Here is a 70,677-nt window from a genome sequence, read left to right on the forward strand (position 1 = left end):
TTTGAAATTTGCACTGGGATTCGGTTTAAATTTGAATTTTCCGTTTATTTTTCGCTATAATTTCAAACTCTTATGTGGGGAAAATTTTTTGTGCATTGGGATCATGCCTCGATTCCACAAATGGGACCTCCGCGATGAAAAATAAGCATGACCTGTAGAAGGAATGAACCTTCTATCTATTATAGGAAAGCCGTAAAATCGGTTGCAACAGACAAACATACCCGATACTGACAGAATATAAAGGATCTATAATAAGAGGTATCATTTGTATGGGAGGTCCATTTTAGAGAACCGCAGGACAAAAATGATGTATGGCAATGTTGTGCGTCTCGACGAGATAAACATTTCTGCATCATTAGATTTTTGAAATTTGCACTGGGATTCGGTTTAAATTTGAATTTTCCGTTAATTTTTCGTTATAATTTCGAACTCTTATATGGGGAAAATTTTTTGTGCATTGGGATCATGCCTCAATTCCACAAATGGGACCTCCGCGATGCAAAATAAGCACGACTTGTAGAAAAATTTTTTGGAATGAACCTTCTATCTATTATAGGAAAGCCGTAAAATCGGTTGCAACAGACAAACATACCCGATACTGACAGAATATAAAGGATCTATAATAAGAGGTATCATTTGTATGGGAGGTCCATTTTAGAGAACCGCAGGACAAAAATGATGTATGGCAATGTTGTGCGTCTCGACGAGATAAACATTTCTGCATCATTAGATTTTTGAAATTTGCACTGGGATTCGGTTTAAATTTGAATTTTCCGTTAATTTTTCGTTATAATTTCGAACTCTTATATGGGGAAAATTTTTTGTGCATTGGGATCATGCCTCGATTCCACAAATGGGACCTCCGCGATGAAAAATAAGCATGACCTGTAGAAGGAATGAACCTTCTATCTATTATAGGAAAGCCGTAAAATCGGTTGCAACAGACTAACAAACCCCTCATTGACTAAATATAAAGGATCTATAATAAGAGGTGTCATTTGTATGGGAGGTCCATTTTAGAGAACCGCAGGACAAAAGTGATGTATGGCAATGTTGTGCGTCTCGACGAGATAAACATTTCTGCATCATTAGATTTTTGAAATTTGCACTGAAATTTTCCGATTTTTCGTTAAAAATTATGGAACACTGCTTTTGATGTCTTTTGGATGGTTCTTAAGCTTGAAAATTCATAAATAAAAATTACGTACAAAATACGTAAAAATTACGTAAAAATACGTAATTTTAATTTTGAGAGCCCATTTGATAATTTTTAAGCTTGAAATTGATCAAAAATTATACAAAACTGCTTTGGATGTCTTTTGGATGGTTCTTAAGCTTGAAAATTCATAAATAAAAATTACGTAAAAAATACGTAAAAATACGTTATTTTCATTTAGAAGGTACATTTGATGATTTTTAAGCTTGAAATTGATCAAAAATTATGGAAAACTGCTAATTTTTATTCTGAAGGTACATTTGATGATTTTTAAGCTTAAAATTGATCAAAATTTATGGAAAACAGCTTTGGATGTTTTTCGAATGGTTCTTAAGCTTGAAAATTCATAAATAAAAATTACGTAAAAAATCCGTAATTTTTTGAATAAAAATTGATAAACATCTCGACATGTACATGCAAGAATTTTTCCATTGGCAACACATTTTTTTTTTGGTTTCGGCATATACTTACCGTAATATGCAGGATAGTAGCTAGGATAACCATAGTAAGGTAATATTGGCGAATATTTAACTTTACCGTAGCCGCGGTAGTAGTAAGCGGCACGCGGTTGCCTTGCACTTGCCTGCACAATTTGAACTTCAGAAGGTTCGACATCCAATGGAGTAACAATTGCTTGAGTTTCATCGTTCGCGGATGGCGGCGTTGCACTGACTACTGATGCAAGAATAACAGCAAGACAACAAAAAACAGCCTAAATGAATGAAAAAAAACCATCAAGGGATTTAATAACATGTTGGAATTCGGTAGTAGGTAGGTACTAACTGATTAGGCTTGAATTATTAATGCTACTTGATTATTATTTATTGAAGAATTGTTCCTTACCTTCGACATGTTGTGGTAGTTTTCACACTTTTTTTTACGGGCGATTAGAACGGATCGATGGTGAGTAATAGAATAAACGGATTAAAAGGTTCTGAGCACATATTTATACGTTTCTTTACGGATATTTTGTCTCTGTCAATAAAAAATGGGTAAAAAATTTACAATTAAATGATACGCAAAAGTGTTTGAAGGTTTGTTAAAAATTTTTATTTAAGCGCTTTTTATTTTTATATTTTTTTCAGGACACAAATTTTATAAATGGCTTCAAAAGGACCGTAATTTAGGAAAAAATCAAATATTTCCTTTAAGGCGAAAAATGCAATATTCTTATAAAACTTATGAAGTACCTGAAGTTACCGTAAAATCAATCACTCAAGTTATTTACGATTTAATCAAACAACATTGCTTGATGAAACATTCATTAAAGGTTGTAAGGATAAAAATAGTTACATATATTTACTACCAATTCTGTTGAAGGATGGCATTCTCGTTTTCAACGAATGACGATAAAAACAAACAAAATAAAGCGATATGATATTTTTAAAAGGAAAACAAAACAAGGCATTGACATTAAAGACAAATATAGAAAAAAAACCTTCATTCTTGGATTAAATTGGAAAAACAAACGAATTTAAATCGAAAACTAGCGAAAAAGTCAGAAATAGCTTCATTTTTAACTCTTTTGAATATCTTTTAATATTAACAAAAAACATTTCAATGATCACAGAAGATCCATTTGGCGTCGAAATGCAGAAAATGAAGCTTTAGCAGCAAAGGCACATCCAACCCATGAAAGGAAATAAAGAAAACATTTCAACTGAAATTAAGAGGTTTAAAAAAATCCATTTGAAATAACAGACAGACTATCTAAGCCTTAAACAATGAAGTTTTTACGAAATACTTTTAAAAAATGTAACATAATGTACATTTAACGCTTCAAATATTACAAAATAATGTCTTTGCTTCCATATGCTGGATGTTGATTTTTTTATGAGCAATTATTTATTCTTTTGTTTCTCCAAACAACTTCTCTTGAATTCTATCAGAAACTTTTAAACAAAGAGCTGTGCGTTTATTTATCGATATTCTTTAGAATAATATTTGAACAGCAAGTCAAGTAGAATTTTCCAGAATTGATTCAACTTTAAAGTGTATCAGATCTATTTAAAATTCTTTTACGGCATAATTGATCAAGACACTTTTTTTTGATAAAACTTTTTGTTTTATTCTTTTAACACATAATCAATAAACATTTAACAATAAATAGTTTGGTATGAGATTAACGAAAAACTTCATGGGTGGGTGTTGAGCAAAATTTTTGTTTAACCGTAATATCCGTGTCCATATCTGTGTCCATAACTAAACAAAAATTTTGAGGTTAGAATCGATTTGAAGTTAAATGAAGAGAAGAACTTACCCTCCTCCGAAGCCATTGTACAATCCATGTCCTCCAAAGCCAGGATATCCGTGATAGCCTCCTCTGTGCCCATGATGATGTCCATGGTGATGATGGCCATGATGATGACCATGACCATAACCTCCATATCCGTATCCTGGATAGCCGTATCCTCCATATCCGCCATATCCGGGATATCCGAAGCCTCCAAGGCCTCCCAATGCGCCTAATCCTCCCAATCCGTAACCGAATTGAGGATGAGCACTTTCAGCGGTTTCCAAGTCTTTTGCTTGCTCATCAGCATAACAGACCGCCACAAGAATTGTGATCAAAAGGGCATACAAGATCTATTAAGAAAAAAAAAGTTTTAAAAAGATCTTTTTTTAAGATTCGTTCGAAGAAGAACTCACTTTCGACATGATTAACAATTTTTTTTGTTTGTTTGTTGATATTATTATGTTGAGTTGCAATCGTATACTACTTTAATTTTTGATTGTCTCCAACAATTTATACTTTTCATATTTCTTAATATCCCCGACAGAATTCGTACTATATGATCTACGAAGCAACAGCATCAAGTGCTATATTTTGGTTTATTTGTCAAAAAAAAAAAGACTGCCTAGAAGGAACAAGTCGTTTATTTGCCATTATTTGCTGACCGTGAAACTTTATCTTATATGTAGCAATACACGCCGGCGTGTAGTAAATAAACAAAAACAACAAAGAGAGCGCGCGCGACGAAACTGACTTACTCACCCAGATCAAGTCGCGTGACCTTTAAAGACAACTCTACACTGCGAGATGTCGTTTGAGATAATTGCACGGTGACAATAAGGAAGAGGAAAGTTGTTTATTTGTGTTTATGTCTTGTGTGATGGGGAAATCCCGAATTAACACACGTGATTTAACGTAAAGGTAAATTGTTACAAAACAACAATAATAAGGTGAAGGAAGGTTGTTGGCTTTTGTTTTTGACATAAATAAACAATAATTAAATGAGTTTTTAACTGATTTTCTTGGGAACGTTTTTTTTTAAAGATCATCATTAAATGAAAACTTTTTAAAAGTGTTACGAAAAAGCGCGCCAAAATAAGTTAATAGCTTGATTGATATGTAATTTTTGTGCATTTTTGCATCTGTATAAAAATTTCTCATCCAAAATGATTTAAATGAAATTAAAAGCTTAAAATGAAATAAAATACTTACAAAAGTTCATAACAATCGATGAAAGGTGTGTTTTTGCAAATCAACATAAAAATGCCGGTAAAACTTGTTTGGCTTAATAGTAATCGGAACTAACCTTGACACCGTACGAATTATATAAGAAACAAAATATGGTTCACACGCAAAATTGGGTTGAATGACTCATAAATTGATTCATAGATGATATATTTAAAGCGGAAGGAACTGTTTCTTATGGTTGATTTTTAACAATTTTATTATTTTATTGGTTTTAGATTTTAATCTAAATCTAATTGGATTTTATGAGAAAAAATTTTAATGATTTTTTTTAATTTTTAAAATTTTTAATTTTTAGGTGAAATTTTCTTTAAAACAGAGAAATTTTAAAAATTTTTACAAAACAAAAAATTTAAGACTTAATTTTATGAAAAAAAAATTTTACAACTTTCTTCAAAATAAAAAGTCATAAATAATTCTTAAATAAAATGTCAGTTTTTGAGGTTATGTTTTCAAAAATTTTACAAATTTGACAAAAATTTATCATAAGTGTTCTTAAAATTACTAAATAATTAAAATTTAACATGATTATTAACAAAGTAACAATTTTTAGGAAAATTTTAGACAAATTTATGAATAATTTTTTATAAATGGCCATTTTCAAAAAAATTATTCAAAAATTTTATATATTATTGGATTTTTTTTATAAGTTTGTCTAAAATTTTTTTAAAAATTGTTATTTTGTCAATAATCATGTAAAAATTTAATTTTTGTGAAATTTCAAGAGAATTTATGATGAACTTCTGTCAAATTTGTAAAATTTTTGAAAACATAACCTCAAAAATTCATATTTTATTTATGAAATTTTTAACTATCAATTTTTCAATTCGACAGCTGGTCAAATTTTTGTTAAAATTTTAATTTGAAGTAAATCAAAAGTTAATTTTAGACAAAATTACACGTTTTGAGGTTTAAAAATGTTCGAAAATTGAAATTTTAACAAAAATTTTGACAGCTGTCAAATTTGCCGTTTATGTTAAATCGTGTTAAATCAATTTTTGAACATTTTAAAGGTTCACAATGCTTAATTTTGCTTTAATTTAACTCTTTTAGCCTCAAATTGCTTCAAAATTAAGATTTCAGCAAGAAAAATTTTAAAATTAACGTTCATAAAATTTAAAATTATACATTTGAATTAGCATAAAAGCAATTAATTTATCACTTTCATTCGTCTCATGTATGTCAGTGTATAACAATTCAATTTCAGCCGTCTCATTTTGGTCGCCAACGACATCGGCGACATGCGACACGGGACTCTGTCATATTTAGCGGCTCATTTCCCAAACTCACCCGCTAAAATTTCTCGTTCGAGTTTTTTTTTTGAGTTTTTTTTGCAGGTGAAAAAGTGCACTTTTTTCCAAAATGAACCAAAAAATAATCGAATATTTGCGCGGCACGATCGACATTAATCAGCGGCAGCAAGCCGAGGAGGAACTAAATAAGGTAAGACGGTGCTCGTGCTTTGTTTTCATCATCACCACGTTTTCCCGTCTTTTTGGTTCTGTCACATCATGCGACTTGTGTTGGTCGTAATTTGGCGGCGTTTTGAGATTTTGCGCGACGGAAAAGGGCGAAATGTGATGAAATGGCGTCAAAATGGGGGAAATCACGGGAAATTTTTGTCATTTCGCAAGAAAATATTTTCAATGTCATCTACATTGTTGTACATTGCGTGTACTCGTAACTTCTCTATCTGTCTTCGGTGTTCTTTGCTACATCTGTTTGTTCGATTCAATTTATTGTCGTAGCGTGTGCGAGGCCTATTCCGCATACAAAGCACGTAAATTCTCCAAAAATACCAATTTGCACTCATTTGTTGTCGTGTAGCTGGAAAAAAATGTGATTCATCAATTTTTTTTTGTCTTTTAGATCCAGAAAATTATCGGTTTCGTGCCGAGTTTGCTGCAAGTTGTCATGCAAAATGACGTCGATTTGCCGGTGCGACAGGCGGGAGCGATTTACATGAAAAACATGATTTGCAACAATTGGCAGGACAAGGACCCGGAGCCAGGTACCCCACTCGCATTCGCGATTCACGAACAAGATCGCGCCATGGTGCGTGAAAGTATCGTCGAAGCGATCGTTTTGTCGCCGGACATGATCAAAGTGCAACTTTGCGTTTGCCTGAACAACATCATAAAATGCGATTTTCCCGGGCGTTGGACACAAATTGTCGACAAAATCAACATTTACCTCCAAAATTCCGATCCGACGGGCTGGAATGGCGCCTTGCTCTGCATGTACCAACTCGTCAAGAACTACGAATACAAAAAACCGAATGAACGAACGCCCTTGGTCGAAGCGATGAATTTGCTGCTGCCGCTCATCTACAATCTCATGATAAATTTGCTGAACGAGCCGTCGGATCAGAGTTTGTTGTTGCAAAAGCAAATTCTGAAAATTTATTATGCCTTGACGCAGTACGCGTTACCGCTGAATGTCATCAGTCGCGAAATGTTTGCGCAGTGGATGGAGATTTGTCGGCAGATTTTGGATAGGCCGGCGCCGGATTCGAGTGCGATCGAGGAAGATGAACGTCCGGAGATGCCGTGCTGGAAGGTGAAGAAATGGGCAACGCATATCATTGGCAGGATGTTTGAGAGGTACGGAAGTCCGGGAAATGTTATCTCGAAGGAGTATGAGGAGTTTGCGAAATGGTATTTGGAGACTTTTTCGGCGGGCATGTTGGAGGCGATTTTGAAGGTGTTCGATCAATATCGATTGAATGTAAGTAAATTTTTTAGTTTTTGAATTAAATTAATTTTTTTTTTAATTTGAAAGACAAAAAGTGAAATTTTAGAATTTTTCATTGAAAAAGTTTAAATATTAAGTTTTCACAATTTTTTAAGATCTTATTTTTTTTTTAATTTTATTTTTTGCTTTCAACGATTTTTATTAAAAAAAAAATTTAATTATTTTTATTTTTTTTTATTTTTTTTAAATTAATTTTTAATTTTTTTAAAATAAATTTTTATTTTTTTAAATTAATTTTTTTAAAAATTATTTTTTGATTTTTTCTTTAAATAATTTTTTTTTTTTACTTTTTTTAAAAGCTTTAGTTAAATTTGAAAGTTAATTTAAAGAATTTTTCTTTAAAAATTTTTACATATTAAGCTTTAAAAAATTTGCTCTTTAATATTTTATTTTTTTAAATCAATTTTTGATTTGTTTTTAATTTGTTTTTTTTTATTAGTTTTAATTTTTTTTTTTTTTAAAATTATTTTTTTTTATTTGAAATTTTTTTACTTATTTAAAAAAAAAAAAAATTTTATTAAAAAATAATTTTTTATTTTTATTTAAAAAATTAATTTTTATTTTTTTTTACGAAAAATCAAAAGCAAACCTTAAGATGAAAAATTTTTTCACAAGTTCATTTCATAAAATATTATTTCATTTTAACATTTTCCAATTTTCAGAACTAATTTCATTCGATTTTTCAAAAATCTTCAAAATTTTATTTTTTAAAGTATTTTCAATCAAAAATTTTCAAATTTTGGAATTATTTCTTTTAAAATTATAAAATTTCTTGGTTTAAAATTTCTTAAATTTAAAGTTTCGAATTTGAGAAATTTGAAAAAAAATAAATTTTTTTCAGTTTTAAAAAAAAATTTTTACTTTTAAAAAATTTTCAAATTTTGAACAAAATTTTTAAAGATTTTTTTCTATACCTAAAATATTTTTTAAAGAAAGTCTCAAAAATTTTTTCAAAAAGTTTTAAAAAGATTTTATACAAAATGCAAAAATATAAAAAAAAAATAATTTGGCAAAAATTGAATATAAAAAATTAAAAAAAATATTGAAAAATTTGAATGCAGCCGGAATTCAAAATCATAAAATAAAAAAAATATTGTAAAAATTTCAAAAAAAAATATATAGATTTTTTTTTTAAAAATTAATAAAAAAAAATTGAAAAAATTGTTCAAAATATTTAAAAAAATTTTTAATTTTTTTTTTTTAAAATTGGACTTTAATTTTAAAAATTTAAAATTTAATTTTTTTTCTTAAAATTTTTTTTTTAAATTTTTTTTTTTAGAAAAATTTCTAAAATATTTTATAAAATATGAAATTGATTTAAAAAAGAGTTTTAAATTTTTTTTTAAATTTTTTTCCTAATATTTTTTCTTCAAATTTTTTTCTAACAAAATATCTCAAATCCTTTTAGGTTTACATCTCACCTCGTGTCATGACAGGCTTACTAAACTACTTGAAAACCGCTGTCTCGCACGCCTTCACATGGAAACTCTTAAAACAACACGTCATCACGTTGATCCAACACGTCATTTTCCCGCTCATGTGTTACTCGGAAGCCGACGAGGAGTTATGGGAAGCTGATCCCGTCGAGTACATCCGTTTAAAATTCGACGTTTTCGACGACTATTCGACGCCTGTGCCCGCTGCCGAGTCTTTGTTACACTCTGTATGCAAAACGCGCAAAGGAATCTTGAACAGCGTGATGGCAGTTATCATGCAAATTATCACCGCCGGCAACATTGACGCGAAACAAAAAGACGGGGCACTTCACATGGTCGGAACACTCGCCGATGTCTTGCTGAAGAAGAAAATTTTCAAGGAACAAGTCGAAACTTTACTCACAACGTACGTTTTTCCCGAGTTTCAAAGTCCCCACGGACATTTACGAGCACGGGCTTGTTGGGTTTTGCACTATTTCAGCGAAATAAAGTTGAAAAACATCCAAACGCTGCAAGAAATTATGCGATTAACGACGGAAGCGTTGCTCAAAGACAAAGATTTGCCGGTAAAAGTCGAAGCTGCGGTCGCATTGCAAATGTTCCTCATCTCCCAAGATCACGCCCAGCAATATTTGGAGCCGCAAATCAAGCAAATCACGATGGAATTGCTCACGATAATCCGCGAGACGGAAAATGAGGATCTGACGAATGTTTTGCAGAAAATTGTTTGTACCTATTCGGAGCAATTGCAGCCCGTGGCGTTGGAAATTTGCCAACATCTCGCCACGACATTCCAACAAGTGCTGGAAAGCGAGGAGGGAAGCGACGAAAAAGCCATTACCGCCATGGGATTACTCAACACGATGGAAACGCTCCTTTCCGTGATGGAAGACAATCCGCAAACCCTTGCGAGTCTCCATCCGATCGTGTTGCAAGTCGTCGTGCACATTCTCAACACAAATGTCGCCGAATTCTACGAAGAAGCCTTTTCGCTGGTTTATGACCTCACATCGAAGAACATTTCGCCCGACATGTGGAAGCTTCTCGAGTACATTTACCAAATGTTCCAAAAAGACGGCCTCGAATATTTCGTCGACATGATGCCAACGTTGCACAATTACATCACAGTTGACACCGAAGCTTTCTTGTCGAACCGAAATCACGTCCTGGCAATGTTCGAAATGTGCAAAGTTGTCATGACGACGGGCCAGAGCACCGAAGAGGCGGAATGCAATGCGGCGAAGTTGTTGGAAGTTATAATTTTGCAGTGTCGCGGAAGAATTGACGAATGTATGCCGAGTTTTGTCGAACTCGTCCTTGGGAGATTGACGAAAGAGGTGAAAACGTCGGAGCTGAGAACGATGTGCCTGCAAGTTGTAATTGCGGCGCTTTATTACAATCCGCAGTTGTTGCTGCAAATTTTGGAGAATTTACCGATGCCCGCGGGACAGGAATCGATCTGTTCGCATTTCATCAAGCAATGGCTGCATGATACAGACTGCTTCTTAGGGTGAGTTTTTTTTTTGATGGTTTTTGGCGCCAGAACCTGAGAATGGCTTTGAAATGATACAGAGCGATTCATATCTTCCTTGGCGAAATGAAATCCGTGAGGATGTTAAGCAGTACTGATTTGATAAAATGTTTTATGGTTATCAGATCATCATGCTTAATACAAATTTTTAAGAAATTTCCCTTTTTTTTTAATTTTTTTGTCAAAAAATTTCCCTTTTTAAATTATTTTTGTTAAAAAATTTCCTTTTTTTAATTCTGATTGTCAAAAAAATTTTCCTTTTCAAATTATTTTTTTTTTCAAAAACAATTTACCATTTTAAATTATTTTTGTTAAAAAAATTTCCCTTTTTTAAATTATTTTTGTTAAAAAAAATTTCCCTTTTTTAAATTATTTTTGTTAAAAAAAAAATTTCCCTTTTTTAAATTATTTTTGTTAAAAAAAATTTCCCTTTTTAAATTATTTTTGTTTAAAAAAAAAATTCCCTTTTTAAAATTATTTTTGTTTAAAAAATTTCCCTTTTTTAAATTATTTTGTTAAAGAAATTTCCCTTTTTTAAATTATTTTTGTTAAAAAAAAATTTCCCTTTTTAAAATTATTTTTGTTAAAAAAATTTTCCTTTTTAAATTATTTCTGTTTAAAAAAAAAAAATTATTTTTGTTAAAAAAAATTCCCTTTTTTAAATTATTTTTGTTAAAAAAAAATTTCCCTTTATTCAATTTTTTTTTTTCAAAAAAATTTCCCTTTTTTAAATTATTTTTTTTTTCAAAAAAATTTCCCTTTTTTAAATTATTTTTTTTCAAAAAATTTCCCTTTTTAAAATTATTTTTGTTAAAAAAATTCCCTTTTTTAAATAATTTTTGTTAAAAAAATTTCCCTTTTTTAATTAAAATTTTCATGAAAAAAATTAAAAAAATTTCTTTTTTTTTCAGAATTCACGACAGAAAGCTATGCGTCATCGGAATGTGTACGCTCATGTCGCTTCAAGATGCCAAACCGCAAGTATTGAGTGAAGTAGCGGATAAAATGATCCCGTCGCTCATTCTGATATTCGACGGATTGAAACGCGCTTATGCCGCACGAGCCGCCGAAGAAGAAGAGGAAGAGTCTGAAGACGAAGATGATGATTGCGAAGGTAAATTTTTCTCATTTCTTTAAAAATTTCCTTCAAAAATTTAATTTTTTGATAAATTTTCAGAGGGAATCAGCAGCGACGAAGACGAAGTCGACGAATTAGGTGCCAGCTACTTTGAACGCGTATCTGAATTAGCAAAAACTAAGGGAGCTGCGGAAGGTTTCGAAATTTCAGCTGAAGTTAAGGTCCGTTTTTGTCACGATCTTAAATAAAAAATAAAAATTTTAATTTTTTTTAATTTTTTTAACAGGACGAAGACTCAGATGAAGATTCTGACGACGATAATGACTCTGATGAGCTGGATGAGACAGCGTTAGAAGCATTTACGACGCCTTTCGATGACGAGGATAGTCCGAACGCCATCGACGAGTACATAGTTTTCCAAGATGTTATGACAAGTGAGTCGAATTTTTCATTTTTTTTTTTAATTTGATAATAAAAAATTATTTTTTTTTGTTAGATTTGCAAACATCTGATCCTGCTTGGTATTCAATGTTGACATCGAAGCTAACAGCTGAACATACCAAAGCCTTGCAAGAAATTATCCTCACTGCTGAACAGAAAAAACATCAGAGACGCTCGAAGGAAATTGAGAAGAGCGGAGGTAAGTTTCAAAAATTGAAAAAAAAATAAATAAATTAAAAAAATTAATTAATTAAAACTTTAAAAATTAAAATTTTTAATTAAAAAATAAATTAAAATTAATTTAATTAAAATTTTTAATTTAATTATTTTAAATTTAATTTAATTAATTAATTAATTTGATTTAATAAAATTTAAAATATTTAATTTTAATATTTTAAATAAAAAAAATAATTTAATTTAATTAAAAAATTAAAAAATTATTTTTTTCAGGCTTTCAATTCAACCAACAAAGCGTACCAACATCCTTCAACTTTGGATCGTCCTAAATCGTAAATCCGTAGAAAAAAAATATAAAATTATTATTCAAGTTCGCAACGAAGAAACCCGATCGAACTTACTCTTACGTTTATTAATTCTTATATTATTATCGCATTAAATTGTAAAATTTAGTTTATTTAATTTCTTATAAAATTATTTACTTTAAATGTTTTAACGAACGTGAAATGATGAAGAAACAAAAATCGACCAGAAATAAATTTAGTTTTTAATAGAATTTTTATTACAATTGTAGTTAAAGATTTTTTTTTTGTTTATTGATTTATTAAAAAAAAAAACTTTTTATATTGATTAATTTTATGCTCGTTTTGTTACATTTGCAACAAAAACTCAAAGAAAATGGCTTAAAAATGTGAATACTATCTATTTTATTTACTTTACATTTAAATACTACTGAGATGATGAGATGGAAAATTTGAAATAAAAAAAATATTTCTTTTTGCAAAAAAAAAATGGATTTTTATTAATTTTTAAGGAATTTGTTTAAAGAAAAAATTATTTTTATAAGAAATTTTTTTTACAAATTTTGAGGTTATATTTTTATAAATTTTATTTTTTTTTTAATTTTTTCTAAGATCATGTTGTTACTTTTTTTTTAATTTTGCTAATTTTCATATTTTAGCAAAAAAAAGAATAGAAAAATAAAAGAAAAAAAATCGTAAAAATTTGAAAATCGCTTCTTGCTAATTCAAATCAAAATTTTTAAAATTTAATTTAAAAACTTTTTTTAATTTTAAAGTATATTTTCAAGAAAAATCAACAAAAAATTAAAACAAAATATTTTTTTATCCTATTTTTTTTTACAAATTTTGAGGTTATGTTTTTTAAATTTGCATTTTATTTCTAAAAATTTTTAAATTAATATTTTGTTTAATTTTCCACATGATGTTAATTTTTTGCAACTTTATTGTTAAGTTTTTATAATTTTAGAAGAAAAATAAAAAAAAATAATTTCAAAAGAAAAAAAATTTGAGAATCGCCTTCTTGCTAATTCAACTTATTTTTTTTTAATTTAAAAAAAATAATTTTATTCAAAAACTTACTTAATCTCAATAGAAATCTACAAAAAATTAAAACAAGCAAAATTTTATTCTAAAAAAACATTTTTTATTGCAAGAACGTTAGCTGAAAACAAAACATATCGAGCTCGCTACCTTTTTAAAAATTTAGAATTTTTGCCTTATTTTAAATATTTCACTGTTAATTTATTATTTTTTTCCATAAATACTTGACCTAAAACTAAAAAACGTTAATTTACAAAGAAAAGCATGCAAAAAATTTTCCATTTCGTTTGTTTTTTTTCTAATAAAAATCGGGAAACCGCGGGGATGGCACAAATTTCATGTCAAAAGTCTTTTCTTTCCTTCTCCTTCAGTTTTTTTTAAAATCTTCCTCGTCCCACATTCAGCATAAACTGCCCGATAATATTTCCACGCGGATAATACGTTGCCACAACAAGAACTTTTCCCTTTTTTGTCTTCGCCATGCCGATGCCGAGATCTTTCGACGCTTTCCAGACGAGTTGCGTAAATTGCCCTGCCTTCAAAACGCCACGTGGTTCCGTATCGAAATTATATTCCTTCACTTCGTCATACCACGAACGACAAATTTCCTTGGGGCTCACTTTTGCATTGCGATCCGACGACCAAAGGCAGTAAAGATTCTCGCCGTACGCGGAATTCTGTCGATACGTGAAGCGATCGTCGCGCGCAAGGATTTCGGCCCAATGTTGTGCGTCTTTGGTGAGGATTTTGTTTAATCTGAGTATAAAAATTGATTTTTAAGATAAAAATTTTGAGGAAATTGAAAAAAAATTACTTTAGCTCATGTGCTCCATGTCGTTTCCGGAATTCATTGTGATGGCGCAACATAGCTTTGGCAAAATCAGTAAAGTCATCGGGAGTGTCAGAGTCATACGATTTGTCGATGACGATCTTTGGTATGGGAAATCCGCCGATTGGGGGAACATTTTCCGAGAAACTGCCGATGAAATTGCCGGGAGGATCGTAATTGCATACGACATAAGTTTGACCAGATCTGAAAATATTTAAAAAAAAATTATTTTTAAATTTGAAAATGTGCATTGGGTTCAAAATTTTTAAATTTGCATTGGGCTTATTTTGCATCGGGTAAAAATCATAAAATACATTTTAGGGTAAAAATTAAAATTTTCAAAAAAATTAAAATTTTAGAATGTGCTTTAGGCTTAAATTTTTCATATTCGCTTTAGGTAAAAATTATAAAATTTGCATTAGGAAAAAATAAAAAAATTTAAATTTGTACAAGCTCAATATTTTAAAATGCGCATTGGGATAAATCAATTACATTTAAACTACAAAATGTGCATTGGGTCAAAAAAAAATTTTTTTTAATTGGATGAAAATTTAAAATGTGAACTGGGAGAAATTTTCTAAATGTGTTAAGGGACAAAATTAAAATTTACATGATATGAAAACTTAAAAATATGCTTTTCTAAAAATTCAAAATATGCATTGGGCAAAAAAAATTCATTGGGTAAAAATTAAAATTAGGATTTGGAAAAAATAACTTCAAAATTACAAGAAATCAAAAAAATAAAAAAAAAATAAATAAAAGAAAAAAATGTGCATTGGGTTCAAAAATTTTAAATGTGCTTTGAGTTAAATTTTTTAAAATATCCATCGGGTAAAAATCATAAAATACATTTTAGGGCAAAAATTAAATTTTTTAAAAATTTAGAATGTGCTTTAGGTAAAATTTTTCGATTTTGCATTGGGTAAAATTTATAAGATTTGCATTGGGAAAAAATAAAAATTTGCAATAGGGCAAAAATTTAAATTTGTACAAATTCAATATTTTAAAATGCGCATTGGGAGTAAAATCAAAAGTACTTATTGGAACAGAAATTGAAATTTTTTTGATATAAAAATTTTAAATTGTGACTTGGGCTCAAAATTTATATTGTGCTATGGGAAAAAGGCTTTAAAATTACGAAAATTTTTACAATAATTTTTTAAAATTTAATAAAATTTTAATAACAAAATGTGCATTAGGTGCAAAATAAAAAATTTTCACTTGGCTTTAAAATAAAAATGTAAACTGGGAAAATATTTCTAAATGTGCTATGGGACAAAATAAAAATTTATATGAAATGAAAAAGCATAAAATGTGCATTGGGGAAAAAAATGAAAATTATTCTTTAAGAAAAATTTTAAAATGTGCATTGGGAAAAATAATTTTTCATCAAAATAAGATAAAACTTGAATAAAATTCACTTTAAAAGGCACAAAAAATACTTTCTTACCTATTACTTCCAACACCAACGCCCAATTCCCGACTATCCTTCCACACAACTTGCGTAAAATGTCCCGTTTTCAGCGTACTTGGCTCCTTTCCGAACACATGTTTATCGACTTCGCTATACCAATTATCGACAGGTTCTCTTCCGCTCACAACGCCCGTCGCCAAAACGCTCGAACTCCACACACAAAAGATATTTTCGCCATATTCGCTGTTACTGCGATGCGCCAGGACCCCGCGAGCGGCAATTACTCGCGCCCATTCCTCCGCATATCGACACAACCGTTTATTGAGCTTCAGCGAAGGCACGCCGTGTTTGCTGCGATATTCGTTGTGCGCCTTGAGACAATCAATTTCAAAGTCTGTGAATCCGGTGCCGGCGCTCGTGCATCTCCGAACAATTGGCGACGGCGATTTCGATTTCCGGTTGCTAAAACGCTCACTCGACTTCAATCGTTCCACGAGACTTTCTGTGGAAGTCGCGAAACTCACACTACTTTCACGCACGGAAGCTCGTTGTTGCATTTTATTGAGGACCGCGGGGGAGTTTTCGTTGTTGTTCTTATCGTTCGAGTTCGCATTCGAGTCTGTCATGTCAAAACTTCCGTCAATTTCATCGGTGCCGTTTGTGAGAAGACTTCTTGTATCTTTTTCGCTGCTCGTGGAGTTCAGCAAAGATCGACAGGGCGACAGAGAAGACCTCATTTCGCTATTTGAGAGATCGCGTGACTTTTTGATGACAACTGTTCGTTCGGGTTTGTGCCCGCGATACGTTTGAATCGTTTCTAATGTGATCAACTCGCATTGCGGGTCCTATTTATATGCGACGAGAAGGGAAATGTTAAAAGTTTTTTAATTAAAAATGCAAAAGATGCACTCGAAACTTGCCTTTTTGGGACCAACGTGGTTAATTAGTCGTTGATCTGTCTTCCGTACCATCACGACACGTGATAATGAGCCGCAATCGTGCGACGTTGTGGCATTGGGAAGGCGTGTGATGTCACGTACGACGGCGCCAGGTGACCTGAAATGATAAAAATTGTAAAATTTTAGTTGAAAATTCGTAAAAATTGATTTTAAATTAAAAAAAAAATATTTTATCAAAAACTTAATACATATTTGTAAAAAAAATATAATTTGAATTAACAAGTAGGCGAATTACAAATTTCAACAATTTTTTTTTCGAAATTCTAATTTTTAAGAAATTGTTAAATCTATATGTTCAAGTTAAATTTTTTTTTATTTGATTTTTTTTCAATTATTTTTTTTATTTTCTTCAAAAATTGAAGTTAAAATTAGCGAAAAGGCGATTTACAAATTTTACAACTGTCATTTTTTAAATTGACCGTTGATATTTTTTTAAACAGCTTCAAAAATTCAATTTTAAATTATTTTTTTTTGTTTTTTAATGTTTTTTTTTCAAAAAATAAATAAAAAAAATTAATTTTTAAAAATTAAATTAATTTTTAAAAATTTTAAATTAAATTTAAATATTAAAAAAAATTAAAAAATTAATTAAAATTAATTTAAATATTTTACTTAAATTCTATTTATTTCAAATTTTTTTGTAATTGACCTTTTTTTATTAAAAATTGGAAATCTTAAGCACTTTTAAAAAATTTTATATGAAAATCAACATTCAGCTAATTAAAAAATATAAAAACTTCTAATCATCCATTGCGATAAGCAATTATTTAACAACCTTCTTGACGTCGATTGAACTTTACGACCTATTTTATAACGAGCAATTAAGATTTTTTGTTGCCTTCTTTAAACAAACTTATAACTTTTGACCTACGTTTGAAAATAACACAAAAACTGTCCCTTATTGATCGAAAAATTACAAAAACGACAAAAAAGCCAATGTCATTTCCACAAAAAAAAAATTATTTCAACTCATTTTATGGAAAAATATTTGTCGAAGTACAGACATGGTCAATATTTGAAGAGTTTCGTCTACTAAACATGAAATTTTTATCACTTTTTCCCTCATAAAGACTTGTTGGAGACAAATTTTCTTGTCTAGACTCGATTTTTCATCAGAAATCTTGAAAAAACTTTTCATTCACTCAAAGAAGGCGTCACAAAGTCATCGTGTCAAAGACTTGCGGTTTCTCGGATTTCAAGCGTCGTTTCGCAAGATTGCATGCCAACAAAACAATTGTCATCATCACATCAGATTTGCCTGATTTTTTTCCGGCTCACGAACAAAAAGCATTAAAAATCCATTTTTTTGTCACAAAAACCCGAACAAACGCTCATTCGAGTAAAATTTTTGTGAATTCTGTTTTGGTTCTCATTCTGTCTCGTTTTCTTGTCTGCATCGCGTATCGCATGGGCACATCACATGGCTGTAATAATTACCGCAACTGTTTGTTACAATAGAATCGTTTTTCAATGTCAAGGTCATCACTTCGCGTCATTTACGCGGAAAAAGGGTTTCTAAGCAAGAACAAATGAAGTAATTTCGTGTTGAGCGGTTTAATTTGTTTATTACGCGAATAAAGTGCCGGCAACGGAAGAGTTGTTCTGATGAAAAATCAAAAAATTTTGAGGGAAAAAGTGATAAAAATTTCATGTTAAGTAGACGAAACTCTTCAAATATTGACCATGTCTGTACTTCAGAGTCGAAAAACTTTTTTGATATGTTTGCGTAACCAACAAACGAGGTTTTGCATGTTTTAGGGAGTGTTTACAATGAATGTTGATTTATGAGAATCCGATCGGCGAACAGCGAAATTACTTTGCAAACATGAATTATGAGCAGAAAAGCGGAATTTTATTAAAATTAAATGAAAGTAATCAAAATAATTGCGGAATGTTTAAGGGATGGGTTGAACATGTTTTTGTGGTAATAAATTTGAAATTAGGACAAAAAATGTGAAGAAATCGATTTTTAAATGGAATTAATGCAAATTTACTAAAATTACTCAAGAAGATGATAAATTAAATTTTATGTTAAAAATTTTAGTCGTTGAAAACTTTTTTTTAATAAAAAAAAATCGTAAATGTCAATTCAAAAAATGACAGTTATAAAATTTGAAAATCGCTTTTTGTTAATTCAAATATAAAATTTTGAAGAAAATGAGAAAATAACATTCAAAATCTATCAAATTCAGAAATTTCAAATAAACTTTCTTGATTTAATAGATTCAAAAATGATAGAAATTAAATGAAAAATAAATTGAAATTTGAAAATCGCCATTTAGCTAATTCAAACTTAAAATTTTGAAGTAAATAAAAAAAAATAATTAGAGAAAATTCAAATTGACAGATTTATATTGAATTTTTAGGCTTGAGAGCTTCAAAATATAAAAATTCAGTTGAAATTTGGAATTCGCCTTTTTGTTAATTCAAACTAATAATAATAAGTCAGTTTTAAAAAAAAATAAAAAAAAAATCACAAACGCTTCAATAGAAATGAATATTGTAACTAACGAACTGTCTGAGTTTGCAGCTTAAAATACCGCACGTGTTACAAATGTAATCCTCTGAGACGAGCAAATTACAGAAATTACTAATACTCATGGTTTCAAATGTAAATAAGGCATTAAATTCTATTTTTTCCTGATTTAAAAGTTTAGTTCCCTCTTCAAAACGGAAATGTTCACTCCTGACGAAAATTTCTTCGTGCAAGAATTCCAAAAATTTTTCTTAGTTTTTAAAATTTTCTCGTGTTTTTTACTTTTTTCTAACAAAAATTCCGTGAGATTCGCAAAAATTCTATTTTGTGTCACAATTCTTGGAACATTTTTCCTTTCTGACGCAAGAAACGAATGGAAAACCCTCGAAGTATTATGTCGCAATGCGATATTCTTTGGCGAGTTGTTGACTTTGGTGACAATTTTTGTTTGCACGGATGTCACGGTAAAAAGTCACACGGATTTACTGAGATTATGTGAAGCTGTTGACACTGAGTTGCAGTTTGAATTGCTCGTGGTGACTGATTATTCGAAGCAAAAGAAGATTTTGAAGAGAAAATTTTTTGTTTCAATGATTTTTCTTTCAACGATTTTTGTTGGAAGTCTTTTTAATGATATTTTTATCGAAAATCGACCAATTTTTCTTGCCATTTTTACGAGAATTGGAACAAATATTATTTCAACAAGCTGCTTAAAATTCGTGTTTTACATCGATTTGATAAAATTGAGAATGAAAATCATCCAAAATCGGCTTGAAAAGTTTTTGAGTTCAGATTCGATGGAATTTCATCAAATTTTTAAGAAAATTACCACAATGAAGAGCATTTATTCGAAACTTTGGGAAGCCACTTTTTGCATCAATAAATGTTTCGGAATGTCACTTTTGACAATCATCACGCTTTTTTTCGTGAATTTCGTTTGTTACTTTTACTGGATCTACGTTTATTTGATTGATGACGAAGTAGAAACATCTTTGACTGAAACTCTAATGTTGCTTGTACAAAAAATATTTTTACTTGTTTTGATGGCGAATGGCATTCATGGTTGCTCGAATGCGGTAAAAACTCTTTTTTTCATTAAAAAAAATATTTAATGCCTTAAAGAAATTTTTCAGACATCAAATATTGAGAACACATTACATGTTTTTTGTAAGAAAATCGATAAAAATCGGGAATGCAGTGCTATTGGACACGAATTTTTACTGCAATTAATTCAGCAAGAAGTCAAGTTTTCAGCTAATGGATTTTTTAATATTAGTTTTTCAACGTTGGGTTCTGTAAGTGATTTTAAGAGAAATTTTCTCATGTAAAAATTTTATATTTTTTTAGATGATGATAACTATCGCTACATATTTGGTCATTTTAATACAATTTCACAAAGCAGAAATTCAAAAATCAGCCATTGTTGGAATTGTTAAAGCTAAAAGTTAAGAAAAAATAATTTTTTGAGTTGATATTTGTTAAGGAAAAATTTTAATATTTAAAAAATTAATTTAGTTTTATGATTAGAAATTAATTAATTTATTTTAAATAAAATTAAATTTTTAAAATAATTATAAAAAATAATTTTTGAATGATTTTTATTTAATTAATTTATTTAAAAAATTTTCATTAAATTAAAAATTTTATTAAATAAAATTTGATTTTTAAATTTATTTTGAATATAAAAAAATTAAATTGTACTTAAAATTGTTATTAAAAATTTTATTAAGTACAATTTAATTTTTTTTTAAATTAAAAATTAAATTTTTTTTAAAAAATTTTTTTTTAATTAATTTTTTTTTTTAATAAAATTTTATTAAATAAATTTTAATTTTTTTATTAATTAATTATATAATTTTTTATTCTAATTCCATCTAAACTTTAATATAATTATTTAAAAAAAATTATTCAAGTAAATGTGCATTATTTTATTTTAAATTATTAAAAAAAATTATAAAAATATTAAATTTAAAAAAAAATATCTGAAAATAATTTTTAATTTAAATAATTTAAAATTAAATTAAATTAATTAATTAAATAATTAATTAATAAATAATTTTAAAATAATAGACAAATTTTTTAAATTTATTTTTTTTTAATTTTCTAATATTTTGAATTTTAATAAAAAAAAAATTGAAAAATTATTTTTTTTTTAATTTAAAAAAAAAATTAATCAAATCCTTCAAGGAAAAATTTTTGCATAATGACCTCCAATTAATCAATATTTTTACCATCTGTCATAAACAATTTTTTGAAATATTTTTTTTATTAAAAAAACCAGACGTCTCCATTTTCTTTGTTTTTATTTTTCGACAACCACATTCCATAAAAATCACATGGTAGCTAATTTAACATCGTCTCGCCTCAGAGAAAAAAAAAACAAACAATACCCCAATGATTAATTCACTCGTTAATCATTACGATTCACATAGAAACATTTTCTGGTCACTAAACGCACCAAATAAACGCTAAATAAACGTGTAATAAAGATTTATGCGTGTTCTGATAAATTTATTTGTAAATTAATTCACTTTTTGCCCTCTTCTGTACATGTTTTTTTTGCTGTAATTAATTTGATGTTAAAACATTCAAAGTGTTATAAAAATTTATTAGAATTTTTTTTTTATTTTTTTGAGTGAACCATATGGAGGGAACATTTGTCAATAATTTTTTTAGTTGTTCTATCGCAATAAATAATCTAATTAAAAATTGATTTAATGTTCATGTTGACACCGAATTATTTTATGTATGCGAATATTTCACATTGAGACTTATTTATTTGATGATTAATGATTAAAAGTTGAGAAAATGTGTCGCTAACAGTTTTCTAACTTCTGGTGCATGAAGTAGACTCGTAAATAATCAATTTTGTCTTCTCTTCTTGTTTGAAGTTGAAAAGACATAAATTTAACTCGCATTAAGTTTAATTACTTTTTCATGCATTCTTCGAGCCCTTTTATTGCAGACTTTCATCAAAAGACGACGAAGAAAAGCGAAACTAAAATAACCGTTGCAATTGTAATCAGACGAGCTTCATTTTTTAATTCAATGCACGTGCATTTAATAAACTCAAAGTAGTAAAAATGCGTCACACCAAAAAATATACAAAAGAATTCTAAATAATTGAAAATTCATGTTTTTATCATATATCGACGAAAATTAAAAACAAATTATTACAACAATTTATGTATATTTACCTGCATCTGGATGCCATTTTTAAACAACACACTTCCATTTGCGCGTTTATTTATTCTCACAACGTCTTAAATAATACTGATTGTTTATGTCTTGTCTGAACAAATACTTTTATTGCGTATGCACGGGAGAGAGGACATGCACAGTTTTGTTATTTCCTTTAAAATAATTTTTTTTCGTGTAGTTGTTTTTTAATGTGTTAATTTTGTGTTGAAAGGTGCGCTTATGTTGAAGTTTTCATGGGCATCTGAAAAATTTTTTAAAGACTTGTAAAGTTTTTTTTTGTGGATGGAACATGTAAGGAATGAATTTTGCATATTTTATTGGATTGGAAATTTTTTCGATAAAGTTGTTGGTATTTTTAACCTTTTGACGGAGGGTTGGGCTCAAAAGTGACTTGTAAAAATTTTAAGTTAATTTTTTTTCAGATTTTTCAAAAAAAATAAAGTTTAAAATTGATTTAAAGATGAAATTGAATGAGAAGCGAAATAAATTGTCAAATAAGCTGAAAATGAGAATCTAATAATTTATTCAGCAAATAGAAGAAGTTAAACAAAAGGTAAGACTGAGGTAAGGTAACTAAAATGCTTTTTATAAAATTTTCTAAATTCTGATCATTTTGCCCTAATAACCTCTTTTCATATTTTTTTTTAGCTTAAATTTTGTACACATTTTACTGATAAAATAACTGATATACTTCATACTTCTAATTGTCGAAATGAGAAATGTACCTAAGGAGGTAGTTCTACTAGAGGAATGGAACATTTCGAAAAATGTAACAATGAATGTTCCCATACAATCCGATATATTATTGGCGACGAATAATCATTCGATTGATCATCGAAATCCCTTTCGATGAGCTCAAAATACAGCAGATACAAGAGAATTCAATACAAATCCTTAGCCGATAATTTAAAAACTAAACAATTTAACTAACTCAACATATTAAAACTAATAAGCAAAACCCCGTTATGAACAAATTTCTTCAAGTTTCGAGAAAAAAGTATAAGATATCATATACGAAAAGTCTTTTTTTTTCATGGATATCAAAAAGCAAAATTATAATATACTTTGCTGAACTGAAAAAGAAGTATGGTTGAAAGACTCTATATCTGACATCAATTTCTTTTAGTGTTACAAAAACTAAAGTTACAATTTAACATTTTGAATGAACCTTTTTTAAAGCTAATTACTGAAGATGTCCTCTTTGTTAATTGAAAATATGAATGTTATTTTTTTTTCTATTTATTTTACTATGGTTTGAACAATGATATTGTATGATAATTTTACAATCAATATTATGAAACGATCCCAACAAACCATCAAAAGGTTAAAATTATTTATAATTTTTTTCCAATATTTTATCGATCCATTTTAACCATCATTACACATTTTTTTTTATAGATAACAACTTTTCATACCTACACAAATAAAAAAAAACATTTTTTATAAAAATAACAAGCAAGTTAAGTTATGCGAATTTTAATTCGCAGCTCAAGAATTTTTAAATTGATAACTTTATTAAGCGATGCAATTAAAAAATTGTTGCCAATATTGTTCAATTATGCTTTAATTTTTTTATTTTGCACAAAAAAAAAATATTCACATTAATTAATTTAGATTAGAAAAGTGTTCGAGGTAGTGTTGTTGCATGTTTCGTGACGATGACAATAACAAGACCTACACCAATAAAATAACAATAATTCAATGAACTTTTCTTTCCAAAAACCTGCATTTAAAATGAAAATTCATTGCTTTGGCAGGTATTTGCCAATTTTTATAAAATTTAAAATATAAATTGAATTATATTAAAAATTAATATTAATGCAGAATAAATGTAACTAAGCAAGTTGTTAAAAATAACAATAAAAACTAAACTAGGTTGAAATATGTTCTAACCAAAAGTTCAATGAATGTAATTTATGTCATCGATCTATTTGTTTAAAACAGCTTGATTGACGTGATTTGAACTATTTTTCCATGGAAGGATAAATTTTATCAGCAAATATTTGGTTTTTACAACTTTTTTTTACAACATTAGTCAATATTTAACGACGAATCTAACTAAGTGTCAAGACAAGTTAGGCACAAAAGAAGGTTGTTTAAACAATGTAACTTTGTACAAACTTAAGATAAGCAAAAAAAACTTGTGAGTAAAATAAATTGCTGTTTTTTCTTATCATCAAGTCATCATCATTCATCTAGCAACTTCTAGATATTGAAAGTCCAATCTTATCAAAAAAAATTCTGTAGCGAAAAAAAATTTTTTTTTGTTTACTTAGTTAAGCACATATACTTAAATTTTTAGCATTTTACTGTGAAATCAAGCAAATTTGTGATCTACCGAAAAAAAAAGTCATATGGCTTGTCGCGGTAAAAGGTGTGATTTTTTTACAAAAACTTTTTAATCTCATGTTTATTTTTATATTTTTATTTATTTTATTAATTTATTTTGCTGTAAATTATTAGAAATAATGATGAGAAATAAGCACGTTTTAGCTTATGACTTTTCTCGAATACGACATTTTTTATAAAAAGAATTATACAAAAAACTGTTTAAACACATTTGTTTGTTATTTGTTTTCTTTCATAATATTATTAGCAGATCATGGCATGAATAGCGGTTAATAATCGTTGTACTTCACGGATTAAAAGATTTTGATTTATAACTTTGATGAAGTAGTGAATGACTCAGCACGAGACTCTGGCAATTACGATTGATTCTAATTAGAATAAAATCATAAAATCGCTGGTCACCCAATTCTATAAAAAAATAAAATTACAAACAAAATGAAGCAAAAATTTTGTTATTTTGTACTTCATCATTTTTGTGGCAAGAATTAAATTATTTGAGAATTTTACGCGTCATATGCGAGAAAAATTTAAATGACATGACGTTTTATGCTTAAAATGTAAATAACTCACAAAAAAAATAGTGAAGCGAAAATATGAAGATGAAGTGCGCTGTCGTGTCATATTAATGCATAAATATTTTGAAGTTTTTTGATGTTCTCGGTTTTATTATTAGAATTTAGAGCTGAGCTTAAAAAGACATGAAATTATGATCGCTTAGAGTTGATGAGTTTAGACAGTTTTGAGACAAGTTAACGACAGATTTGTGAAGTTGCACTCAAATATTTAGCGGAATCTTTAGATAAATTTTCTCTTAAATTGTGACAATTTTGTTGTTGTTGTAAAATTGTTGTAAAAACATTGATTTTCCTGCACTCAATTTCCGACTCAATTAAAAATTAACGAGTCGTTGTTTAGGATTTTAATCGAAAAAATTTCCAATTTCCCGATGATTCATTTCCGACAACTCCTACCACTTGTTTTTCTCTTGTCACTTACATTATTTGTTCTTTAACACTATTTTATCTTAATTTCATCTTGAATCGTTCACATTCACAACTTTGTTTTCTTTCACGAAGTTTTTGGTTCAATATTGCCGCAGAAAAAGACCGCATCAATAATTTATTCGTACAGAGAAAATATAAATACAAAAGGATTCAATGCATTTCTTATAATTTTATTGTATATTTTTCTCTTCTCTGTATCATTCTTTCCTTCTTCTTGTTTTTATGAATTTTTATTTTTTTGTATGCGAAAAAAAAAGTTAATGTTTGCGCATCGAATTCTGAATACATACTAAACATCATAGTATCACATTTTTCTCACACTAACTGGTGAAGCCAGTCTCCAAACGAGACCTGTATTTTGTGTATTTTTGTACCTATGGAGTCGGCACAGCATAGCAAGTGTGCTATATCGATTTTCCCGTTCTGTTTTGTATGGCGTGATGAGGTACGAGTTGGAGGAGTTCATGGAGAGGAGATTTCATTGAAAAGAGTTTTAGGTAAGTATTTGGATTTTTGGTGAGTATTATTTTTAATTTTTATTCAATTTATTAAATTTAAAATAATTTCAGGTTAAAGCATTGAGTTTATAATATTACTTAAGAAGTTTTTATCAAAGAACGAATTTTAATTTTGAAAAATCACACTTCAGACAGTTTGCCCAGATAATCTTAATTTTTCAAGAAAATGAAAAATATAGCAAAACAACTTAAAGTTCTACAATCAATAAGTAGCAAAAATCAAACTATCAATAATCGATAAAAATTCAAAAAGGCGTTCTTCGGAAGGGAATTGGCAGTTCATCCTTATAGAACTTTAGAAAACATCGTGCATTGCGAATATTTCCAATGAAGCAGGTTGAAATGATACAATCATCTTAAGACGGACCTCATATAAAGGACAGAGACTCAAGGTAAAATGGATATGGAGATTTGAAGTCATCGACGTTGAACAACTTCGAACTAAATAGAAACAAGAAAAATTAAGAAATGTGGTTTAAAGAGCCAAAGTGAATTCAATAAGCAATAAGAAAGTCCTTTCTTTGATTTTACTTTGGGTAAAATTTTAATTTAATTTAAGAATGGAAGATGATGAAATAATCTCAAAACTGATGACAAAAAATGAATATTGAGAAAAAAAACAATTAAAAAGGAACAAAGTGTTCCTTCAAAAACTATTTAAAATTAAAGCAAAAGAAAATGAAGAAATTAAAAGAAACATTGGAGCCGATAAGCAAACGATGAGTGTTTTTGACAAGTTTCTCATCTTTACTTAAAGGAAAAAAAGAAATTTGAGTTTCAATTGAAAGTTACAATTTATGACTCCTTCAACTTGTCCCTCATCTCTACACAGCAACGACACAATTCCATATACATTCTTATCTGCAAGCAGCTGTACCGATCCATATCATGTTCTTAAACAAAAACGTATGCGAAAAAATAATCCATGGTAAGGCATTTGCCGCAGACATTTCTCTCTGTTTTGCTTTTGTTCTACGTTCACAACAAAAACTGCGAGAGAGCGAAGTTTCCGTACTATGTGACAATCGACAACGACGACGACATAAAGAAGTCAAGAAACTATTCATTACTCTCGTTTACTTGGCGGCGCGACTTCTATACGGAGCAATTGTAATAAAATCGCATGTTCGCTCCATTGTTAATCTCATACAAAGCTATTATCGGACACATTTAGAACTTTATCATGTGTGTAAGTGTTTCAACAACTGATTAGGAGCTGTCGTACGCAATTGTTTGGAATTCACGTGTCTAATTCTTTTTTGTCACGTTATATAAGGAAAACTGTTGCAGTTTTTTATTTTTTGTGTCTTGCATAACGAATTTGGGACAAAGAACTCGTGACCTTTGTAATAATCGATTTTTGATGCCTGTCAAAGCAAATCTTTCGCACCAAGTAACTGTCGAGATATTTTCAAAAGTATTGAATGTCGGCGCAGTTGTGACAATAAACAAATAATTCACATCTCATTAATCGACTTAATTACAGGAATTTAAAATTTTCCTTCAAAGCGTTCATTGAATTACGGCAAAGACAACCAGAAATGCAATTGTTTTGCCTTTGTTTTGATCCGAATGAATGAACGCACTTCTGTAAACGAAGTCATGTGTGACTTTGAATGATTCTAGATCAAGACATGACGTTTTAGATTTTTTTTTACTGAAGCGATACAAAGTTGTGATAAATGTCACGCAATATTCCATGCGATTGGATAAAACAAATCTGAAATGCGCTCAAATTTTAAACTTTGAAAAATTCATCTAAAATTAGATAAAACATTAATTATGATCAATGTCAAGACTTTCCGGTTGTTCTCTTTTGTTTTGCGTTCCACGGAAGTGATGATAAAATTTTTTTTGTTAATAAAGACTCGACCTGCTTTTGTCATCATCCACGACTTTGCGTGTCACAAGATCACAATAGATCAGTAATTTGATCCGTTTGCGGTTTTCGATTATGCAACTATGAGCACGACATGATTGATCTGAGGTTTTATTAGAAAAGAATTTTCCAGAAGTTTTTTTTTAAACTCGGCGCCGCTTTTAAAAACAAACATTTGTACAAAAAGCTATTGTTTTAACCGAAAAGTGATCTTGTTTAAAACTGTTTACAAACTTAAAACAAACAAACATGAAAAAATATTAAAAAATGTCGCAACAATTGTATCAACAAAGTCGATTGTTTCATTTTTTTATAATTTGATGTAAAAATGGAAACGATTGTACTCCGAAAATGACTCATACTGAAGATCGCATTGTTCTTAAAAAACGACTGCATGTTTTAATGGCACACATTGTTCTTACAAATTTATTCTTTTCTGCTGACTCGTGATCTGATATGATGATAAATAGTAAATAAAACGGGACAAAAGCCATAGTTAGTTAAAGTTAACCTTGAAATTCCAGAAGAAGAGAAAAAAAGTCAACATATCACTTATTAAGTCATTAAACGTGGAATATGGAATGAACTTGATGAATTTACTGATAAGGAAACAAGTCTGAATTGGGCGAAAAATAGTTTCTTATCAGTGGGAATTTCATTAAGAATAGTTTTGATGTAATTGGCTATAAACTGTTGCTAATTATGAATCATCAGATAGTGAAGTTCAAATATTTTTTGAGATTTTTGATTAGCATAATTTTTCTATTTGAGTTTAGAGTATTCAATGGTTTTAAGAAACAGATTTTCGCTTAACTAACTATTGAGAAGCGAGAATCTGTTTTGAGAGTGATTGAATACTAAAATTTCAAATAGAAGAATTTTGCTTATCAAAATTGCTTTAAAATCGAAATTAGCAAGTTTCTAATCGATTTTTGAAGTTTTATTCAAAACTTTAGAACCCTCCAATTTTAAAAACTCAGATTTTGATTCCTTAAGGGATCAATCTGACCCCTTTTTTTGCATAGGGTTTCAATTTTAAAAAGTTTCTTAGAAAGGATTTTCAAATTAGAATTTAACTAAAAATTTGAAATTTAAGATGATTTTTTGAAAAATTAAGAGTTCAAATAAATTGACTTCTAAAATCAATTCCCTTAAGGGATCAATCTTTTTCTTATGTTCAAAGAAGGAAAAGTTTTTGAACTAAGTATTCTGAAAAAAGGTTTATTAAGATTGATTCATAGGGAATTTGTATTTTATATTAATTTTTTTCTATTTTTTTTTTGTTTGAAAACCCTTAACAAACCTGAAAATTCCAAATGATTTTAGTTTAAACTTTTCTTAAGACATGTCAATGAAAAATTTCTTAATGAGAAATTAGACGAAATAGCTCTCTAAATGATTTTTGAAAAGAACATGTTGAAGAAAAAACTTTTTATTTCTTAACATGTTCTTTTCAAAAATCATTTAGAGAGCTACATCATCTTCAAAGTTAAAAAAACCTTTCGACTAACTAACAAGGCAAAAGTTTTTTGTTTCCTTGGACTTGAATTTATGTTCAAAGAAGGAAAAGTTTTTGAACTAAGTATTCTGATCTTTGTCCAAAAGGTTGAAGGTTTGTTAAAAGTTGATTAACGAATAAAAAACTTTAAGAAGACATAAAGATAAAAATTTCAATCTTCATGTCTTCTTTAACTTGTAACTTTTCCATTGAATCAACTCTTAACCAACCTTCAACTGTTCAGACAAAGATCAGAATAGTTCAAAAACTTTTTCAACTTTGAACATAAATTCAAGTCCAAGGAAACAAAACTTTTTTGCCTTGTTAGTTCTTGTAGTTTTCCAATCAATTGTTCATTCAAATTGCGCCAATTACTCAAAAGCTCTTGCAATATAATAACCCGATAATTATAACAACTTACACAAATTTATTACCTCGTATTAAAAGTACCTTTTATGCATAAATTTTAATTTTATACATTTATTATATGGGGTACTAAACCATCACATGTGCTACGCCTCTAAAACTACTGACTGATAAAATTGCATAATAAAGCAATATTAATAACAACGAAAACAGGCATTGTTGTATTGATTGCATTAGAACGATTATCTGTTAAACTTTTTTGATGAATAAAATGCTAATTACCTTCTTTGAATAAAGTGCAAAAAAAAATCTTTTCAACTTTTTTGTTTGTATTGAGAGCTGTTATTACTCGAATGAGGAGTGGAAGTTGCCTAAAGCAACGACGATTACAAGTTCTACTTGTTACGAAAAAATTATTAGATTTAATCGACGATGTAAAAAAAATTATTGGTTAAAAATGTAATAAATTGAAAGTAGATAAAATTTTATCGAACAATCAAAAATTTTTTTTTGTTTATGTCGAAGACGTGACTTGAATACAAAATTTCAAGTAGAGAAATTACAAAATTCGGAAGTGACGAAAAAGTTTGTAATACTCACTTTTTCTTCATCTTTTGTTGTTGTTGTTGTCTGGTTAAAAAAATCAATTTTAAAACAATTTTAAGAAATAATTAATTTTAACACTTTTGACATAATCTTCTAACGATGTTTCAATGAAGATTGATTAGCTTCTTAAATTTCCTCCTAATTTTTTGTTTATTTATTTATTTTTTCCTGTGTTGATAATCTTATCACGAATTCTCTAAAATCCTTATCTTATATTCGAAAGATAAAAATTCATTTTTTTTACTGTTTAACGGGAAGCTCTTTAAAAACCGCGCGCACTCTTCAAAAATGAACAATCAACTGACCGTTTCATATGTGTAATCATGATTCGATTGTAATTTTTTTCTACTATTATTTACAGCAAAACTCATCACTAACTGCATTGGGTCGTCGTCGTTGTCGTAAATGTGTTGTCTACAAAGGTGTATTTAACAACAATTTTTGCCCTAATACTACCTTGTTGATATAAAAGACGCTCATGTGTGGTGATAATAGAATTATATTATCTAAGATGGTAGGGATGGTAAATTTTTTGTGGTGAATTTTTTTAAAATTGTGAACTAAAAAGTGAAAAATAAGAAAAAATAATTTTAGATTTTTTTGAATTTTTAAAATTTAAAATTTTTTTCATTAAAATTTGCTTAAAATTATTTCTAAAAAAATATGTTTAAGGAATAAATGAGATTATTAAATTTTAAAATAAAATTTAAATTAAAAAAAAATAATTAATAAAAATCAAAATAATTAAATTTAATAAAAATCATTAAATTTAATTAAAAATAATTAAATTATAATTTTTAATAAAAAATTTAAAAAAAATTAAATAAAAAATTAAAATTAATTTTTTTAATAAAAAATTTAAAATAATTTTTTAAATAAAAAATTAAAAAAAAATTTTAAATAAAAAATTTAAATTAATTTTTTAAGTAAAAAATTAAAAATAATTTTTAAAATAAAAAATAATTTTTTTAATACAAAATTATAAAATAAAAAAAAACTTATTTACATCTCATACTTTTTTTTAAATATTTTTTTAGAATTAATTTTGAATTAGTTTTAATGAGAATTTTCAATTTTTTTAAATTATTAAAAATTTAGAACTTCATGAATAAAAATTTTTAAGAAAGTTTCAAATATTCTTTGATCTAAAAATTTTTTTTCTTATATTTCACAATTTATTTTTTTTTTTTAATTTAAAAAATATTTTTGATCAAGAAAAATTAAAAAACTTGATTTTTTTTAAATTTCAATATTTATAGAATTTCATAATAATTTTTTTTTTGTAAAATATTTCACAATGCAAACCAAACAAACACTTTCTTTAAACAAAAATTATCACTTTTGATATCCAAATTATGACGAAACAAAAATTAAACGATTTGTTTCAAAATACGTAGTTGCTTTGTACATTTTGTTGTTTTTTCGTTATTTAGATTAAACCTTTCACTTAGACACAGTTGAGCTTAGTTAAATTCCTCCATTAATCAAACACGATTGCAAAGTCTGTTTTGAAGCTCCTACGGTCAATGGCATACATATTATCGGCAGTACAGTCGTATACGCCTGCATCCATTTGCGTTGCCGGATCAATTTCAATTTTTGACTTTACGCGATCACTTCCGATGTACCATTCATGAACCTGTTGAAAAAATTTTATAAGAAATTTTTTTAAGTTTTTGTTTTAAATTCTTACATGAGAATACATATGAGTGAAAATTTCTGCTCCATCTTTGTACCTAAAAAAAATTTTTTTTAATTAAAATTGATTTTTTTAGAATTAAAAATTTTAAACCAAGTAATATGAGGACGAGGATTTCCTTTGGCGACACATAAGAAAGCAATTTTGTGGCCTAAAATGTATTCATAGTCAAAATGGGATGCCATGATGATTTTTGCTCCCTACAAAAATTTCAAAAAAATCAATTTTTGATGAAAATTTTAAGAAAAAGCATACGAACATTGTGATTATTGTAATATTGGTCACTTTCGGGATCACGATACTTTCCCGTGATTGGTAATCCGAGAATTCTAGTTTTAGCTCGACCTGTAAAAATTTGTAAAAAAAACTCCTGATTTGGAGAAATTTTATTAAAATTAAATTTTACCTCTTCCTCTTCCCCTGCCACGTTGAGCTGTGACATAATCCAAGCAAATTAAAAGAACAAAAAGCAATGCATTTCGATATTTTTTATCCGTGAGGCATTTCATCGCGTAACACAAAATTCAAGAGTAGATACAATTTGATACTGACTGAGATTTACAAATATTTGTACACTTTTTGACTCCAAGTTCTATAATTTAAATAATCGCGTATGTATATCGCCAATCTTTCAATTTGCCGTTTTTCTTCTCGCGAGTGTGAATTTCGCCGAAATTTGCATTTTATGGGAGAAAAGACTTCGTAATCAGCTTAAATTTGGCATTTGTGTGACTTAGAAGTCGTTAAAGAACAATTCAAGATTCGACAACTTAAAGTTTACAACGATGCTTTCTCTCCGTACCATGAGCTAAAGGTATTTAAGCTTGATTGCACTATAAATTATATTTTATTCTTTTAAGAGAAACATACTTGCTGACCAAGTTCACATAGATTCAAGATCAAAGGCGATTTCGAATTGTGGAAAAGTTTCGAGAGATTTCAAATCCGCAACCTTAGCTTAGTTTGAGCGACCTTTAGAAGAATTTTTGTCCTCGTACGACTTCAAGGAAGGTTTTGATGATGCAAAATTCATTTGAAATTCACATTTAGTACTTTTCATTCAATAGTTGAGCGTTATTTTGTCACTATATAGATTTTTTTGTCATTTGATATGCGATTATAATGAAAGTTTCTTATTTCAATTTATAGTGTGAGTGAGAGCGTAAGTTTTTGTCGTTTGTATTAATTTAAATTAGACTAAGCTGATGAAGTGTGTAAATAATTGTTTAGAATATGTTGTACTGTATTTACGCTTAATACGTTTTCAGTAAGAAAAATGAACGCTTTTGACGGGAAATGAGGGTCTGTCTGTTTATCGTAACAAAATTTATGAATTTTTTATGAAGTGAATTTTAATTTTTTAGAATTTACTTCAAATAAATTTGATATTTTATGTGATTTGAAAACAAAATAGTTTTAGTTATTATTATTTATGCACTTCATAAAAAAATTATATATATAGATAAATTTACTATTCGATGTTATTTAGATTTATTTCTAATGTCATAAATTCTTGTTTAATTTTCATTTTATATTTTAGCTTTTATCTGTCGCTTCTTCTTCTTTGCTTTATTAAAATTTTTCGTCTTAAAACTACACAATTTTTGTCTTGGTTTCAATTAATTAATTAATTGGTCTAAGGTTAGCATCATTTTGACTCTGAAAGGACCTCAGTCGTTGCCTCGGCGCTAGTCGTTGTCGCAGTTCATCTTCTGTAAGCCCATACAATTAAATAATTTTTCTGTCGCTTTAATACTGAATTTATTTTTGGAGCTGTATTTAGTGTTATGTTTTTTTTAACTATAGTTTTCTCTGAATCTTCATTTGTCGCTCTTTAAATTGTTTCGTTTCCCTCGACCGAACCATTGATATTAATTTGTTCAGAAAGTGACATAGCTGCTCCATCCAATCTGTTCATCGCTTCGAAAGCTTATCAGCCATTAAAAATTTTCGAGTATTATAACTAAGTAGTATCGAATATAGAATATAGTAAGAATATAGTATCGTCGAAGCATCTATAATTAACTGCTTTAGCAATGTTAAATCCATTATTGAATCCCAAATGGTATGCGCAAGGGAACGTCACTACGAACTCTCCAACCACTTGTTTAATACATTCGAACGGAACATCGTTGGCACCTAATAGCTGTGGAGACATCATTATTGTCTTCAATGGAGACTTCTGATCTGATCTTATCGGAACTTGAGCTATAAGTAAGATAAAGTAGATTTTATCGATCAAAAAGGATTTAAAAAGTTATTAAACTTATTTTGACTTTTAGAATTGTTATTTTTAATTAAAGTTATAAACTTAATTAAGGCTTTCTTTAATTTTTTTTTCGAAATGCGCTCAAGTTATTTTTAAAAAAAAAAAATCAACGAAATCCTTTTGATAATTTTTTTTATATGAATGACCAATGTACGTTAATTGTGCAAAAAGTAATTGTTCATACTTGTAGATTAATTGTTTTGTATGAAGCCTCTGTTGAAAAAACTGAAGTTGATCTATATCAATGGTTGTCAATATTTGGGTAAATTTCACTTTTATATTAATTTTTCACTAAAAATAAAATTAGAAAAAAATCAAAGGTTTTAAATTTAAACTTGAAATCGGTAATTGAACTAATAATAAATTAAATACGGAAACACTTGAATGTCTTACCTGCAAATTTCTTATCAATTTTTATCATCAATCATGAACTTGACGTGTCAATAATTTTTTTATTGTTATTTATTTAACATAAAAGATATCAAATTTTATACTTATTATCACTAAACGTTTATCACTTTTTTATTAACTTGAATCATTTTACGTAATTTTTAACTTATTTTTGGTTATTCACTTAGTTTGTGTTTGATAAGGAATGTGCAAAAAGATAAGAACTCTACTTTGGTAACACATTTTCTCGGAACTGCCCTTCATAATTTCCTGCTGGATCGTAATTACAAACGACAAAAATTTGATTTTTACTGTTTTTTGCCATTCCGACGCCAAGTTCGCGACTTTCTTTCCAAACAACTTGCGTAAAGTGTCCCGTGCCTGAAGTAAATTTGCCAGCAGCGAAGGTGTAATCTTTGATTTCGCTGTACCAACTATCGACAGCATCGTCTCCTTTCACGGAAATGTTGCCGGTGCCCCATTTGTAGTAAATATTCTCGCCATACGAGTTATTCGAGCGATGTTGCATGACGCCACGACTTGCGAGATTTTTCGCCCATTCCTCGGCGAATTTGCAAAGGTTTCGATTGAGGCTTAATGGAGGCGCATGGTGCATTTTACGGTATTTATTGTGGGAATTTAGAGCTGAAATTAAAATTTTTAAGATTTTTTAAGAATTTTATGAAAAAATTGATTTTTTCTTACTTTCAACTTCAAATTGACTGAAACCCTTCACATCACTCGTCTTCGCTTGTGTCAAATTCGCAGTTTTTGGTTGTTCCTTAACGACAACTTTTTTCGCTGCTCCTATTTTCGGCACATTTTCCTCATATTGACCTTGAACGTTACCCGGAGGATCATAATTTGCAACGACAAAAACTTGTCCTTTGCTGTTTTCGACTTTGGCGATTCCTAATTTCGTACTTTCGCGCCAAATAACTTGCGTAAAGTGTCCCGTTCCAGTAGAAAATCCCGGCGAACTGAAGTTGTATTGTTGGATTTCGTCATACCAAGACTTTACGGGTTCTTTGCCATCAACAGTGACATTTCCAGTTCCGTATTTGCAGTAAATATTTTCGCCGTATTTGTTGTTGGGACGATGTTGCATGACGCCACGTGATGATAAGTTCTTGAGAAAAAAGAGATTTTATCAAGAAAATTGTCTTTTGTCACATGAAAGATTGAAATTTGAGATTTTTTTCAGTTCCGGATTGAATTGAAAAAGCAAAAAATGCAACAAAAATTTTTCCAATTAATTCAAACCAAGCAAAATAATTTTTAAAAAAAATTTCCAATTAATTCAAATCAAGCAAAATAATTTTTAAAAAATTTTCCAATTAGTTCAAACCAAGCAAAATAATTTTTAAAAATTTTTCTAATTAATTCAAACCAAGCAAAATAATTTTTAAAAAATTTTCTAATTAATTCAAACCAAGCAAAATAATTTTTTAAAAAATTTCCAATTAATTCAAACCAAGCAAAATAATTTTTTCTTAAAAAATTTTCAATTTTTTTTTTCAGAAGGAGCCCAATAATTTAAATTTTCCCAAAAAATTAATTCCTTCACTGAATTTTGATCAATTTAAAAAATAATTACTACCTCTGCCCATTCCTGAGAAAATTTGCAAAGATCTTTGTCTAATTTTAATGGAGGTACGCCATGCGATGCTCGATACTCGTTATGAGCTTTCAAAGCTTCTCTTTGAAAATCGTCTCCCGAACGACACAAAATTAAATTACAAAACCAATCGCACATTTTTTACTTCAACGAACTGAATTCGACCGATTTCACGTCAATACTGCCCGAAACTTAAATAAATTTTATGATTACAACCGAGTGACTCACTTATTGATAAGGAAATATTTTCTCATAAAAAGCAATAAAACGCGAAAATCCAAAAGTAAATATTTACATTTAAAAAGTTGACTCACCTTGGCCCATTCGAGGGCAAAACGACACAATTCGGGACTCAGTTGAAGCGGAGGAACTCCATGAAGTGCTCGAAATTCGTTATGAGCTTTGAGGGCATCTTCTTCAAAATTTCCTTGAACAGCTTTTGATGCATTTTGAAGTGTTAAAGGACGTTCACTGCTGAAATTTGTCCAATTTGACTTAAACTCCTCTTTTTTTGGTTGACTTGAAGACGATGAACTGTAAGAGTAACTGTAGGAATATCCTCCGCTACTGACTTTACTTTGTTGAAACGACCTAATTAACGATCATAATTAATTATTTCATGCAAAAAAAACGAGACAATGTCAGTAATTTGTTCTACATGCAATGCAAAAATAATGCAAATTAAATGAACGAACCTCATTACGATGATTCTACTACGATTTTTTACGATGATAACAAATTTCAAATAATTTTTTGAAAATTTTTTTAAAAGCTCAGTTTCGTGGTTTAGTTAAATAATTCAAATATTTTTTTTTTTGTTCAGACTTTTTTTTGTCAATAAAACTTTTTTTGCCTTAAGTACTTTTAACAAGCAACGTCCTTTCGTGATTGATAACGGCTTGAAACTGTGCGCGAAATGCATGAAGAATTTTCTTTTATTCTTCAGAGACCTTTAATTTTTTTGTTTGTGTGATACAGGCGTACAATGTTGTAATAAATCAGAGTTACTCGACTTATGGAGTTCTTTATTAAATTTGAGGCCTTTTAGCGTTAAAAAATCTTTGATTATTATAAAATTTTATTTTTTTTTAAATTTATTTAATTAATCAAAGCTTAAAAATTTAAATTATTTATATCAAAAAAAATTAAAAAAAAAATAAAATAAAATAAAAAAAAATTTTCTAAATTTTTGAGTAAAAAAAATCAAAACAAAATTCAATAAAATTTTTAAACAAAATTAAAATAATAATTACTTTGAATAAAATGAAATTTTTAAGCATCAAAATTCAAAAAAAAATTTTTATTAATTTATTAAATTCATTAATTAAATTATTTTTATTTAAATTGAAATCAATAAATTAAAATTATTTTCAAAAATTCAATAAAAATATTAAAATTATAATTAATTAAATTAATTAATATTAATATTGAAATTTAAATAAAAAAATAATTATTTTATAGAAATTTGGAAAAAAATAAATAAATTTAATTTAATAAAAAATTTTTAAGTAAACTTTTGAAAAATTTCAGTATCTTACCTTTTAAAAAAATTAATATTTAATTAAAGAATTCAAATTTATTTTTTGAAGTTAAATATTTTAAATTAATTATTTTTTGTTAATATTGAATTTCTAAAAATTTTCAAAGGAAGAAATCTAAAAATTTATTGAATTTATCCTAAATTTATTTAAATTCTTTAAATTTCTCACCTGAAAAGTACTTCAGACAGACTTTAACAAATTTAACAAAAAAAAAAAAAAAAATAAAAAAAAATAAAAATAAATAAAATAAAAAATAAATAAAAAAAAATAATTAAAAAAAATTATTAAATCAAAATTTTAAAATACCAAACAAAAAAAAATTAAAAATTAAAAGAAAATTAATATTTTTACTTTAAAAATTAAAAAAATAATTTTCAACTAAAAAATTTTCAATTTTTGTCAATAAAATCTTAAAAATCGACTTGAAGATCTCCGCTTCCATTGTATTCGTAGTTTATGTTCTGCTCTGAACGTACAGAAGGTACAAGATAATTGATAAAAGCGGGTGTGTTATCGCTTTGCGTTTATTAAAGTAATAACAAAAAGTTTTCATATTAAATTCAATACGTAGACGAACACATTGCCATAAATTCAGAAAATTTGATTTCCTTTCGATCGACGTGCATCGCGAGACATGAGTGAGTAACAAAGCGGAATTGCCGTCGTCGTCGTCGCTTGACATCGTCATTCTTTCTTTGGAATTCAAAGTCATAAAAAGTGATAAGAATCAATTTTTTGCATTTTTTTTTTAATTTTTAAGATTTTTTTTCAAATTAAAAAAAATTAAATAATTTTCTTTAAAAAAATACTTTTTAAAAAATTAACTTTAAAAAAAATATTTAAATGATTTTCTTTTAAAAAAATTATTTAAAAATATTTTTTTAAATTATTTTTTTCTATTTGAATCCTTTTTGTACAAATCCTTTAAAAAAAAAAAAAAAAAAAAATAAAAAAAAAAAAATTTAAAATAATTAAAAAATATTTTTTTTTTAAATTTTCATGAAATTTTTTCTAAAAATATTTTTTATTTAAAAAATTTCTAACAAATATTTCGTAAAAATAACAAATTTCGTTGATCACAGTTTAAATTTCAGTCATTTCTCCCCAACTGCGTCCCATTTTCATCTTGACTCTCAAAGGAATCGACATTTTTATACAATTTTCCATACTATGTCTCAATACTTTTGCAATTTTTGTGATTTTATCGGCAGGAACTTCGTAAACGAGCTCGTCATGCACGTGCAAAATCAAATTTACATCATTTTTTGGTCCAATTCCGAGTTCTTTTTCATATTTTTGTAGATTTTTCTCCATCCGGATCAAAGCATGCTTCGCAATATCCGCAGCTGAGCCCTGAATTGTCGTATTAACTGCTTGTCTCTCCGACTGATGTTGCTCTTTCGCATTTCCATCTTTAATTTTTGGCAAATATCGACGTCTCCCGATCAAAGTTTCAACAAATCCCTTACGTCGCGCTTTATTTACGATGATTTCCGTGTAATTTCTGATCCCGGGATACGTCAAATGGAATTGTTCGATCAACGCAAAGGCTTCTTCCTCCGTCGTTTCAAGCGCTTCGGCGAATCCACGAAGTCCCATGCCGTAAATTATCCCGTAACAAATTTGTTTGGCGTCATTTCGTTGCTTAACTGTCACGTCGGCGACGGAAGTTTTGTACCACGCCGCCGCAATTGAGCGAAAAACGTCTTCGTCGCTGTTCATGATGCGAATTAAGCTCGGATCTTGTGATAAATGCGTCAAAATTCGAAGTTCTAGTTGACAAAAATCCGCGCTGAGAATTAAACGCCCCGCTGGAACACGAAAAGCGCTGCGACAGGAGATCTCGTGAACTTTGGCGCCATTTTCGAGTGAAACGACGAAATTTTTCGAGACATTTTGCAAGCTTGGTTCGTACATCGAGAGACGTCCCGTGTTTGTGTAGCAACTTTTGCTGTGAATTCGACCAGATTCGATGCCGTTTTTGATGAAAGGATACAAAAATTTTGTTAATGCGGCGGATAATTGGCGATATTGCATGATGAGATCGGCAATCGGGCAGTTTAGCTTCTTTAAAGTGTCTTTGGAGGTTGAGGCACGAGTTTTTCCGGGCTTCTTTTGGAGTTTGAGGACTTTGGCAACTTCAGTTGTGGATTCGATGTTGAATTTGTGGCCTACTAACTTGAAAATTTCCTTCAACATTTCCTTCTGGAGCGATAAACAAAGGTCTTTTAAGGTTACGAGACGATCTTTGTCGACTGCCATGCCGTAAAATTCCATTTTGTAGAGGAGGGTTTGGATGGGCATTTCCATATCTGAAAGAAAAATGAGAAAAAATTAAATTTTTGAAGAATTTTGAGTGAAAAATTAAGAAATTTGAAAATTTTGTCCCAAAGCATATTTTAAATTTTAGACCCAATGCACATTTCAAATATTTTTCCTAAAGAATATTTCAAATTTTCGCCCTATGACACATTAAAAAATGTTTTTTTTTAACATAAAAGTAAAATTTTTAATTTTTTTAATTTGAAGTTAGAGTCCTACTGTAAATTTTGATATTTTTGACGTAACCCAAGACACATTTTAAATTTTTTTTTCATCATAGCTTTTGAATTTTAATCCTAATGCACATTTGAAAAGGTTTTTCTAATAAAAGTTTTGAATTTTTGTCCCAATATTCATTTCAACTTTTAATCCCAGTTTACATTTTGAAATATTTAATGAGAAAATTTTCTTAAATTTATCCCAATAGACATTTTAGCATTTTTAATGTTCATAAAAACTGAATTTTTATTTTGTTTTAAATAAAAAATGTTCATTCCAATGCAAATTTTAAATATTGAGCCCAATGTACATTTTATATTTTTACTGAAAACTTTAAATTTTTGACCCAATGCACATTTTAAAAATTTTTACTTATCAAATATTTAATTCATTATTTTATTTTAAAATTTTCACATTCTAAAATTGTTTTGTAACCCAATGCACATTTTAGAATTTCTTAATGCAAATTTTTGAATTTTTGGTTCAATATTCATTTAAATTTTTCATCCCAGTTTACATTTTGAAATATTTTTGATAAGCGAAAATTTTGAATATTCATCCCAATGCACATTTTGTAATTTCTACTACTGACAGATGATGAGTTTTCATTTTACTTCAAATAAAAATTTTTATCCCAAGGCAAATTTTGAATATTTAGCCCAATGCACATTTCAATTTTACATCCCAGTGCACATTTTAAATTTTTCCTGAATGAAAACTTTAAAATTTCAAGCCCAAAGCACATTTTGAAATTTTTTTCTATAGAAAATTTTGAATTTTTGCCCTAATGCATATTTAGAATTAACATCCCAATGCACATTTTGAAATTTTTCAAAAACTTTATTTAAAAAAAAATTTTTTTTTTCAAAATTTTATAAAAAATGTTCTTACCTGTGAAAGATTTGAACAAATATCCGCTCCCTGTATCCTGAAGTTGCTCAATTTGTTCTTTAATGACACTTTGAACGACACAAGACTCCACACAGGACCTAAAAAAACCAAAAATCGTTCATAAAAACTTCAAAAATCCTTCAAAATAATTTTTTGAACACTTACCTCATCCTCGCATCATCTTCTCGTCCATAATTCAGCGCCACACTATTAAAACTTCCTCCTTTTTGTAACATTTTCCACACTCCTTCGGTTTTTCTCGCATATTTCGATATCATCTCCTCCAAATTATTATCAGAATCTGGTTGCAAAAGCCAATTCGCGACTTTGGGATCAAAAATCTTCGCATTTACCGTCAAAATCCCTTCAAAAGCATGACTTAAAGCTTTCAAATGTTCCTTGGCATCATAAAAAGTCAACGTCACATCACTCCTTTTCAACAAATCTTTAATTAATTTCACTTTTCCATGCGTCGTGATGAACGGATCGTTGTCTTTATCCTGCATCGTGAGATAATAAACGTAATTTTCGCTAAAGCAAAAGGCAATTCCTTCGAGAAAAGTCTCCGAAGTCACTTTAAATTTAAAATTTTCCTCTCCTGTCAATGTTTTGTGATGATTTTGGAGTAAATTTCCGCCGATCGTGAGCTTAACAGGGGCTTCATGCGAACTTATTCCCACAGAAACGCTCATTTCCGACACTTTTTCTTTGATTTCTTTCTCAAAAGCCTCGAAAAACTTGCGATTTTTACAAACATCAACAATATGAAGCTCTTTAAAGCCGAAATTTTCGCCCGTGGAGATGCTTTCCGAGACATTCATTAACAAGGATTGATGAAAAAGTGACGGATTATCGCCCAAACTGTCATCTAAGGTGATGATGAACTCGTCCGAAGTGATCAGACTTTCGTTTGGAGATGAAATTAGTACCGGCGAGGTCTGAATTTGAGCTTTTTGAGGAATTTGAGTCCTTTGGGTGCGTTGGGCGACCCGCGAACGACCAATTCTCGACCTTGTTGAGTAAACTCCTTGCGAACATTCGATTTCTTCACTGCTTTTGTTGAGATTTTGGGTGTTTGAGAGTCTTTTTCCGGTCCGGGAGATGTTCAAAGGCGACGTTGGGGTCTTAAAAGTACTTGAAGCTTGGGGACTTTCACGCGGCGACATCGAACTTCGTAATTTCATGCCATGAGATTTGTTTAAAAGCTTCTTCGGTTGCGGAGTGTTCGCTTCAGAGTCGAGAATTTCACTACTTTTACGTTTTTTTGAGGATTTTTCGACATTTTCTTCCATTTTTTCTTCTTTTTTGGACCAATCGACGTTATTGACGCCCATTTCCAAGGTCAAAAAATTTCTGGCTTGCTCAATTAAGGTCTTTGCCGCCTCAGAAATGCTCAATCCGGACTTTCCTGTGATGAATAACTTTCGTAAATTCTTTCTTTCTGCCGCTTCGTACTGTGCTTCGCCCTCTTTTTGCTTCTCGGTGTCGAAAGAAAGCGAATTATGCAAGATTTTCTCGATTGTGAAGGTATCTGACGTCGCCAAGTCCCTCAAATCCGTGATTCCGGCGTTGAAAAGTGCTCGAGCTCGTTGCGCATTCAAATCCGGGAGTTGCATGAGGTCGACCAAGTCACGATGGATGCCGAAAAATAAGCGATCCTTGAATTGCCCGACGATTAAAGCCAATAAATCCCAATTTAAAGCCGTGCAGAAGGAAGTTACGATCCCGGCAAAGGTCGAAGCCATCTGTTGAAGTGTTTGAAGCATCCCCTTACTGCATTTGTACTTCGCCGCGACTCGATTTAAGGGCACTTCATTGACCAACTCTTGCAAAGCCAACGCAATGTAGAACCTTTTGTGGATTTGAAGCGATTTTTGGTCCAAATTACTCTTACTTCGCATCGCTTTCATCAAAAATGCATTTTTTACGCCCACAACTTCGCCAATTCTTCGCATTGCTTTCGGCAATTTCTCCCATAGGTCGACAAATGACAACCAATCGACGTCGTGCAGTTGGTAACAAACGCTGTACGGAGTCACTAAATAAATTGCGTGCAGTTCCGATTCAAGGACGAAGCATTGACGGGACTTTTGGAGCTCCGAAAATAGCATGAAACCTTCGTTTGGGGGTAGGGAAGCGGAGAGACAGGCAGTTCCGAGTTTTGTTGCGACGAAAATTTCTTCGTTCAGGTCCTCGTTGTGTTGCAAACGAACGAATTCGTATTCCAGCAAGAAGGAAATGGAAGAAGCGATTGGGTCTGAAGAGTTTTTTGTGTCGGAGTTGGTGAAATAAGTGAAATTTGAACCCTTTTCCGTGCAAAGGAGAGTGCATTTCATGAAAGATTCCAGTTCGGTGCGTGTTTGAACGACATTTGAGGCGATTGTTTCGAGAATTGCTCGTTTTAAGTGGATCTGAAAAGAAATTAAAAAGAAAAAAAATTATTAAAAAATGTTTTTTTGATTTTAATTTTAAAAAAATAAGTTTTTCAAAAATTATTTTTATTTACTTTTCTAAATAAAAATTATTAAAAAAATATTTTTAAATTTAAATTTTTAAAAATTAATTTTTAATATTTTTTTAATAAACATTAATTTTTAATATATTTTTTTTTAATAAAAATTAATTTTTAATTATTTTTTTTTAAATAAATTTTTTTTAATTATTTTTCCTTATAAAATAATTTTAAAAATTTTTAATTGAAAAAAAAATTAAATTTTATTTAAAAATTGTTAAAAAATTTAGAATTATTTTAAATTAAAAAAAAAATAATAAAAATTAAAAAAAATATAAAAATTAATTTTTAAAATTTTTTTCTTAACAAAAATTTTTATTAAAAATTAAAATTTAATTTAATCTTAATAAAATTAATTTTGTAAAAAATTTTAAAAAATTTCAAATTAAATTAAATTTAAAAAAATTAATTAAAAATAAATAAAAAAAAATTAAAGAGAAAAAATTATTTTATTTTTGAAATAAAATAAATTTTTTAAAAAAAAAATAAATTTAATTTTAAAAAAATTCTAAGAAATTTAAAAATAAAAAAATTAAAAAAAAAAATTGAATTAAAATAAATTTTAAGAGAAAAATTTTTATTAAAATTTAAAAAATTTTAAATTATCGGAAAATGTTAAAATAATTTTTATTTAGATTTTTTTTAAATCTAAGCATCTAAGAAAAATAAAACACAAGTTATTTTTAGTTTTTTGATTTTTTTCAGTATTTTTTCTCATTTTATTTTTTATTTGATTTTTTTTCATCATTTTTCTTTATTTAAATTAAAGTATATCTATATCGATTTTGTCGCCATAAATACATAATAATTATTTATTTTTATTATTTTTAATTGTTTCCTGTTCACTTTTATTGAAATTTAATCCTAAAATAATAATTATATTTACAAGTATTCTATAATATTTAATAATAATATTTTTTATTTTGTAAATATTAAAGATTTGAAAACAATTTAAATAATATTAATAATAATAAAAATATAACAAGAATCTATTGAAAAATATTTTTAACTATTTTTTTTTTTATTTATTTTTCATTTATTTTATTTTGTATAGCTAGAGGTTTGTTTTGATAATAAAAAGAGCAATGACTTAAAAAATAATTCTCTTTTTATGTGATTTTTGTATCTTTCGATACTTTTTAGGTTTTTTTTTTGTTTTTTATTTTTAATTTAATTATTTACATTTTTTTGTAACATTTTATGGTCTATAATATTTATTTATTATTTAATAATAAAATAATAATAATTATTAGAGTCGTGTAACAAACGACACGATTTTTTGGATTTTTATGCACATTTTTTTAAATTTTTTTTAATGACTTTTTTTTAATATCTCACTTTTTTTGTTGGTTTTTTGTATAATTTTTTATTTTATTTTTTTTTCTTAGGGCACGAAAAAAATAATAAAAAAATAAATCTTTGTTAGAAAAAAAATCGAATGTGAGTTTCAAACGAAGTTCCGGCCAATCATTTGATTTATCACAAAAAAAATATTTAATAATAAAAAAATAATTATTTCTTAAATTTCTAATGCTATCTAAGTAATAAACACCCTTTAGTCATACAAGTGTTAAAAATATCACCCTATTTTTTTATTTTTTTTTAATTATTTATTTTTTTAAATTATTTTCAGTATATTTTAAATATTTTTTTATTCACAAAAAAATCAATTAATTAATTAAAGTTAAAATTAGTTTTTTATTTTTTTAATATAAAATTTTAATTTAAATTTATTAATTATATTTTTATTAAAAAGTTTCGTTTTAGAAAATTAAAAAAAAAAAAAATAGAAAAATAAAATTAAAAAGTAAAAATATGTTAAAATATGTAATTTTAATTGGATTTTAAATAAATATTTTTTTATCAAAAATTTTTTTGGGAATTATTAATAAAAAAAAATAAATACAAAATATTTAAATAATTTTAAATTGTTAAATATTTTTTTTTTAATCAAAAACTCTTAAGTTTTTGAGAAATTTTAATTGTCAAAATTTTAGTGATTCATAAATTAATTAAAAAATTATCTCAAAAATAATAAAGTTAAATTTTATAAAAAAATCTAATTGATCAATTTTAAAAATTCCAAAATTTTAATATTCTTTTTGAAAAATTTAATATTAAAATAATTAATTTAATAATTAAAAAATATTTGAAAAATTAATTAAATTAAAAATTTGTAAATAAAAAAAAAAAATAAAATAATTTAAAAATAATTTAAAATAATAAAAAATAATTTTTTAAATAAAAATAAAAAAAAGTAATTTAATGAATTAATTATTTTTTTGTAAAAAAAAATAATAAAAAAAATATTTAATTATTTTTTTAAATTTTAATTAATATTTTTTAAAAATAAATTTGAAAATAATATTAATTTAAATTAATTAATTGATTTTTTTGTGAATTATTTTTAAATTTAATATTCATTATTTACCGAAAAAATTTTTTTAACGATTTTTTGTTTGTTTGTATACGACTTAAAATGGCTTTAAAGTTGTTTTTTCTATAAAAAACGGGAAAGACGAATTTTTTTTTTCGAATTATTTGCATTCATTTATAAATAAATACTATCAAAGGTCGTGCAGATACGAAGCTTTCTTTGTAAAATATAATTCAAAAAACTGTTACTACTGAAGAAGTGTCATCATCTAGCAAATAAATATTATTTTATTGCGTATCACCGTGTTGTTGTTGTTGTTGTTTTCGTTACATTCCTACATATTTTTACGTGGTCGGTTGTTGATTTGATAAGAAAATAAAGTTGAAACTATTCAAGGTCATTAACTTTTTTTTCGAAAAATATTTTGACGAAAGAAAGATTCTGTCATTTTTTTTTTGCGTGTTTTTAGGCTTACAAGGAGATTTTGGTGTCAATTTCGATGTTGTTGGCGACACTATTGGCCTGTTTCCGATAACTTTTGCTGTTCATGCTCATGAGTTCGTACATGTTGGCGCCCGCATTGTTGTTGTAAATGGTCAGGGAGGCAATGTAGTTGTTTGGCATGACCTCGAAAATGATGTCTTGGTAGCCGTAGCAGAAGGTCGAGCCGAAGGGATTGGCAGTGTTGGTGCTTCCGGCGCGATGGAGGACCACAGGACGTTCAGCAGGCGTCAAACGATTACTAATGGAGTCCCATTTGCTGTAAGCGGTGACGCTGACCATGCTGTTGATGGGTTGGTCTTCGGCAATTTTGTCGGGAGCGAGTTGCAGTTGAAATTCGCAACGATGGTACATGTTAAAGTTGTAGTGCCCGGGATAGTTTGTGTGAAGAATGAATTTTTTGACGCGTTGCGAGTTCGCGTCGAACAGCACATCGATGCCGAGCGTGAAATAATTGAAGAAAAAGTCGCTGCGTTTGGGCTGGCCCGCTCGTTGGGCGCTCGGGGAATGAATTCGCATCTTATCTTCGCTTTTGTAGAAGACCCGTGACGGGGACCCGATACTCGAAGTGACATCTTGACATGTGTCGCCAAAGTAAATTTCGCGCGTGAAACACTGCTTTTTTTGTTCCAACGTGCGAACCGTGCCTTCCGTGTACAAATTCAGTCTCAAGCCTCGCGTTCCGTAATTCGTTCGCAAAACCGTCGCTGACTCCAGATAAATTTGCGAATGATAACATTGCAAGGGCAGTGCCGGCGGTTTGCTCTCTGCGATATTCGCGCCACTAAAAATCGCCATTTTCGCGACAACGGGCGACTTTCCGCTGTCAAAATGTAACGAACCCAATCCGTGGGCGTATCCAGGCTGTGGTTTACTATCGACAGGAAAATAAAAACTCAATCCCCGGAAATGCAGGACAAAAACCTGTTTCGCACTGTCATAAATTCCCGGATGCGTTGCCCCGAACGAATGTTCGATCTGTTCGATGCTCGGAGCAACTGCTGGCGAATTGAACTCCAATCCGCAATATTTCAGCTTTACCAACTTCATGTTGAACACTTCGATGATTTTGAGTCTTTGGACGACAGGATCGAAAATTAAGCGAATTCCGTCGAGAGGCATGTTGATTATCAAGTCGACGCCCAAGGGATTTTCCGACGAATAGTGAACTTGAACGCCCTTTATTGTGCCTACGAGACTCTGGATTATCGTTACTGCCTGCGAAAAGTGCATGCCTAATGCAAACTCCCAGTTGTCGCAGCCGAGAGATCGTTCAGGTATCACTTCTAATTCCAACATTTTTACTAAAATTTTTGTTGCACTTGCTAATAATTTACAATTTTTGTGAATTCCAAAACAATTACGCCACTCTTTGTTGTTATTTTTCTTTGTTTTCTAGGATGGTACGATTTGGGAATGTGTTTCATGTCTCACATGACTTTTAATTATTGCGTAGCAACTAAAAATTTTCATTTTTTTCTTAATTAAAAAAATGATTTTTAAATAAATTTTTAACATTTTTTTATTTTTTGAATTTTTTTTAATTAAAAATTTATTTTAAAAAATTATTTTTTAAAAATTTTATTTAAAAAATCAAATTTTTGTAATTAAATTTTATTTAAAATTATTTTAAATTAAAATTTAATTTTTTTAAAATAATATTTATAATTATTTTTTGTTAAAATAATTTAATAAAAATTAATTTTTAATGATTTTTTAATAATTCTGTAAATTTAATGAAGGTCAAACATGAAAAACTTTTAAAAGTTGTAACGTACTTATTTTAGCAATTATGACAGTAAGTTCGTTCAACATATTTTGCCATGAACAGTTTCAAGGCAAAATCAGATGTAGGGTGAACAGTCAAATTTCCTTGATTTTTTTTTAAATTTTTCATTAATTTAAAATTTTTGTTAGGAATTAAATAAAAAATTAATTTTAAAATAATTCTTTAATAATAATTTAAATATATTTTCTTCTCTTCTTTAAAATTTAAATAATAAAATTCTTTAAAAAAATTAAAAAAAATTGCTTGAAAAAAAATTTTTTAAATAATTTCCTTGAATTTTTTTCTTAATTTTTAACAAAATAATCAATCTAATAATTTAGTTAAAATAAATTCATAAATTCAATAACTTTAAAAGAAAACTGATTAAAAAATTAAAAAAAAATTGTTTGAAAAACTAAATTTAATTTCCTTAATTTTTCATAGATATTTTTTTTTCAGGAAAAATTAAATAAAAAATTAATTTTTTAATAATTCTAAAGCAATTTTATTTATTTTTTTTCTTTTAAAAAATAAAAAAAAATATTTTTAAAATGTTCTTGAAATTTTTTTCAATAAATACTTTCAATAAAATTAATGAAAATAAAATTAATGTTAAATTAACTCTAAAACAATTTTAATATTTTTTTTTTGAAGAATTCAATAAAATTTAAAAAAAAATTTAAATGATTTTTTTGAATTTTCTGTCAGTTAGTAACTTAATTTCAAAATTAAAACTAATTAAAAATTAAAAAAAAAAATATTTTTTAAAGCAATTCATTAAAAAAATGATTTGAAAAAAATATTTTAAATTTAAAAATTTATAGATTTTTTTTATTATTTTTTTATTTAAATTATAATTTCATTATTTTAATTTATATTAATTATTTAATATTAATTTAATTTTAATTTTTTTTAAAGAAATTCATTTTTAAAAATTTTTAAGAATTTAAAAAAAAATTTTTTTTCAATTTTTAATTTTTTTTAATTTTTTAAATAAGAAAAATAAATTAAAATTAATTTTAAAAAATTTTAATAATTTTAAATTAATTTAATAAAAATTAATAAGTTAAATTCATTAATTGATTTAAAAAAGTAAAAAAAAAATAATTTTTGACAAAAATATTTCAAACTCAATGAAAACTTTCATGCTTGCCTATCGAACGAACCTTCTGTCACTCAATCGCCATACTTGTCTGTTTTTTTACCCTGAACTGCCTTTCTTTGAATCAGGAATTTAATTTTTCGCCCAAATCGCAAGTTTCCATCCGTGATTCCGGCAAACAAAATGACGCTTCGAGTCTCGTGCTGAACTCAAACACACAGAAAAAGGTCAGAACAAACTTTAAACCGAGTCAATTAGGAAATTTTAAAAAATAGTATGTCCACTGAGACAGACAACACTAAATCAGAAGTTTTGGAAAGTTGGGAGGAAATTGACGAAGTGCAGGTAAAATTTTCATTTTTTCAGAAAAATTTCAAAATTTTTAATAATTTTTTTTTTATGTAGCTCGATTCGACGGTTGAACGCTTGAAAGAGGAAACCATGAAGTCACGAATCGAGGAGGAACGTCTCGCAGCAGCTGCTGTGACAACGATACAGAAGCCCGTGATGATTCTGCGAAGACCGCAATCCTCGACGACAAACGGAGGCACGGACAACGGCGCCGGAGCAAATAAGCCAAAAACACAAATTAAATCGTTGATGCAACGACAACAGGAATATGCGGAGGCGCGAATGCGGATTCTTGGGTCAATGCCAGATGAGGAAGAGTGAGTTTTTTCTCGTTTTTTACAAAAAAAAAACCTTGACTGAAATTTTTTTTATTTTTTTTTACTTTTAGTGTAACTTTAAATGGCATCAATGGCAGTAGCAGTACAAACAAAACAAGGACCAGCGACGGAGACGGAATGCTTTTGCGACGGTAGCGAACTACAGAAAAAACGAGAATTGTTTACACACCACACAACATTATTAACCGAAACAGAGAACGATGAAATTTTAAGTTTTCTAAAAAAAATAATATATGAAATCATAAAAAAAATTAAATTTTTTGAATGGAAGTTAAAAATTTTTTCAAGGAGGAAGTTTACAAGGGGAGGAATTTCATACAAAATCGAAAATTTTTTCAACTTTTTCTTAAATTTTAGAATTTTTCTAAAGAAGTTTTGAATTTTTTCACATAAAATCCATATGAAAGACTTAAATTTCTCGAATTTTGAGATAAAATTGTAATTTTATGCGAATTTAAGAGCATTTTTGTCAATTTTAAAAGAATTTGTAGCTTCTAAAAAGGATAAAAATTTATGAAATATTTCGAAAATACGACAAGGATAGAGTAAAAGGCTTAAAAAAGACTCAAAAACATAATTTTGAGAAGACTTAACCGTCACTTTTTGATATTTTTTGAACATTTTTAGCTTTTGAATTGATGAAAATGCTCAGTTTATTTAAAAATTATAGAAAATGAGGCAAAAACTTTAATTTTATTTAAAAAAATTAATTTTCATTTATTTAATTCAACGAAAATTCTTCAAAAATTTAAAATTTGAAGAAATTTTTGCATATTTTTTAAATTTTTATGAGACTTGAATGTTAATTTGGCTCAAAAAATGCCAAAAATTATTCAATAGAACAATAATTTATTGAAAATTTTCTATAAATTTTAAATTTTATACGATTTTTCAACATTTTTTTAAATTTTTGGTTCATTATAGGCAACCTATGTCCTAAAAATATCACAAAAATTAAGAAAAAAGAGCTCAGAAGACTCAAAAAATTCAAAATTTAGCTAAAAATTCAAAAATTTTAGTATTTATGATTCGAGTTTTGTAATTTTTTTAATTTTCTGAGTAGATTTGATGCTCTCGATGAGCTACGAAAATGTAAAAAATCGAGCAAAATCAAAATTTTATAAGAAATTCTTAAATTTTTATTAAATTTAGTAAATTTTAAGCTGACAAGCAATCAAAAATTGAAAAAATTTAAAAAGTTGGCAAAATTTGTTCAATTTTAGTTTCAAATAAGGCAAATAAGCCTTTCAAAATTAACCAAAATGACTTAAAATCTACAAAAATTGACACTAAAAGATGAAAAAAGGCACTTACGTGATCATGAACATCCAAACAAGACGTCAACGGTTGCAATTTTGTCGAAATAAGCGACTCTCCTGCTTTTTTCTGAGCTTCCGTACAAATTAAAATCGATTCTCCTAACGTGTCCTTTAAAAAAATCATAAATTCACGATAAAATTTAAAATTTTTCACATAAAATCCCAAAAATTTACCTTTCCTTTCCTCCCTGCTCTTCCAATCATCTGCTTATAAGTCAAACTATCCATAATTTTGCCTCCAAACATCGGACTTCTTATCACAACTCGTCTCGCCGGCAAATTCACTCCCGAACTCAAGGTACTTGTCGCCACAATTATCTTCAAAACGCCCATTTTGAACCCATTTTCGACAATTTCTCGTTCCTCCGCTGTCAATCCGGCGTGATGATAGGCACAGGCATACGTCAGTACGGTATCCAACGATTGCTCCAAACCGCCCGGCGAGTTAATTAACTGCATTTTCAACTCTTTAATCGGCTCAACCTGGATTTGTTCGACGAGTTTTTTGGCTTCGGGCGTTTGAAGTTTCCTGAATTCGTGAATAATTCGCGCGATATTTGTCGCCAACTCTTCGCACCAATCCTTGCCGGGACAAAAAATGAGCACGGAACATCCTTCCAAGATCGTCTCGAGACACAATTGGGCGACGTTGTCTTGATCTCGTGCGAAAATCGGATTATTCGACGGGATTTCGCGCAAAATTTGAAGTTTCGCATCAAAAAGTGTCGAACCAATTTTTATCATTTCTCGCAGCTCGACGGGACGAAAATCCGTGTGATATAATTCAGCGCGCAGCCATTTTTGTAAAAGCTGGAGATTTGGTAAAGTAGCTGACATTGTGATAATTTGGATTTTTATGGCGAATTTTTCGCACATGTACATGACTTTTGCCAATAAAAGTTCCAAAATGTATCCGCGACTCGAATCGCCAATTAAGTGCACCTCATCGACGACAATTACGCCAATTTCGCTCAATTTGTTCGTTTCCAGCAGGCGATTTACGATGGAATTTGCTTTTTCGATCGTGCAAATGGCGATGTTGATTTGCTCGAAGCCTCCGGGAGGATGATAACCGCCGAAAAAGCCTTCAACTCGAAGTCCCGCTGGGGTTAAGAGCTCTTGGAGGTAGTTCATTTTCTCGCGGACAACCGAAACGAACGGCAAAATCATCAAAGCTTTCTTCTTTTTCTCCAAAACGATTTTTGTCATCAAAATTTCGCTCACTAAAGTCTTGCCGGCGGAGGTTGGAGCGCTGTAGACGAGGTTTGAACCGTCAAAAAGGACCTAAAATTAGAAAAAAATTATTAAAAAATTGTTTTTTTATTAAAAATTTATTAATTATTTTTTTTAAATTTTGCTTAAAATTAATTAATTAATTAAAAAAGAAAAAACAATTAAAAATAATTTTTTTATTAAAAAAAAAAAAATTAAAAAATATTTTATGATAAAGAAAATTATTTTTCTTGAAAATTTTAATTTTTATAAAAAAAATTATGTTTAAAAAAAAAATTTTTTTAAGAAAAAAAAATTTTTTAAGAAAAAAAAAATAATTTCCATGAAATTTTTTAAATTTTTTGATAAAAAATAATTAAAAATTTAAAAATGAAAAATTAATTTTCTTAAGAAAAAAAAAATATTTTTCATTTTTTTTCTCTAAAAAATTTTTTTTAGTTAAAAATTTAAAATTTTTTATTTTTAACAATTTTAACAATTTTTAAAAATTTAAAAATTAAAATAATTCAAGAAAAAAATTTTTTTATAGAAAAAAAAATGAAAAATATTTTTTTTTCTTAAATTTTTTTTTTGTAAAAAATTATTTTTTTAAGCAAAATTTTTTTTTGTAAACAAAAAATTAAAATTTTTTTAAAAATAATTTTTTTATCACAAAATATTTTTAATTTTTTTTTTAAATTTTAAGAAATATTTTTTAAAGTTATTGTTTTTTTGAGAAAAAATCATTTTTTCAGAAAAAAAAATTTTTTTTTATGCAAAACTAATTTTTTTGTTAGAAAAATTAAAAATTTACCTTCGTATTACTCAAACACTCGCATTGCCAATCAAACATTTCCGTTACTCCCTTCTTATGGTACTCGGCAAGGACATTTTTGGGCAATCCCCAATTCGACATGAGGCGCAAATTTTGTCTCGTATCAACTTTTAACGATAAATTTTGACTTTTTTCTGAATTTTTAACAATTTTTTCCTTGAAACTTCTGAATTTCTTTGCGATTCAGTATTTTTCATGGAATTATCTTTCCAAAGAAGGGTTCCTTCGGCGATGATACTGCTATTAACCGCATTTTCCGAGAACAAATCCTCCGAAAAGATACTCTCACTAAAATTTTCGGGGTCTCTCTTCCCTAAAAGAGCCATTTTAGCTGTTTCCATCTCTTTTGTGTCGATTTTTTCCTTGAAACTTACAGCTGAAGGTTCGATAATTCGTTCGTCGAAGGGTTGAGGTTCAGATTTTGTATCGGAAATTACCAAAGATTCCTTGAAACTTGATTCGAAATCGTTAATTTCAAGTTCAGATGAAAGAAATTCCGATAAATTTACGTTTTTGAGTTCGTTTTGGGCGATTTCTTCTGAGTTATTTGGAATGTTTTCCTTTTCTGGAATGTTTTTTGAAGGAATTTGCTTCGAACTGGGCTTTGCTTCACCAAAATTGAATGTTGATGACTCCCCGACGAGCAACTGAGACAATCCATCCAACACTGAGTTCCCTTTTTGCTCATTTTTTGACTTTTTCGGAGGGCTTGTGAAGGAAAATTGCGATTGAAGGTCGATTCCGCCCAATAAAGCATCAACTTCCGCCTTCAACCGGTTCGAAGTGACGTCGGATTGTGTCTTTCGCAGAGTTTTGTCCCGGTTTCGTTGTGTCATGCTCCGAAGTTTTTCGTGTCTCGCTTGTTTTTGGCGTCGCGTTCGTTGGAAACCGGGCGATGTGTCGATGACTTCGAGGGATTCGTCGTTTTTGCTGCATTTTGCGCCGATTTGCTTGTCAAGTTCATCGAAATCGGAGCCGAAATCAATGGAATCGTCAAGTTCGTGCATTGCCAGATGAGGAGATGATAAACAATATGGGCATGGAAGTCATGATGAAATCCACGTGAAATATAAGGCACTGAGAATAAGCTAAAAAGTGAATGAAGAATTTGAAAATGGAATGTTGCATTGGGAATTTTAACGGCTTTTTGTGTAATGAATGAGAAAATTTTTTAAATTAAAATTTATTCTTTTTTATTTGAAAAATATTTTAATTAATAATTATTTTTAGTATTAAAAATTTGTAAATTTTAATTAATTAAAAGATTAAAGATTACAAAAAATTAGAAATTATTTTAATTTTATAAAAAAAATAATTATTTGTTATATTTTATTTTTACTTTATTTTTTTTTTTTAATTTTTATTTAATTAAAAAAATTAATTAAAATAATTATTTTTTTAAATTCTGAATTTGAATTTTTGAATTCTGAATTTTTTGAATTTCAAAAAAGAAAATACAAAAAAAAAAAATAAAAAAATTCAATGAAAAAAATATTTTTTGTAAAAGAAAATTAAGCAAAAAATTGAAAATGGAAATTTATTTTTTAAATTTTTGTTTTTATATTCTCTAAATTCGTTCAAATTTTTTATTTATTTAATTTTAAATCATTTTTTATTTTATTTTTTAAATTCGAAAAAGTGCAAAATGCAGAATTGAACAGAAATTTTATTTTAATATTTTTTTTTTTAATTAATTGAAAATTTTAAATTAAAATTTAAAAATTTTTTAAAATAAAATAATTGCAAATTTTTTATAATCTTTAAAAAAAATATATGAAATTTTTTTTTAAAATTAATTTAAAATTTATTAATTTTTAATACTTAATAATTAATAATTAAAATATTTTTCGAATGAATTTTATTTCCAATAATTATTTTAATTTTCAAGTAAAAAATTAAATATTTATTAATTTCAAATTATTTATTGGTTGAACTTTTTCTTTTAAATTGTTAATTTCATCAAAATTTACTTTTTTAAACTATATTTTTTAACCAATTAGGTAATAAAAAATTGTTAAAAAATTAATTTTCAGTTTATTAATTTAAATTTAATTTTGTTTATAAAATTTTATGAAAATAAAATTTTAAATTTGAAAAAGCAAATTTAATTTAAATAAATTAAAATTTTCAACTGAATTTTATAAAATTTAATTTAAAATAATTTTAAATGAATTTTTATTCAAATTCTTTAAATTATAATCTTTAAAATATTAAAAAATAATTAATTAAAAATTTCTAAAATTTCCTTTGAAAATTTTTCCGACATTTTCCTTTTCCATAATCTTTTCCTCTATGAATTGTCCCAACATTTTTTCCACGTACAAAAGAGGATTTTTTCATAATACAAAAATATTAAAACGTGTCATGAAAAAAAAATGCAAGGGAGACATGCGAGAGGAGGAAAGAGGGTGACTTTTAGCGAATCACAATGAAACTTCGTACTCACGCGGGCGACAACGACAACGACGACGACGACACATTTATAAGTTACAGACATTGTGCGCGTACAAAATTTTTGTATTCATTGACATATCAGACACACACACGAAAAAAAAAGTATAACAAGACGAACACGTTTCGAAGGGAGGGAAAAAATTGTGTGTGTGAGGGATAAAAAAAATTCGCAACTAGTGTGGGGTGTGTAAGTGAAATAGCAATAGCGCGCAAAACGACGACCACATTGCTTGATGTCGACAACGAAGATTTTTTTTTTGTACGGGGCGACAGAAAAAAAATGACGGTAGTATGGGGATGGATAAAATTTTGTGTGTTTCCGTTCTGTTTGATTTCGGAAAAGTTTTTCAAATATTTTTAACAAGATTTTTTCTACGAAAAATTTGTACAGAATTTTTTTTCTGCTTGACTGAATTAAGGGACGTTCATGTTCTATTATTATTTATAAATATACACAATAAGTAAAAATAATAGAAAAAAATTAATGGGGGAGTACTTTGTAGAAGAAATCAATATGGCTTCATCATCATCGACAAGCACGTTCGCGTTGTCATGTAATAAAAATGATTCAGGCAGCGAAGAAAAAATTATTGGAAAAATTTTTTATGCAAATATTAGTTTTTTTTGTTCTATGAACATTGAACATGAGGAAGAGAGCAAAGAGCACGAGGGTTGCAAAGAGTGGGAGTAACTTGCCGCCCGCCATGTTTTACAGACATTTATTGCTAACAAGCAACTTTTTTCCTCTACATCGTTGTAAAAAAATATAAATTGAAATTTATTAAAAAGAAAAAAAAAGCGCGATTTTTCATTAGTGATAAAATATTTTTAACTGCCTTTAGATCCATCCATTTATTCATCCATCCATCAAACTACGAATAACGAGGGCAACTTTCGCAAATATTTGCTCAAAACATTTTCCCGAGAGCGCACGTCGTCTACTACTCTACTTTTCCCTGGCTTTATTTCAATTAAACATGCAATTAATTTCTCAACTTTGCCGGTTTGTACGCGCGTACAACTTTCATTTGTTTGTTTTCAATTGTTTCTCGAGATTTTTATCTGAGCTCGTGGTTACCCGGCGCAGAGGAAAAAGTTTACCCAACGAGGAATGAAAATACATGCAAATATGGGGAAAAAGAGGAAAAACTTTTTTTTATATGATGATGATGATTAAAAAAATGGTACAAAAGAATTGTTGCTTTTAATCTTTTTTTTCTCTCTCCGCGTGCAGCAACGTTGCTCGGGTATGTGTCAGGTGCTCAACTATATCAAATTACATAAATTTATTAAAAGTTTATCATCGTATTAAATGCGTATTAAAATGTTTGTTGTTAGGTTGAACAACAATTGGGAGCAAAGTTCAAGTAAATACGAGAAGAGAAGCAAGGATTTTAATTGCTTGTTCAGACTCTTGCAAGATATTAATTAATTCGTTGGTTTATGAGAGTATCAGTTACTCCATTTTTTTATGTTTTCCGATGGCATGCTTTGTAAAAATTCTTTCCGTTCGTTAATTTTTGCTACGGTGCATTTTTGTGAGAAATTGATATGAAAATGGCGCTTTAGAGGTTTTGAATGTCTGTCACTTATGTTGGGTTTTAACAATATCGTTTTTCAAGAAGAAATTTTTCTTATACATGCTTATATATTTTTTAAAATTATTGAATATGATTTTAAAGTTTGACATCGATGTTTTCTGAAAAGTTTTAATAAGTAAAGTACTTTCTAAATCTAACACGTTCTGGCGAAGACCGAAATTAAATAATATTCGAGTGTAATTTTATTCAAAAATTCAGCAATAAAAGACGCAAAAAAGTTAAAAATTTTCACGAATATATACGGATGATAAAAAAAACACTTGTTAATTCTTGGGGTGTGTTCAGAAAATTTAAGGAAAAATTTAATCTTTTTAAGGAAGATCATCCGGGTCGGCAAATGTACTTGTTATACCTTCCATCTGTAGAATGTAAAAAACGAAGTCGCAAGTTGGATTTTCTGACTCTTGTTGGCTTATGTTTTTAAGTTTTCGTCTGTGACACATTTGTCAAGCTAAAATTTCTGTTTGTCGTAAGTACATCATCGAGCTTTGATATTTTTGATCTGTTAAATAGTATACTACTATATAGATAAATAATTTTTGCATTCATAAGTTTATGAATAGTAATTCTTAATTTTTTGTCTTCCTTAAGATTCTGCTTTTAAATTGTCTTTGCATTATACAACATTTGAACAGCTCTTTAAATTTTTGTTGATATTAGCTCGAATTGGTCATCCATTGCCGAAACGAAGTTTTATGCTATTCTGAATCTGATTTCCTTGAATCTGTAAAAAAATTAATATCAATTAATAAATAGTAAAATTAATAATAAAATAAGAAATTATTAATTTAAATTAAATTTAAAAATAAAATGAAAAAATTTGTGTATAAAATTCAAATTTTCTTCAACTGAAAGCGCTTTCATCTCAAAAATCAAATTAACGATAACTCTCAATTTCTCCTGAACAATTTTATAACTTCTTGGTAGGTAAAAAGTTAAAATAAAAAACATAAAAAATTTGTAAATTATCAGCAAAATACTTTCACTTCGATTAAATATTACATGGTATTTTGCTTAATTGAGTGTTAATACTGCTGAAAAGTACTTACTTTGTCTTTTTATTGTTTTTTCATCTTCTTCTTCTTTATTCACAAATTGTAACAAATTTCTGTTACACTTTTTTTAGCATCTTAAGTTCAATGGCACAACCTGAAAAAAAAGAAAGAATGAAATTTAACCAGGTGATTGAATTCTAAGTAAAAAAAACTTTCCTTGTCCTTTACTGAAACAGAGCAAAAAAATATCAACGCGGATGGTCCAGGTAAAATTTAAATTTGTTGGTGATGATACATTTACCGAAACAGTATTTGGAGGAAAGGGTTAGACGACTACGACAACGTAATTTTTGTTTTGTACTCCATCCCTTCAGATTTTTTTTTTGTAATTATTTTTCTGATTAGTACGCGCCAGTGGTTGGTTATTTACCATCATCGTCTCGTCTCTCGGCATTCTCTCGGAGTCCTCTTAGGCGAATGTTTAATATACTGTACTGGATAGATTAAAAAAAGGACAGACATGAGCGAAAGAGGGACACAATTTAATAATGATTATTATTATTGTGACGCGGAAAACACGCGTTCGTATTTATGATGAGGATGCTGCGTGATTAAAAAAAGGGTTGAAATATGTGTCTGGCGAGTGATGATGACGATGAAAATATCTTCCGTGAAAAAATCGATATTTAACGGTCAAAATCAGGCATTGTTGTAAAAAAAATTCACAGATGTTTGCCAGACATGTTGCATAATAAGCAAAAACACCGTATAAATATTTATAAAGGATAAAAGTGAAAGTGGACACAGATGCAGCAACGAATAGTTGGCGAAGAGACAGACAAACAATAAATCTTCTTCTTCGTGCACTTCTTCATTCATATCGATCGTCTTCCTTCGTTGTCGTTCGTACTACTCGTGGGATTACAGGCAATAAATTTTATTGTATTATCACGAAATCACCTGTGCCTCGTCTAGTTTTTTTTTTGTTGCTCGTATGTTTGTGGCGAAGTTGGTCAATTAGTTCCCACAGAATAACTTTTTCTCAGGAAATTGATTGTTTTTGTGCGTGTACGTTGTTAGTTTTGCAAGCTGTCAAGTAAGTTGGCTGCCAATTTATTTTTCGTATTTTTTTTTTTGTTGGTCAAAAGGAGGTTTTTAGGGTAAGTTAAAATGATTTCAATTAGCAAAAAGTGTTTTTGTGGCAAATTTAACAAGGGTTACATTTTTTAAAGGGAAGAACTTACCTGAGATTTTTTTGTAGTTTTTGATTTGCAGAATTTTTGAGCTGAAATTTTCAAAGAGAAAAAAATTGGTAAAATTTTACTTAATAAAAAATTAAAAAAATTAATTAAAATAAAAAAATGATAAATATAAAAAAAAAATTAATTAAAAAAATTTAAAAAAAATTAAATAAAATTGAAAAATTAATTAAATTAAATAAATTTTTTAAATTTAGAGTTAATTTTTTATTTATAAAATTTTGTAAAATTAAAAATATATAAATTAAATTAAAATTAACTTTTTATTTATAAAATTTTATTAAATTTTGCTCCAAATGGATAAAAATTTGTCAAAATTTAAATAAAAAATTAAAACTCAAAAAAAAATAAAAAAATTGAAAAAAAAATATTTTTCCATTGAAAAAAAAAGTTTTTGAAAAACTAAATCAAGATTTAGCAAAAAAACTGTGTCAAAGCAATTTTTGTCAAATTTTGCTCCAAATGGATAAAAATTTGTCAAAGGGCTCTAATTTATCATTTTTAATCATTTTATAACTCAAAACTGCCGAAAAATTGAAACTGAAAAAATATTTTTCCATTGACATAATTTTGTTTTAAAAACTAAATCAAGAGCAAAAAAACTGTGTCAAAGCAATTTTTGTCAAATTTTGCTCCAAATGGATAAAAATTTGTCAGAGGGCTCTAATTTATCATTTTTAATCATTTTATAACTCAAAACTGCCGAAAAATTGAAACTGAAAAAAAATTTTTCCATTGACATAATTTTGTTTTAAAAACTAAATCAAGAGCAAAAAAAACTGTGTCAAAAACTGTGTCAAAGCAATTTTTGTCAAATTTTGCTTCGAATGGATAAAAATTTGTCAGAGGGCTCTAATTTATCATTTTTAATCATTTTACAACTCAAAACTGCTAAAAAATTGAAACTTTGTCAAACATGATTTTGTTCAAATTATTTTTTTTTATTTTTAATTTAAGGCAATTTGGCAAAAATTGTTTTAAATTTGATTTTTTTAAAGGAAATCCAAACCAAGCATAAAAAAAATCTTACCTTAAAATTTTCAGCAACATTGTAACTTCATCAAATCTCCGCCAAAGACGCAGCTGTTCGATTGTAATCGATATCTGAACATCATTAGAAGAAAGCGCCGGCTTTTAGTTCATCTCACGAGTCACTTCCAATCAATTGTCTCTCGCAAAAATGCATCATCGACCACACACGTGCATTTATTTATGAGACAATTGATCGTTTATTGATAAATATCACAAGATCCGCCTTTGCGTTCTACCTTTCTCATGTCTTCATATCACGTCAAGCCTTTTATAATAATATAGCACCACTCAATAAACATGCAAAAATATCCGTTATTCTTGCGAAATCAATTAAAAAATGATTTTATCTCCTTTTTATTCATTAATTTTTTTTTATATTTTAATAAAAAAAAAAAATGATGAATTTTGATCCCTTTTTAGCTGGCTGTCATTCATGTGTGAGAGAATCCACTCGAGAGTCGCAGCAATGATGAAAAAAAAGAGGAAACATGTGCCAATGCGAAACTTTTTTTTAATATATGAAAAAAAGCAGAACATAAAATTAGGTCAAAGTAGTGGTAATAAATTTTTATGTCTCTTTTATCTCCTTCCTCTCTTTTGTAGATTCGCCTCGACATTCTCACATATCGATCGAACGAAGACAAGAAATTGGATAAACATGTTAAAAAATTAATCACACCACAGAAAAGGGTCCAGGTGTATGCAATTTATGGCAATATTCGCAACGTTCGACGACTAGAGGAAGAAATTTCACAAAAGACGACGAGTATCAATTCACAAGTTTTTTTTGCCGCTGCTGCGTTGGTCAAGTTTATATGGACACATGTCAAAAATTGTTTGCATTAAAAGAAGAGCAGAAAAAAATGTGATGATCGACAAGGTACGGATATTGTCAAGGTTTTGCTTGCTTTTTGCTGCACATTTGCAATATGACAAAGTTTTCTTTCGTTTGCCGTCGGTTGGATGGTTCGTGGAGTGGATTTAGTTGTAGTTTTTTTATGCAATCAATGCGATTTCTAGGATTTTTTTTTGCTTTTTGTGGGGATGTTGTTGAAGTGCTTTCATGAAATTAGAGGGTAGAGTTGAAAATTATTTTGAATATTACCGGTTTTCGGAAAGAAATTGCGAAATTTCGATAGAAAGTCAAAGAAAAGATATTTTTATGAAAAATTTCCATATAAAAAAACATAAATAAAAATTTATTTTTATTTAATGAATTTAAAAAAAATAATAAAAATTATTAAAAATAAAATAATTAAAATAATTAATTAAAATTATTTTAAAAAAAAATTAAAAATTTTTAAAAAAAAAATTATTATTAAAATAATTAATTAAAATTATTTTTAAAAAAAATTAAAAATTGTTAAAAAAAATAATTAAAAGTTATTAAAATAATTAATTTAAAATTATTAAAATAATTAATTTAAAATTATTAAAATAATTAATTAAAATTCATTAAAATAATTAATTAAAAATTATTAAAAAATTTAAAAATTAAAAAAAATTAATTAAAAATTATTAAATTAATTAAAAATTATTAAAATAAAATTAATTTAAAATTATTAAAAAATTAATTAAAAATTATTAAAAAAAATTATTTTAAAAAATTTTTAAAAACTAAAAAAAATTTTTAAAATTATTAAAATTAATTAAAAATTATTAAAATAATTAATTAAAAATTATTAAAATAATTAATTTAAAATTATGAAAATAATTAATTAAAAATTATTAAAAAAAATTAATAATAAATTTTATTACCAATCGGTAATTTTTGCGGTAAAAAAATTATAAATTTTGAATGAAAATTTGATTCAAAAATTTTTTATCAGTAAATTTTAGTAAAAATTAAACTTTTCTAAAAGTTTTAATTGAATTTAAAACAAAAATTCATAATATTTTAATTTTTAAACTCTAATCGGTTCAAAAGTGGTAATTTTTTGAACCGATAAGGTAATAAAAATCGGTTATAGATTTATTTTTGATTTTAAATCAGTTTCTCCCATTTTTTCAGCATAAAAACCAGACACAGGAACGCACCCTAATTGCATGTCCATCGAAAAAATGTCCTGATTATTTAAATGTAAAAACCTCATTTGATGCACTGCCTGGCAACAAAACATGAAAAAATTGAACATCTGTGACCTCATTTTGATTTGCAACATTGAATGCACGAAACACGCAAATAATCACAACACAACCTGTTTACTTTTTGTCTACAACTCAAGCAACTTTTTTTGAAGTATTCTTGTGAGAACTTCAAACTTTAATTTACCTCCGATTTTTTTTTTCAATTATTTCATTAAGCAAAACAATAATTAATATTTACAGCGAACGATGCAGGACCAGCTGCTGCATCCGATGTCCCTTTTATTTATGTGTCTCGGTCCACGGCATCTCTCTCTCTCTCATTCCAATTGAATTAATTTCCGAAGCATTGTCGCAATGTTATAATAAAATAATGACGGTAATTTAACCAACTTTGTGCTAACAATGAACGACGAATTCAACGAACGAGGCAACTTTTAACTATGCTAATGTTTGTCGTGTAATGCATTTTTTTTAGAGTTCGTACAATGAATGGTTGAACGGCAAATATTGTAAATGCCTTCGTACTACCCTTTTGACCCATGGACCTTTTATTTATCATGGATAATAATAATAATGGTACTGAATGGTCGACAGATGTTCGCGAAATCTACCTGCCTTCTTATTGTGCGATGTTCGGTTATGTCGCGATAGGATGAACGTGGATTTGCTGAGATTTGATCAAAAAGTCTCTTAAAATCTTCTAAAAGATAAAAAATAATAATTTTTTAATAACCAAAATTTATGTGAAATTTTATCTCAAGTTAATTTCAGTAGTTTTTAATTAAAATTCTTGAGAAGGACTTTGTTCAAAATTTAATAAAAATATTTTTTTAAAGTAAAAAAAATAAATTAAAAATTAAAAAATTAGATTAAATATAAATTTAAAGGTTAAAAAATTATTTTTTATTTTATTTTAAATTTATTTTAATTTAATTTAATTTTATTTTTTTATAAATTTAATTTCAAAAAATTGTTCTTTATTTAATCTGCTATTTTTGATTTAAAAAAATTATTAAAAATTTAATTTTATTAATATTTATTAAAAAAAAAATATTTATAATTTAATTTAATTTTGTTTTTAAAAAAAAATTATTTATAACTTAATTTTATTATTTTTATTTTTTAAATAATTCAATCATTCAAAATTTGAATTTTTAAGTCCAAATTTTAATTTTTTATTAAATATTAAATATTTTTAAAATTAATTTTAAAAAAATGCATAAATAATTTTAACTTATTTTATTAAATATTTTTTTTTTATTTATAATTCATTAATTTTTTTGAACTAATTTAGATAAGTTTTTTTGAGATAAATTTTGTTTTCTAGATTCAACATCAGTTTTTTAAATTTTTACAATAGCCTATTTTTTTTATTTTACAAAAAATACTTTTAAAAATAATTTAAAAATAATTAATTTAAAAATTAATTAAAAATTAATTAATAAATTATTTTAAATTTATTTTAATTTTTTTTTTTTTTTTAAAAATTAAAAATGATGAAAAATTAATTTAATTATTTTTTTACATTTTTTTTAAATTATGAGAGAAATAATATTTTTTTTTAATTAAGAAAAAAAAATTAATAAATATTTTTTTATTAATTTTGAAAATTTTCGTATTGAGGAACAAAAAAGTAAAAATATATTTTTTTTAAATTTATGAAAATAATTTAATATAAAAAATTTTTAAAAGTACTTTTAAAATTCAAGAAAACTTAAAAAATTTACCTTTTTCATTAAAATCATTTTTTTTCATATTTTAATAGAATTATGATAAAAATGTTCATCCTACTTACCGTAAATCGCTGCGGAATTCTCTCTTTCTTTCACAACACACCGGAGCAAGCAAAAAAAAAAAATCCAAATCAAAGCTTGCATATTCATTTCCAGCAACACAATATTCCCCTATGTCTCTATAACGCATCCTCCATGCATCAACTTTATATATTATTGAGATGAGTATTTTAGATAGATAGCAAAAAAAAAAAACAATTTTACTTACTCACTCTTTCGGTAAATCGTTAACAATTTCTTCTTCTCTTTTTTTTTGCCATTAATGCCGGAGAACGGATCGTTTTGTTGTCTGACCTCAATAATTACAATTTCCCGCAAGAAACAACGAGACCACTATCAGCAGCACTTGATCATAATTGTTGTCGCTAAAAACCCAAGCGGATGGCATGAAATAGACAATGTGTGCTCTTTTTGTGTGAACAAACATGTTTTCTCTCGCGCGCGATTCGAGAAGGAGATGTTTTGCCGTCGTGTTATCTAGCGACCAAGCGTTAAGTGGTATGATTGAAATTTTTGCATTGTTTGCTTATCTTTTGATTGTTTTATTATGTGCGGCGAGCAAATGGGTGAAGGTAAAGTGCATTTCGGATGGAAAAAATTTGGGAGGAAAGTTGTCTGTCGGTTAAAGGATTTTTAATGAAAATTTTCTTTTTTTAATTTATAAAAAAAAAGATTTTTATATTTTTAAATTTCTAATTTTTTTCTATTTTTTCAATTTTTTGAAAGAAATGAAAAAAAGTTTTGAAATAAAAAAAATAATTTAATATATTTTTTTTTCAATTATTAGTTTAAAAAATAAAATTTTTTTAGTTTCAATAAAAATTTTTAATTTATTTTTATATTAATTAAAAATATTAATTTAATATAAATAAATAAATTAATTAAATTTAAATAAAAATATATTTAAAAATTATTTATATTTTTTTAAATTTTTATTTTTATTAAAAACAAAAAAAAAATATTTAAAAAGAAAAATTTAAAAAAAAAATTTTTAATTTAAATTTCCATGAAAAATTTAATTTTTTTTTTTAAAAACAAAAGAAATATATTTATAAATATTTTAATAAATAAATTATTATTAATAAATTAATAAAAAATTAAAAAAAAATATAAATAATTTTTAAATAAATTAAATGAATAAAAAAGCTAATTAATTCAATAAAATTTTAAAAATATTTATTTAATTAATTTATAAAATATTTAAAAAATATTTTCATTAGAAAAAAATTATTTTTTTTTTAATTTTCATAAAAAAATTTTTTTTTTAGGAAAATATTTTTTTTCAATAAACGCTCAAGTCAATTAAAAAATTTCTACAAAATTTGATATTTTTGTCTATTTTAACAAAATTCCACGCAACTCATTATAAAAACCTTACACAAAAAAGGTTAAACGTTAATTGCAAAAGTTAATCATCGCCATTTTTTCCGTGTCGTTTTATTAATAAAAATAACTGAATTTCAAATCGATGTGAAAATTTTCGATCAATTCACGCAACAAAGTGAAAGAAAAAAAAATTAAATAACAAGCAATTAATGAGAAACAGGAAGTTCACACGAGATGAGAAGAACCTGCATCGTTCCTTTTTGTTATTTTTATTTATTTATTATTCTACAATTTTTTTTATTAAATTTATTCCGCGCAATAAATAACGAGCATACTTTGTCAACTAAAGTTTTTTTTTTGTTTTTACAGAACTCGTTCGAGCAAGCGGGCAGGCAGCAAACAGCATCATGAACTAGTTTGTGTTTTGTTATTATTAATAATTTTTTTTTTGTAAATGAAAAAAAAATGTAACAATTAGAACAAAAAAAGGTGCAGCATATTTAAATTTTTGAAGAAGGGGAATTCTTGACAAATCTTGCATGCATGTCAGTAAAAGGATTAAAGCACAACAGGAGATGAAGGACACTTTTTTTTTTTTAATTTTTACTGTTGTTGAGGAGCGCGGGACAACATGAAGCTGTAAGAGATTGAAAATAAAAAAATTATTTTTTTTTAAGAATATGGGAAAATTCTTACCTGTAAGGATAATTGCTTCCGCTTTTGTGTTGCATGAGGACAAGTAGCATGGAAAAACTAAAGAAGACCATGTACATGGCGCCACAAAAGACAATCCAGCGACGTTTGTTTAAGGAAAAAGATTTTGGGAAAATTTTCCATGTAGTGACGTATTTGATTTCGGTTAAGATGAGGAAGCTGACGAACAATGTCAGGTCTGAAAATTAATTTTTGTGAAAATTTTCAACGAAAAAATCTTAAATAATTTTTGGAAGTTAATTTTTTTAAGAAAAATATCAAAATTTCCGTTAAAATCTCAAAATATGATTTTTTTTTGTCAAAAAAAATCTTAAATTTGAGATTTTAGCAAAAATTTTGATATATTTAAAAATCTGTCAAATATTCAAAATTTCATAAAAACTTAATTTTTGAATATTCATAAGCTCATTTTGTATGAAAAGTGTTCGAAAATTGATTTAAAAAAATTTTTGAAACTTGACAGATTTTTACATTATAAAAAAATTATGAAAACTTCTTATTTCAGTTAAAAATGCATTTTTTAAATTTTTCATTAAAAACTTATTTTTTTAACATTTTTGAAAAAATGTTAAAATTCAAATTTTTGAACATTTTATAACTGAATATAAAAAATTTTTAAATAAAATGTTCAAAAATTTGAATTTTCATGAATTTTATCATCTTTAGAGCTTCAAAAATAGTTTCTTCTTCAATTTAAGAAAACTTACAAAGTGACGTTATCATCATAGATTCACTTTGCGTTTGTTGCCCTTGTCCATCTCCAATGACCTCTGGTTGACCTTGAGCATTCGCGATGAAATACGGCGTATTTCTGATCTCATTAAACTTCGCTCCTGATTGCCAATTGATCACCAAATAAACCATTATGCTAGCGATACATGTCAATCCAATTTTCTTCCAAAAATACTTGTAAACTATAAAAGCAACTCCGGCTCCAAGTAATCCATAAACGACTCTTCCTATAATCAAATTAAAATCCTTCGGACTCATAATTTGAACTTCCTGTCCCGTAGTCATTAGAATCCACTTTTTCAGATGCTCAATTTCGATTGGAATGTGTTCCGCTAACATTTCATCAACTTTATGCTTTGCCGATCGAATTTGTACTCGTGGAACACGATCGAGTTTTAAACTTGTGAAAAGTTGCATTTGCGACTCGATATCGACTCCAACGACGAAAATTGGATGTTCATATTGACGCATTTCGCGACCCATTATGCGTAAGTATGAAAAAGCGCGATCACAGGGCTTGCAACGATCTCCAGCAGTATTCCGGAGCGTGAAAAGAGTGATGACGTCGTAGTCAGGATCACAGAACTTTACAAACTTCAAATATTCGTTCATATTGAGGAAAGGAATCGTTTTTGCAGTTGCCTCGTAAAGAGTTTTCGCTTTAGGTTCTGTCTCAGACTCCAAAGTGACGCCATTAATGAGACAGAAGACGACGACAAAGATTAATTTGTACATTTTGACAAGTTGATCCGAAAGAGTTCAATACGTAACTGGAATGAAATATAGTTGAGACCGAAAATTAGAGAATTTCTACAGCTGTGTCAACATTTCATCCAAAAAAATATTTATCGAAGTCTCATACACAAAAATTATGAGTTGTCAAAATTTCGAGATGATGACATCTTTGTACAATAATAACAAAAATCCAATTATTGTCTTCATCATCATCATCATTCCATTATTTTTTATCAAACAATGTAATCAGAGAGAGAGAAATATGGAGAATTAAAAAGAAAAATTTGTTGAGGGCGTTCAATTCGGCGAATGAGGAAAAAAAAATAAATAAAAAAAACGAGGGTGAATGCATTAACTCTCATACTCATTACAAAACACAACATATTTGTTTGAACATTTTTTTTTTTTTTTGAAAAGGGGGTGTTCGAGACGGGCGGTGATGCAATCTAATAATAATAGAAAGGAAAGTGAATCGGATCATCAAGCAAAATGGCGAAACAAATTTAAAAATGTACACAAATCATTCCTCAAATGGGACGATATTTACTAATCAATTTTCTGAAATTTCTTTGAAGGTATGAAAACTTTTGGAATGAGAAAAAACTTCAGATAAAAAAAAAATTAAAATTCACCCCACGTCGAAAAAAATGTCAGATAATGAGACGTTGTTGCTCGCATTTTTTTTTTCTTATTTTTTCATAAGATTGCGCTCCCCATCACGATAATTTTCCATCTTTTCTCTATATAATTTGTATTTATTTGCATTCTTATTAAATATATGCAAACATAATAAGAAATAAGGAAGAAGAACCTTTTTCAACTGAGATAATGATCAAAATAACACCCACTATTCTAGCTGCCAACCAACTTCACGGAAGAGGAAAAAAAATATAAATTTAAATTGCACATTTTGGTTGGTATTATTTATGTGTTGTTTGTAACTTGTACAACTCGCCCAACTGCGATATTGAAGGCTCGCATAAATTAATATGAGAAACTTTTGCGTAGATTCGCAGTAAATTATTATTATTATTATAAACAATATATAAAGAGCGTTCTCTGTAATTAAAAGCATTTAAATAGTTAAATTTATGACATTTTCTAGCGTAAAATAGCGTGTAATGAGGACCAAAGTGTAATTATGATGGAAACAAAGGTTGCGGCAGAACAAAAAAGTAAATGGAGGAAATGGTTCAAGTGAAGTGTTTGGCGGGAGAGTTCATTTTTGTTTCTCGTGCTGGATGGTAGTTTGAAATGATTTATGCGAGTCTTTGGGAAATTAGAGTGTAGGAATTATTTATGATAATTTTTTGGAATATTATTACAGTAGCTGATGATAGTCCAGATTTTGTAATTGTCTCATAAAGCATTTTAAATAAATCGGAGAATGTTAGTTCAGAAATTCATGAAGCTTTTAGTGTAATCTAGGTCTTTGCCTAATTTTATAACATTGGTTCTTCTTCAAATATACGAAACTTTCATCTTCATATAAAGAATCTTCAAGTTCGACAAAAACTTTGATTGTGGCTTCGGATTAATTCATATATGAGTTTCATAATTCGCTTGTACCAATTGAAAATAGTATTTGATGCGATTGACAGCTTCCCATGTTTTCGTTTTATGGTAAAACGTGGTTCTTCTCCTTCAATATTAAACATGTATCTCGTTTCGGAACGTTCAGTCTTAACATGTCTTTTGACTTATGGACCTTACTTTATAGGACAAGAATCCAAGAACATATTGAGATTGTTTTCTAAAGTTTTTTTAAATGACTGAAATGAAAAAAAGATTTATTAAAAAAAGTAAATAATTTATGATGAAAGCTAAAAAAGTACTTACCATGATATAAAACTTGAAAATCTACAGACAGACATTAAACCATCATATACAATTTTTTTTCTTTGAAACGTACTAAAAATTATTTGGATTCTAAAAATATTTTTTTTTCTATAAAATTCTTGCTTAATTGAATTAAATTTTTTTTAAGGAATTTTAATGAATTAAATTAAATTAAATTTTCATTAATTTTTTTTTTTTAATTAATTTTTCATTAAATCCTGAAAAAAATAAATAATTAAAAAATATTAAAAAAACAAAAAATACTTACAAAACTTTTCCATTTGTCAAAACT

At 27.6% G+C, this 70,677-nt stretch overlaps 7 protein-coding genes across 9 annotated transcripts; 2 read left to right on the top strand and 5 right to left on the bottom strand.

The window, feature by feature from the left end:
• The first annotated feature begins 5,961 nt into the window (after window positions 1-5,961).
• Window positions 5,962-12,745, top strand: LOC134829707 (importin-7). Its single transcript, XM_063842928.1, has 8 exons — window positions 5,962-6,137; window positions 6,564-7,421; window positions 8,857-10,394; window positions 11,327-11,529; window positions 11,593-11,714; window positions 11,780-11,927; window positions 11,990-12,133; window positions 12,385-12,745. The coding sequence occupies exons 1-8, from the start codon at window positions 6,057-6,059 to the stop codon at window positions 12,438-12,440; spliced, it is 3,150 nt and encodes a 1,049-aa protein (XP_063698998.1). The 5' UTR covers window positions 5,962-6,056; the 3' UTR covers window positions 12,441-12,745.
• An 805-nt stretch (window positions 12,746-13,550) lies between these two features.
• Window positions 13,551-30,676, bottom strand: LOC134830072 (uncharacterized). Of its 3 annotated transcripts, none has more exons than XM_063843434.1 (6): window positions 30,548-30,676; window positions 22,330-22,574; window positions 16,618-16,753; window positions 15,734-16,542; window positions 14,269-14,487; window positions 13,551-14,210 (listed from the first exon to the last, which is right to left on the bottom strand). In XM_063843434.1, exons 2-6 carry the CDS (start codon window positions 22,365-22,367, stop codon window positions 13,832-13,834), a joined length of 1,581 nt encoding a protein of 526 aa, XP_063699504.1. In that variant the 5' UTR covers window positions 22,368-22,574; window positions 30,548-30,676; the 3' UTR covers window positions 13,551-13,831. The 3 variants fall into 3 exon arrangements, with proteins under 3 accessions (XP_063699504.1, XP_063699503.1, XP_063699505.1); XM_063843433.1 differs by lacking the exon at window positions 30,548-30,676 and adding an exon at window positions 25,679-25,948; XM_063843435.1 differs by lacking the exons at window positions 22,330-22,574; window positions 30,548-30,676 and adding an exon at window positions 25,679-25,948.
• Window positions 30,677-31,813: 1,137 nt separating this feature from the next.
• LOC134830074 (immunoglobulin domain-containing protein oig-4-like) lies at window positions 31,814-32,830 on the bottom strand. Its single transcript, XM_063843437.1, has 5 exons — window positions 32,659-32,830; window positions 32,512-32,597; window positions 32,346-32,452; window positions 32,247-32,289; window positions 31,814-32,192 (listed from the first exon to the last, which is right to left on the bottom strand). Exons 1-5 carry the CDS (start codon window positions 32,759-32,761, stop codon window positions 32,034-32,036), a joined length of 498 nt encoding a protein of 165 aa, XP_063699507.1. The 5' UTR covers window positions 32,762-32,830; the 3' UTR covers window positions 31,814-32,033.
• Window positions 32,831-35,000: 2,170 nt separating this feature from the next.
• On the bottom strand, window positions 35,001-36,685 carry LOC134830073 (venom allergen 5-like). The gene is made up of 3 exons (XM_063843436.1): window positions 36,512-36,685; window positions 35,617-36,040; window positions 35,001-35,556 (listed from the first exon to the last, which is right to left on the bottom strand). Exons 1-3 carry the CDS (start codon window positions 36,665-36,667, stop codon window positions 35,138-35,140), a joined length of 999 nt encoding a protein of 332 aa, XP_063699506.1. The 5' UTR covers window positions 36,668-36,685; the 3' UTR covers window positions 35,001-35,137.
• A 2,432-nt stretch (window positions 36,686-39,117) lies between these two features.
• Window positions 39,118-53,907, bottom strand: LOC134832442 (DNA polymerase theta). Its single transcript, XM_063846459.1, has 6 exons — window positions 53,797-53,907; window positions 51,945-53,054; window positions 51,766-51,879; window positions 41,668-43,913; window positions 41,503-41,600; window positions 39,118-40,382 (listed from the first exon to the last, which is right to left on the bottom strand). The coding sequence occupies exons 1-6, from the start codon at window positions 53,896-53,898 to the stop codon at window positions 39,154-39,156; spliced, it is 4,899 nt and encodes a 1,632-aa protein (XP_063702529.1). The 5' UTR covers window positions 53,899-53,907; the 3' UTR covers window positions 39,118-39,153.
• LOC134830473 (PHAF1 protein CG7083) lies at window positions 46,553-48,273 on the bottom strand. Its single transcript, XM_063843973.1, has one exon. The coding sequence runs from the start codon at window positions 48,189-48,191 to the stop codon at window positions 46,863-46,865; it is 1,329 nt and encodes a 442-aa protein (XP_063700043.1). The 5' UTR covers window positions 48,192-48,273; the 3' UTR covers window positions 46,553-46,862.
• LOC134831445 (SUZ domain-containing protein 1) lies at window positions 49,845-50,693 on the top strand. Its single transcript, XM_063845177.1, has 3 exons — window positions 49,845-50,107; window positions 50,168-50,430; window positions 50,502-50,693. The coding sequence occupies exons 1-3, from the start codon at window positions 50,039-50,041 to the stop codon at window positions 50,584-50,586; spliced, it is 417 nt and encodes a 138-aa protein (XP_063701247.1). The 5' UTR covers window positions 49,845-50,038; the 3' UTR covers window positions 50,587-50,693.
• Window positions 53,908-70,677: the final 16,770 nt, after the last annotated feature.

The sequence above is a fragment of the Culicoides brevitarsis genome, chromosome 2 (assembly GCF_036172545.1).
Source record: "Culicoides brevitarsis isolate CSIRO-B50_1 chromosome 2, AGI_CSIRO_Cbre_v1, whole genome shotgun sequence".
NCBI classification, from domain to species: domain Eukaryota; kingdom Metazoa; phylum Arthropoda; class Insecta; order Diptera; family Ceratopogonidae; genus Culicoides; species Culicoides brevitarsis.

Bases quoted from the DNA above. Each gene is read 5' to 3' on its own strand.
- LOC134830072 (XM_063843434.1), bottom strand. From the start codon at position 22,367: ATGGAAGTGTGTTGTTTAAAAATGGCATCCAGATGCAG. The intron at 16,754-22,329 runs GTAAATATACAT...TTATCATTTCAG, and splicing joins AAAATGGCATCCAGATGCAG to GTCACCTGGCGCCGTCGTAC. The intron at 16,543-16,617 runs GCAAGTTTCGAG...GCATATAAATAG, and splicing joins ACCACGTTGGTCCCAAAAAG to GACCCGCAATGCGAGTTGAT.
- LOC134832442 (XM_063846459.1), bottom strand. From the start codon at position 53,898: ATGTCGAATTGGGGATTGCCCAAAAATGTCCTTGCCGAGTACCATAAG. The intron at 43,914-51,765 runs GTAAGTGCCTTT...ATTTCTTTTCAG, and splicing joins GTTTGGATGTTCATGATCAC to ATCCACTTAAAACGAGCAAT. The intron at 41,601-41,667 runs GTAAGTGTTCAA...TGGTTTTTTTAG, and splicing joins GAAGATGATGCGAGGATGAG to GTCCTGTGTGGAGTCTTGTG.
- LOC134831445 (XM_063845177.1), top strand. From the start codon at position 50,039: ATGTCCACTGAGACAGACAACACTAAATCAGAAGTTTTGGAAAGTTGG. The intron at 50,108-50,167 runs GTAAAATTTTCA...TTTTTTATGTAG, and splicing joins AGGAAATTGACGAAGTGCAG to CTCGATTCGACGGTTGAACG. The intron at 50,431-50,501 runs GTGAGTTTTTTC...TTTTACTTTTAG, and splicing joins TCAATGCCAGATGAGGAAGA to TGTAACTTTAAATGGCATCA.
- LOC134829707 (XM_063842928.1), top strand. From the start codon at position 6,057: ATGAACCAAAAAATAATCGAATATTTGCGCGGCACGATCGACATTAAT. The intron at 6,138-6,563 runs GTAAGACGGTGC...TTTGTCTTTTAG, and splicing joins CCGAGGAGGAACTAAATAAG to ATCCAGAAAATTATCGGTTT. The intron at 11,530-11,592 runs GTAAATTTTTCT...ATAAATTTTCAG, and splicing joins CGAAGATGATGATTGCGAAG to AGGGAATCAGCAGCGACGAA.
- LOC134830473 (XM_063843973.1), bottom strand. From the start codon at position 48,191: ATGTTGGAATTAGAAGTGATACCTGAACGATCTCTCGGCTGCGACAAC.
- LOC134830074 (XM_063843437.1), bottom strand. From the start codon at position 32,761: ATGAAATGCCTCACGGATAAAAAATATCGAAATGCATTGCTTTTTGTT. The intron at 32,598-32,658 runs GTAAAATTTAAT...AAATTTTTACAG, and splicing joins TGGCAGGGGAAGAGGAAGAG to GTCGAGCTAAAACTAGAATT. The intron at 32,453-32,511 runs GTTCGTATGCTT...AAATTTTTGTAG, and splicing joins AATATTACAATAATCACAAT to GGAGCAAAAATCATCATGGC.
- LOC134830073 (XM_063843436.1), bottom strand. From the start codon at position 36,667: ATGTGCGATTGGTTTTGTAATTTAATTTTGTGTCGTTCGGGAGACGAT. The intron at 36,041-36,511 runs GTAGTAATTATT...TTTTTTCTCAAG, and splicing joins TTTCTCAGGAATGGGCAGAG to AACTTATCATCACGTGGCGT. The intron at 35,557-35,616 runs GTAAGAAAAAAT...TTTTAATTTCAG, and splicing joins CAGTCAATTTGAAGTTGAAA to CTCTAAATTCCCACAATAAA.